The following is a 72,089-nucleotide window of genomic DNA, read 5'->3' on the forward strand; positions in this document are numbered from 1 at the left end:
AGATCAATCCTAATAATACAATCAAAATCCTCCATGGCTAAAATCATCAGGTTAGCACTAAGCTGATGCCCCTCAATGTCCAAAGAGCAACCAACCACTAGACGCTTAGCTAAAACCTCACTACCCATCGGAGTAGAAACCACTAACAACACGTCTAAAGGAACAAACGGTAATCTATACCTCTTATCAAAACGCGGTGAGATAAATAAGTGTGAAGCAACCATATAAATCAAAACATATGGAGGAAAACCACATAAACTATAGGTACCTGCAATCATATGGTCACTGTCTGCCTCCGCCTGCTCCTGGTTCAGTGCAAAGACTTGCCCCTGAACATGTGGTTGTAAGGAAGAATGACCACGGGAAGAAGTCTGTCGCTGCAGTGGCTGTGACTTCTAGCGCTGCTGATGAGAAGGATGCTGCTGATACTGCTGCTCCGTCACTCCAAAACCACTAGCTCCTCCCATAAGAGTAGGAAAATCTCTCTTCATGTGCCCCTCCTGTCCAAACTGAAAACACGGTCCAGTCGATCAGGACACGGGCCCGGTGGATGCTTGCGCCTGCACTGAAAACATCGTCTTATCCCGTGGCTACCAAAATGATATACTCCGCCAGATCCGAAAAAAGAAGAAGAACTGCCTCCCTGCTTCTTGAAAAACTGGCCCGTTGGACCCAAAGAAATAGTCGGTCTAGAGGTGGAAGAAATCATAGACCTGTTCCTCCGAAGACTGTCCTCGGCCTAATGACAACGGTCCACCAAACCCTCATAGGTCATGTAGCTCCCAACAGCAACCATCTGATGAATCTCGGGGTTTAGACCCTGAAGGAAATGATCATACTTGGACACAGAACTCTCAGCAATATGTGGAAAATAAGGTAGAAGATCAAAGAACTTCTGCTGATACTCCTCAATAGTCATCGTCCCCTATCGCAATCCAAGAAACTCACTAGCTTTCGCCTGACGAAGGGATGGAGGAAAATACAACCTCTAGAAAGCAGTACGCAACTCAGCCCAAGTATCTGCTCCTCTCACTGCGATAAACGGTGCGGAAGTATATCTCCACCACTTCCTCGCTCGTCCCTCTAGCAAGAAACCAAGAGTGTCCATTTTTTCCTAGTCTGTGAAACGGAACTCTCTGAAACAATGCTCCATCCTCTCTAGCCAGTCCTCAGCAGCCTCTGGGGTCTCGCCTCCTGCTAATGGCTTAGGGCTCACTTGCATAAATCAATGCATGCTGACTCGCCTCCGATCCTCATGGTGCCCATGGCAATGTCAACGACCTTCTCCTCCGTCCCAACGACTATCACCTCCATTATCGTGGCTCTCGTCATAATCTGCCATCTATCAATTAATAACAAATAATGTATTAATCCGCTAACTAATTACCAGTTGTAATGCGCTCTGATACCAATAAATATAGCGACCCTAACAGGATTCACTACCTAATCAGAGTAATTAAGTGCGTGCACTAATTTTAAAAGCTTGAATAATGGAATATTTAAAATACAACAAATCCAATCGAAAGAATACAACCGACGATAACAAAAGTGTATAAATACTCTTACACAAAAAAAATAAAAAATCTTTAGAGTCACAAGCCCTACCGCTAAAATCACACTGCAACAGGTAATGAACTCAACCCTACTGCGAGTCACCTGGACCGTCCAGCCTCAAACCTGCCCCGCCGCAAGGTATCCCAAAAACACCAACACAGGGGCATGAGCGACAATGCTCAATACAAAAGCAATGATATATAAACTAATATTCAGTAAGAAAATGACTTTAAAATATTGGGTAAAATAGTCTACTCAGGGCGCCATGAATACACAGTACCGTGCTAAGAGAACGATTTCACGGGGTACTCATGTATTCCTCTATACACTATAGCGTCTAATCCACCGTTGTGGCTGCTCCTAGTGGTAACAAAACTAGGGGCTGAGCCTCCCCAAACACGAATCCATAGGGAGTAACTCATCACCGATGAAAACTGTCATGACTCGCATCATACCAGATGTAGTCCAGTGTAAAAACATGCATGTGCTAAAAGCCACAAAACATGGTAAAATATATATCACATACTAATGAAACATATAAGAATATATATATCATGCCGGCTATCTCATTCAGTACTTACGTACCTCTAACACTTTAGGCAAATCCTAGCACCTTTGGACTAGATCCCACGCCTACAAGTCCACTCTACTGCGACTACAATGCAAAAACCCATGCATCATTAAATAAGCTCTAAAAGCCTTAACTAAGCTATTCCATACTCCTAGATATTTTTAGGAAGCCAAAGCTATACCTGTGTCCGTCTTCAGCCCCCTGATGACAATTGCCTCAAAACTATGCCACAGCTCCGCTACGACGCCTGGATCGCTATGCCACTTCCGGATTCCCAATAGGACGCCTATAATTTCCTAGATCTAAGTTATAAGGATAAGAAATCGAGAGAAAATAGAAAAGGTGCAAGTGAAAATGAATCTCGGAGCCTCCAAACCCGATCGGACTGTCCGATACCATCATCGGATCGTCCAAAGTCCCATCAATGCGTCAACCATGATGCCACCTTGCTGAAATAATTGATGGAGTAATCCCTAGCCCTGATCAAACCGTCCGAACCTGCCGACAGATCGTCCGATCACGATCGGAGCCTCCGAACTCCACTTTGGAGCGTTCGATCTGCGCTGGCCCAATTTTCTTACTTTTTGTTAATTAATCCCTTAATTACCTTAATTGGGTTGCGGGTCACTACAAAATGTGACTCCTTTTGACATGATTGAAATCATGCACACAGACAAATAATAAACATAATGTCGGGCATACTTGCAGTTGCATAAATTATGGATCCTATCATGCAACAAAACAATTTTTTATCTACAGGTTTACCATTTTCATCCTTTTCGAGTCTGACTAATGTGCTCATTGGTATAGATGATGATTTTGAATTCTCATCCCAACTTTCTTGAGAATTTTCCTTAATGGTTAAGTACCAAGTTGCCTTTGGCACAATGGTTAAGTACCCAATGAAAAATAGGGAGGTTAGGGGTTCAATACCCATGGATGTGAATTGAATCCCAATTTTCTAACACTGACTAGTGTACTCCTAGGTGGCGTCGATCTGGACCCTATAGATGTTCTCTGCATGGCCTATCCGTGGACGACCTCCGAGGGGAGATCCGGGTACATTGACCAAACTCCGAGCTTCATCCCGGGGCGTGCTGTGGGGTCCACCTACATAAACTCATCCAATCGACTAGGTACACTTGGCCGGAGTAAGAAGTGCTCATGGCCCAACACGAGCCTTATAAATAATAATGGGACTACGGACCATCATGAGTCTAAACTATATGGGATCTAACTCCTTACCGGTATGAGTATAAACTATCTGGGATATTTAATAAATAATGAAATATAAGACCTTGGTTCTCAATAAGTACTATTGTGGGCCAAATCTTTTCCTAACCAAGTTGCCTTTGGCACAATTGTTAAGTACCCATTGAAAAATGGGGAGGTTAGGGGTTCAATTCCCATGGATGCAAATTGAATCCCAATTTTCTAACACTGACCAGTGTACTCCTAGGTGGCATCGATGTGGGTCCTGTAGGCATTCTCTGTGTGGCCTATCCGTGGGCGACCTTCGAGGGGAGATCCGGGTACAGTGACCAAACTTCAAGCTTCTTCCCGGGGCGTGCTGTGGGGTCCACCTACATAAACCCATCCAACCGACCAAGTACACTTGTCCGGAGTAATAAGTTCTCGTGGCCCAACACGAGCCTTATAAATAATAATGGGACTCCGGACCATCATGAATCTAAACTATATGGGATCTAACTCCTTATCGATATGAGTATAAAATATCTGGGATATTTATTAAATAGTGAAATATAAGACATTGGTCCCCAATAAATACTATTGTGGGCCAAATATTTTACTCTCTTTTCAACCAATTTGCCTTTGGCACAATGGTTAAGTACCCATTGAAAAATGGGGAGGTTAGGGGTTCAATTCCCATGGATGCGAATTGAATCCCAATTTTCTAACGCTGAGCAGTGTACTCCTAGGTGGCGTTGATGTGGGTCCTTAGGCGTTCTCTGTGTGGCCTATCCATGGGCGACCTCCGAAAGGAGATCCGGGTACAGTGACCAAACTCCGAGCTTCGTCCCAGGGCGTGCTATGGGGTCCACCAACATAAACCCATCCACTCGACCAGGTACAATTGGCCGGAGTAAGAAGTGCTTGTGGCCCAACACGAGCCTTATAAATAATAATGGGACTCCGAACCATCATGAGTCTAAGCTATATGGGATCTAACTCCTTACCGGTATGAGTATAAACTATCTAGGATATTTATTAAACAATGAAATATAAGACCTTGGTCCTCAATAAGTACTATTGTGGACCAAATCTTTTCATGGAATGCATGGTAGAGAGAGAAAATGTTTAAAAGCCAAAATTGACCCCAAAAATTGCCCTCTTCGGCCGGTCGGCTGGCGCCGGATTCCGGCAAGCCCATGGTACCATAAGAACCGCCTCATCAAGGCGACCAACATACTAAAATTTCAGCAAATTCGGAGTTGATTTTCCTGGTCAAATGCCCGATTTGAAAATTTGACTTTTTCGTCCATTTGTTCGATTCCGGACATCGGTGTTCCGATGGACAAGCCCGTTATACCTTTGGATGAGCCTTTTCAAGGAAAACACACGGTCCAAATTTCAGCCAATTTGGAGTCCGTTTGCCATGTCAAATCGCCAGTTAAAGTGCCGACATCACTGTTCACGCGACCGCCGTCCGCCTTTTCTCTGATTGTCGGCGCATCCGGCGGTGCCCAGACAATTGGGACCCCAATCTGGAATCCCCTTTCCATGCCTCTTCCGATTCCTCCGGCGGTGAGTCAATCGAAGGTTCTTAGCTCCGGTAATTTCAGATTTACTAATCGGCTGCCACTATTCACATGTCCACCGAAGTCTTTTCTCAATTACTCCATCACCGCTGCTCCGATTACGACAATTTTTGGATCGAACAATCCTCAGATCATGGGCTTTCCAATGGTGCAGTCAATTTTTGTCATTGCCATCGCCTTTTGAAAACGCCCAATTTTAGGCGAGTCAACTCGCTCCGACCACTAATTTGCCCCGATTCACTATCGAGTTGACCGGTTCTCCTGTTTTTGTGACCGGTTCCAGGCCCCCCTTGCCGTTGCCGATCGCCGGTGGCAGCCTCTTGGTTGACTCATGAGTAGACTCGGCCGATCCACCGAGTCAACTCTTAGTGGTTGCTCGGCAGTCAATCCTTCGAGTTCCGTAGCTCCAACTGTTCCTGTTGCTGTTTTGGTTCTTCCAGCGCCTCCTAAGGTCTCTTTCCGGGATATGGTGGCCCCTCCATCCGCTAATTTGCGACATTTGAGGTTTAAGGGGGTTGCGAATTCAGAGTTTGGGACCCTTGCCTCGTCTGTTCGTGATGGGATTCCTGGGATTCTCTTCCCAGATCAGGTTATTTCCTCCCTGTCTGAACCCTTTAAATTTGCGTTGGTTGGGAGGATTTTGGGAAACAGACATGTGACCCCTAATTGTGATATTACTGCTGCGATTTCCCATATTGGTTTGATGGGTTCCCATACAATGAAATTCCTTCCTCATGATTTTATTTTTATAATTTTTTTTCTGGAGGAAGATTACCTGATGTTTTGCGGTAAACCTGAATTCTCCATTCGGTCTGTTACGATCCGGTTTTCTAAGTGGACTCCAAGGTTTGGGTTTGAGGAGGAGTTTTAAGTGGTTCTGGTTTGGGTAAAATTTCCGGATTTACCCCTACACCTTTATGATAAAAAGAGCCTGTACCCGATAGCCAAGATCCTAGGTAACCCTGTTAAGATTGATGAGATTACTGCTGATGGTTCCAAGGGGTCTTTTGCTCGTGTTTGTGTTGAGATGAATGTTCTATTGGCTCGTCCGGAGCATATTTGGGTTGGTTAGGGTGACCACTGTAAGACAGTTGAGGTTGTTTATGAGTAGGTTCCCCACTTCTGTACTCATTTCCATATGTTGTGCCATTCCCTTGAGTTTTGCTCTCGGAATGGCCCCTCTCGGCATAGACGACATCCCCGAGGTAAGGGTAAGTCTTCTCAGCTTCCGCAGGCTTCAGCCCCGCCTCCTGGGGGTCAATCTCAGGCTAGCCAGCAGGATCTGGTTCCTCCCTCCAGTGTTGGTCCTTCGATTGCAGTGGATGGATGGATTCAGAAGAAGGGTCGACAGCGATGTCGTCAGGACCAGGGTCGTGTTTTGTCCCAGTCTTTGTTGAACCCATTTACGGGCCTTAAATGAGGATTTGGGTCAGAGTTCAACTACTTTTGGTACTAGCACTGCTTCAGACTCGCAGTTGATTATTGAGTATGAGTCTGGACAGGTTGAGGTGGTGGACTTGACTATACCACAACCCGATGTTCCTGTTGATGGTCAGGGTCCGGCCCTTGTTCCGTCAGCCCCTGTTTCATTTCCAGTGATTGATGGTGCTTCTGATCAGGGAAAGAAGGCGAACATTTTGACGGCTTCTCATGCCTCTGCGAGTCATCCCCCTTATCTATCTATTTGCACGCGCTCTCAGAAGCGCTAGGGATCTTTGACACAGCACCGCAGGCAGCAGGCTTCCTCGAGGCGGCCTCCTTGAGTTGCTGTTTGATGGAAGTTATCTTAGGTGGGCGTTTACTGCAGACTTATCCTTGCCCACTGATGTTTTGATATGTATTATGGACTCCTGTAGTCTTTTATGTTTTATTTTTTATGTTTTGATGTACTTTTGCAGCCTTTGGAGAGGTTTTGGTCTAGTCCCCCTCTCTTTCTGGTGTTCTGCAAGTTTGTGTTTATAAAATAAGTGGCTATGTCACCTTTCTTTTTTTTTAAAAAAAAATAAGCTCTAAAAGCCTTAACTAAGCTATTTCATACTCCTAAATATTTTTAGGAAGCCAAAGCTATATCTGCGTCCGTCGTCAGCCCGCTGATGACAATTGCATCAAAACTATGCCACAGCTCCGCTACAACGCCTGGATCACTATGCCACTTCCGGATTCCCAATAGGATGCCTAGAATTTCCTAGATCTAAGTTATAAGGCTAAGGAATCGAGAGAAGAGAGGAAAGGTGCGAGTGAAAATGAATCTCGGCTCCTCTATTTATAGACGACGTTCGGACCATCCAAACTCTGTTCGGAGCCTCCGAACACGATCAGACCGTCCGATCCCATCATCGGGTCATCCTAAATCGCATCAATGCGTCAGCCATGACGTCACCTTGATGACATAATTGATGGCGTAAGCTCTAGCCCTGATCGGACCATCCGAACCTACCGACGGATCGTCCTATCACGATCGGAGCCTCCGAACTTTACTTTGGAGCGTTCGATCTGCGCTGGCCCAATTTTCTAACTTTCTGTTAATTAATCCTTTAATTACCTTAATTGGGTTGCGGGTCACTACAAAATGTGACTCCTTTTTACATGATTGAAATCGTGCACACGGACAAACACTAAACATAATGTTGGGTATACTTGCAGTTGCATAAATTACTGAGCCTATCATGCTACGAAACAATTTTTTATCTACAGGTTTACCATTTTCATCATTTTAGAGTCTGACTAATGTGCTCATTGGTATAGATGATGCTTTTGAATTCTCATCCCAAATTTCTTGAGAATTTTCCTTAATCTACTCCCCTCGGTTTATGAAGAATCCATCTTTGCATTGTTTGATTTGGAAACCAAGAAAGTAAGTGAGTTCACCGATCATGCTCATCTAGAAGTGATCTTGCATAAGCTTGGAGAACTATTGATATAAAATCTCATTAGTAGCACCGAAAATGATATCATCAGCATAAATTTTGACAATCAATAAATCATTTTCTTTAATCATGGTAAACAATGTTATATCAACTTTGAATCTAGAAAAAGACATGTGAAACAAGAATCTCATATAATTTATCATACCAAGCTCTTGGAGCTTCTTTCAATCCATACAATGATTTATCAAGTCTATAAACATGATCAGGAAAGTGAGGATATACAAAACCGGATGGTTGATCAACATAAAATTTTTGTTTCAAATCACCATTCAATAAAGCACTTTTAACATCCATTTGAAACAACTTGAAATATCTAGAGTAGACAAAAGAAAGTAGCATGCGAATAGATTCAATTCTAGCAACAGGCGCATAAGTTTCATCATAATTGTTAATAAGTTTATCTTGATTTGAATAATATTTGTTTAGATATAGATTTGATTTATATTTGGTATGATAGGATTGTGAGAATAAAATCTCATATTTTTTAGGATTTAATTCTGCCTCTTTTACCTATTTAAATGTATGCATTAGACTGAATAATGGAATAAAAAAGAAGAATAAAAGTTATCTTTTATCTTCAACATTTTGTTCGTCAGTTTCCATATGGTATCAAAGAAGGACAATCATGAATTTTAAGGCTGCAATGGTCGGAGCAGGGTCTGGTACGAGCGGCAGTGGAAATTCTGGTGGGAGTGGCAACAACAGTTCTGGTGGCATTGGCAATTTCTCCTTTCAAATTTTTATCTTTAAATTCAATGGCAAGAACTACCTTGAGTGGTCTCAATCAGTCTTCCTTATCATCAATGGAAAGAGAAAATTGGGCCATCTAAATGGTGAAATTAAAGCTCCTGCCTCCACAGATCCAAAGTATAAGAAATGGAGGTTCGAGAACTCCTTGGTTATCACTTGGATGATTAATTCAATGGAGCTTATCATTGGTAAACCTTTTATGTTTCGTCCTACAGCCCACAATGTTTGGGAGGCAGTTCGGGAGACATATTCAGACATGGAAAATTATTCACAGTTATATGAATTGAATACCCGTATGTGGCGGGTACAACAAGGTCATCGGGATGTCACTTCTTACTACAATGAATTGATGCCCATATGGAAAGAATTATACCTTCTTGAAGTTGAAGAATGGGAAAGTAGCAAGGACAGCATTCGATTTAAGAACAAAGTGGAACGAAGTCGAGTCTTTGTTTTCCTCGCAGGTTTAAATAAATATCTTGATGAAGTTCGAGGCCGTGTTCTTGGTCGTAAACCAATACCAAGCATTCGGGAAGTATTTTCTGATATTCGGCGTGAAGAAGCTCTTGTGATGATGGCAGAGCTAGATGAATTCAGAACAGAATTTGATGGCTCGACACTTGTGGGAAAAGGCCGCAACTCATCTGTGGATGAAGGCGGACCTAGAATATGGTGTGATTAGTGTAATAAACAATAGCATACGGTTGACACTTGCTGGGAAATGCATGGAAAACCTGCAAATTTCAAGAAAAAATCCAGTGGACCAAAATGGGTTGGTCGTGCTCTTCAATCAAGTAGTGTCAACTCCAGCCGGCCCTCATCCACTTCGGAATCAACTCCTTTCACTAAGGATCAGCTTGAGCTTCTGTCCAAATTGTTCCAATCCCACCTAGGTAGCTCTAACTCTTCCTGCTCCTTAGCCCAAATAGGTATATCCTCCTTAGCTAATCTTGCAAACTCGATTTCTAACACCTCCTGGATTTTCGATTCAGGGGCCACTGATCTTTATTCCACCTATATCCCATGTGCTGGAAACAAAAAATTTAAAATTGCAGATGGTATATTTGCTCCTATTGCTGGAAAAGGGACTGTTGTCATTTCTCCCTCTTTAAAACTTAGAAATTTTCTGCATGTTCCTTTGTTGTCACATAATCTTCTCTCTGTTAGCCAATTGATGGTTGATATTAGTTGTCGGGTCGTTTTCTTTCCTTCTCATTGTGAGTTTTAGGATTTGGCCTCGGAGAGGATGATTGGCAATGCTAGGCGGGATAACGGTTTTTATATTCTCCATGCTGATTCTTTCCATACTCAACTGACCCTAAGGACTTGTCTCAACTCCATTTCTACTTTTAAGGATTATGAGATTATGTTATGGCACTGTCGTTTAGGGCACCCAAATTTTGGTTATTTGAAACAATTGTTACCAAAACTTTTTATTAATAAAAATCTCTCTTAGTTCTGTTGTGAATCATGAATTTTGGCTAAACATCATAGGTTTGTGTTTCCATTTCAACCTTAAAAATGCTTCATTTACCTTAATTCATAGTGATGTGTGGGGTCCTTCCAAAGTATGTACTTTATCTAAAAAACGTTGGTTTATCACTTTTATTGATAATCACACTTGTTTCACTTGGAAGTTTCTTTTAAAGGATAAATTCGATGTTGTGCTTGTTTTCAATAATTTTTATAACATGATTCACAATCAATTTAATATTGCAATTAAAATATTTCAAAGTGATAATGGGAGAGAATTTTTTAATAATTTACTAAGGGATTTTTTTTACAAGGGGATTGTACATCAAACCTCTTGTCCTCGTACTCCACAACAAATGGAATAGCTGAAAGAAAAAACCAACACCATATGGAAGTTGCTAGGGCAATCAGTTTTTATACTAAGGTTCCAAAGCATCTTTGGGGTGAAGCTGTTCTTACAGCTACTTATTTAATAAATCGTCTCGCATCACGAGTTTTAAAATTTTGTTCTCCCATTAGCGTCTTTAAAAAATGTTTTCCTAGTACTAGACTTCTCACAAATATTCCCCTAAAAATATTTGGAAGCCTAGTCTTTGTTCATAATCATGATCTTAACCATTCCAAACTTGATCCCAAGTCTCTTAGGTGTATTTTAGTTGGATATTCTTCTAATCAATAGGGGTTTAAGTGCTTCGTCCTGTGTAAAAATGGATGTTTGTCTCTATGGATGTCACCTTGTTTGAGGGATAGTCATACTATGGCATCCAACTTCAGGGGGAGTATAAATCCGGTAAAGATGAATGCCAAACCGTCTAAGACCCAATTGAATTTGAAACTCCTGATAAATATATTCAGTCTGATAGAACAGAAATGAATGAGAAACAGTTCAAGGGTCTAGTTTATACAAGGAAAGGCAAGACACATAAAAGAGGAGACATTGTCCTACCACAAGGCCATGAATCGGATCTTGGGCCAAATTCAGAGAAACACAATCACACATCAACCGATCCTGTTAATTCGAGTCAAGGTAAGCCCAAGTTAGCTCCTTCAAAAACTCTTTACCTTCCTATTGCTCAAAGGAAAGGTGTTCGATCATGTACCATGCATCCTCTATCCAATTTTGTGACTTACAAAATTTATCACCCGCATTTTTGCTATTATTTCTCAAATAGATTCTATTAGGATCCCAAATAATGTACATGAAGCTCTAGCAATACCTGAATGGAAGGAAGTAATTTCTGAATAAATGGGAGCTCTAAAAAAACACAATTTGGGAGAAGGTTGATCTGCACAAAGGAAATCCACTGTGGGGTGTGAGTGTGTTTTCACTACAAAATACAATTTTTATGGCTCATTAGAAAGATATAAAGCTCATCTAGTTGCCAAAAGTTTCACCCAAACATATGGAGTTGATTATTCTGAAACTTTTTCTCCAGTGGAAAAATTGAACACCATTCGAGTTATATTATCAATTGCTGCGAACCTTGACTATCCTCTACACCAACTCGATGTGAAGAATGCTTTCCTAAATGGTGATTTGGAAGAAGAAGTATATATGGATCCCCCCCCCCCTCACCTTGGTTTTTTTGATCAGTTTGAGTCAAAGGTGTGTAGGCTGAAAAAATCTCTCTATGGATTAAAACAATCTCCTAGAGTGTGGTTTGAGAGATTCACAAAGTTTATTAAGGGTCAGGGATACAGTCAGGGTCAATCTGACCATACTTTTTTGACGAAGAAATCATCCACTGGTAAGATCTTTGTATTGATTATGTACATTGATGACATAATATTAATAGAAGATGATATCAAGGAGATAAGTAAATTGAAGAACAGCTTGTCCAAGGAATTTGAAATCAAAGATCTGGAACATTTGAAGTACTTTCTTGGGATGGAAATAGCAAGATCTAAGAAATGAATTATTGTGACTCAACGCAAGTATGTTCTGGATCTCCTGAAGGAAACTGGGATTGTGGATGCAAGCCTTCAGATACTCCAATAGAGACAAATGGTAAACTGGGAGAAATTACAGATGAAACACCAGTAGATAAAGGAAGGTATCAACGATTAGTAGGAAGATTGATCTACTTATCTCACACACGACCAGACACTGCCTTTGCTGTGAGCATGGTGAGTAAATTTTATGCATTCACCTTGTGAAAAACACTTAGAATCTGTATATAGGATTCTCAGATATTTGAAGGGAACAGCAGTCAAAGGATTGCTCTTCAAAAAGAGTTGGAAGAGAGAGATTGAGGATGCAAATTAGGCATGTTCCATCTCAGATAGAAGGTCAACTTCAGGATATTGAACTTTTGTATGGGGCAACTTGGTAACATGGAGGAGCAAGAAACAAAGTGTAGTTGCTAGAAGCAGCGCAGAAGCTGAATTCAAATCTATGGCTCAAGGGGTATGTGAGACTCTTTGTCTTAAGAGAATTATAAATGATTTAACGAGGGAAGTGAAGTATCTAATGAAGTTCTACTGTGACAGTAAAGCTGCTATTATCATTGTGCATAATCCAGTTCTACATAAAAGAACCAAGCACGTAGAAATTGACAAGAATTTAATAAAAGAGAAACTTGAGAAAGTAACATTTGTACTCCATTTGTTCCAACTACATTGCAGGTTGCAGATATTCTAACCAAGGGGCTTCCAAGTCAACTATTTGAAGATCAAGTGAGCAAGTTGGGAATGATATACATCTTCGCACCAACTTGAAGGGGAGTGTTGATAAGTTTATCTTGATTTGAATTGTGATGTCCCGTATTTTTAAACATATACATGAATTAATATGTGGAAAAGTGAGGTAATAGTTTTTCAAAATATAAAAGTGTAGGGCATGCATCACGATACAAGTTCAATGAATAATGCTCGAAATCAAAATATATAAATGACACTTAAAATTTCTCTTGAATCTAACGTGCATAAAAGATTTGAAACAAAAGATGCAACCCTACAAACAGTGACCGGCTCTTAAACGGGCACGCCAAACTACTACTATTACAAAGAAAACCTGAACTGACAATTTAAACCTTGGGAAGACAAACGTAACATGAGTTTCAAAAAATAATTTATAAAACCTTTGTGAAAACCAAACATAAACTATCAAATGAAATAATTAACTAAAAATATAACAACTTAAAATCATTGAAACTCATCGACACGAGACCGTCAATGAAAATACTTAAATATAACTTTTCTTTAAAACTGACTTTCAAAGGTCGTGCATAAAACAATGAAACAACAAAACATGGGTAAACATAATAAAAACTTCTTGCTTAAAAACGTCAAAGCTTCAAAATTATCGTGTCATGCAATGTCTTTGCCTCTTGGACTCTTCAGCCTTTCCACGGGACTTTTAAACATCTCAAATCTAACCACACCAATCAAGTATAGTGAGTCTAAAGACTAAGCAAGAAACATACATTATGTAGATACTACATATTTAAAAATCATCATGCTTTGAACGTACAACCTTTGAACATAAACATCATGCAATAAATAATATAAAAGTAAACTTAAATGAACATAGCATAAAATTGTCATATAGTTGTGATGGAATATGTGCATTTGTGGCAACTGTCGTATGAGCATGTGTTTTGGAACAGTAATCCCGGAGCTCATCCAAGAGAGCCAATTACTCTATCTCTTGAGTTCATCCTTGGAGCTCATCCCAAGGAGCCGTTTCCACATTCTCTTGAGCTGTATTTGGATAGGCCCTTCCGGAGCTCATCCCAAAATTCCAAATCCCATCATTTTTGTTTCATTTTGCCACCACAAAGTCACATACAACATGAGACTTATGATTGCTTTAAACGAGATTGTAATTAAGTATCGAAGACTATATCATTATTTTGATGAAGTTAAAACAGATGGAAAGAAAACAATAGATAAGTCAGATCAAATGGACCCTAGTGAGTCTATTGAACCAGACAGTCAAAAGTCTCAAATAAATCTGTTAATGGGATTTCTGAATCATCTCCTGCCATTAAGCACTTGACAACTTCATCATCACTTTCACTTGAAAAAGTTTTTGAACAAGATGACTCTATATCTGACTCAGCCCACTTGTTCTTGCTCTCTTCTGCCATCAGTGCCTTTTGCTCTTTATTTCTTCTAAAGTTCTTTCTTTCTTCTCTGGATATCTTCTTGTGAAATGTCTTTCTTTCGTTTTTCTTTGGTTTTGTGCATTCAGCTATGAAGTTTCCTTTCTTTCCATAGTTATAGCAAGCTTGATCATCATTGGTTGGCTCTTTTCATCTGAAGCTGGATTTTTTTGTGCTTTGGAAGTTGTTGTGATTATTTCTCATGAACATGCCAAATTTCTTCACAAAGAGTGACATTGCATCACTACTTAGTTGGTTTGTTGTCTTGAGAGTAGATGTTTCTTTTGCTGCTGTCAAAGCTTTAGTGACTTGTGGAGTAGATGGCTCTTCTTCAATTCTTGCTCCCAGCTCGAACTCATAAACTTTGAGATCTGCAAACAGGTCTTGTAGTTTGATCTTGTTGAGGTCTTTAGATCCTCTAATAGCAATTTTCTTAACATCTCATTCTTGATGCAAAGATCTCAAAACTTTTAAGGTCACTTCTATGTTGTTGTGGCTTTTTTTTCCAAATCATTCATCTCAATGACTATGCTGCTGAATTTTTCATCAAACTCATTCATTGTTTCTCCGGCCTTCATTTTGAAACTTTCTAACTTCTGGATTTCCATCATGAGTTTGTTTTCTTTTGTTTGATCATTGCCTTCACACAATTGTATGAGTTTCTCCCATATCTCTTTAGCAATAATGCATGTTTTGATCTTGCTAAACATATTCTTATCTAAAGTCTTGTGTAATATGTCTCTTGCCACATTGTCCAATTTTTTTTTTGTCCTCGGTTGTCCATTCTTATCTGGGCTTCTCAACCATTTGAGGTGCGCCTTTGGTGACAAAAACTCCAGTATTGGCTTTCATGATCATCATTGGTCCATCCGTGATGATGTAACACATATCATCATCTTAAGCAGATAGATGTTCTTGCATAAGAATTTTTCAGTCATCATAATCTTCCTTTGAGAACATAGGAATCTTGTTAAACAATGTCATAACTTATAAAGAGCAGTTCATGCTTAAGCAAATAAACCCGCTCTGATACCACTTGTTAGGATCGTGAGCGTCTGTAGAGGAGAGGTGAATAAACACTTAAACTAATTTTGAAAACTTAAGCTGATTTATCAGCTCGAATTTAGCTCGAATTAAAAATTCTTTTGCTAAAACAAATTTTGCTCAAAAGAACTGATCTGATCAAGCGAAATATTTCTTCCTTGTAAAATAGAACTGGATTGCTAAGGCAGATCAAGTAAGTAAATGCAGTAATTAAAAGTAAGGGACAAAAGATTTTTATTGAAGTTCGAAACTAAAGCTTGTACCTCCCCTTCTTCTGTTTCCAGAAAGATTTCACTAAAAGAATTTTCTTTACACAACAACTTGTACAAATTCGATCCAATCAATCCTTGAAAGGAACTCCTAGTAAAAATTTTTCAAATCATATCAATATCTGAATGAGTTACAACTCGAAGTCAATAAGTGATATGCTTCAACAAGCTCATCTGAATATCACAAAATGATCCCAATCAATTGATCTGATAAAGCAATAATCTTGAATTCTAAGGTTGATCTTTGATCTGCTTCTTGTCTGTCACTACAAGAAAATCTTAAATCAACAACACTTAAAAGACAACAATTTTATCATAAAACTGTTGTCTTTTAATTTTTGACAACAATTTTAAGGAAAAATGTTGTCATTGAGCGTTTTTCAAGTCAAAGACAATATTTTTTGAAAAATTGTTGTCTTTGATTAAAAAAACGCTCAAAGACAACAATTTTTAGGGTCAAAGACAATAGTTTAAAAAACTGTTTGCATTTTTTAAGGTAAAACACAAAATTTTTAATTAAAATGTTGTCTTTGGATTAAAAAAAATTAATTAACTGAATATAAAATAAGAAAAAATTAATTAAATTAAAATTAAAATTAATAAAAACATGCGACGTTCCCTTTGAGTTTCTTCTTCTATTTCATTGCCCAACAACCAAAACCCCATCGCAATTTGAAATTTTATTTTGCAAATCACTTTGGATTCCTTGGCGCCGCTGTAGCCATTGTATTCTCCTTGCCCAAAAATTGAAGAAGTGACTTTTCCCCAAACCACATCCCGCACTCATCCCCTTGCCCAACCTGTCTCTTTCTCGAATCCGGTCGTTCACTGTCGGAACTGGTGCAACGACCTTGGGCGAAGGTAGCTCGTGGTCTATAACTTAATTTCAAGCCTTGAATCGTCAAATTACAGCAACAAACCGTGTTGTTTGAACAACTTGTTTGCGCAATTTTGGTAAATGCAGTTTCTTCTACAATTCATTCAAGTGTTGGTGGATTTCGTAGGTTTTGGGCTGTGGATATAGTTTTTATTCAAACCCTACGTGAGAGCGTATTTGGGACCTTTTTCTTTTCATTTATACAGCTAGTTCAAAATAAGCTAAAGTGTGTTATAACAGCATGGTTTGGTGTGCAACAATCTGCAATCTTTTATTTTCTGGTGGACTGTTACTTCTGGGTTTTCTTGTATATGGATTTGATTTGCCAGTTTGCATTTTGCTGTAAAATCTGGTTTAATTCTTGTGATTGCTTAAACAGGGCTCGGATAGGACTGCTTGATGATTGGAATTCCTCCTTATATATGTGGCAGCATATTGAGTTCTCATCCTGGAACTCTACGCTAATATGAATTTATAAATAAGCTTTTCTGCTCAAGGATCAGAGCGTCAGATATATTTTTCATTTTCTCTTTATGAAATAACCACTCAAAATCATGTTAGTTTAGCATGATCAACCGTACACAGGTCTTGGAATCAAGTTATGTTAATGCATACATTTTTTGGTATTCTCTTGGATCACAGCTTGGACAAGAGTTGAATTTATTTAAGCTTCTTTATGAAAATTGTGCAGTTCCACTTCAGAGTTTGTTAGTTTGAAAATCCTCTAAGTCTATTTAACCTCATGCCTCATTATATTACGTGTGATGCCACTTTGTGTATGCTTTAGTCATGTACCTAATCAAAATTTTGTGGCCTGGTTATGCAGTTTACTCAAAAGTTTCCTTGTGGCATGCTACATTTCCAAAGAATATGGGATTTACACAAAAATTTTAGTCAACGATATTTCTTTGCCCTCTACTTTAGTTATGTTGTCACATATATAAGCCAAGTATTTCGGAAAATGCATTGATTAAATTTCTTACATCTGTAATCTGAACATAATCATTTACCGCATCTGACTGGATTTCAGTTTTTAGTCTCAGTTAATCATAATTATATTTACTTTTCTTTGATCGGTTTTACTTGCTTTGCTGAGAAAACTTGATTCATGTGATTAGACAAGTTAACTCCAGCTGCATTTGAGAAGCATTCTGGACGTGAAATGACTAGGAGATGGAAGAATAATATATGGGTTATTGTTGATGGAGAGAAGGTTCCTATATTTAAGACGGCCCTGCTCAAGTATTACAATGAAACATCAAAACATGCAAATGGATCCCAGAGATCTACTGGAAAAACCGGTCATCGTGATGAGTTCATTCGATTCAATCAGTGTAACAAATTGCGCAGGTTCCAACTTCGCAACAAGGACGAATGCTAGATTTACCATGATGCTTTCTTAAGCGTGAACTGGACATGCATTGATATGCTCATGTCAAGTATGCTCTTCTTTGCCGAAATTTGTATAATATTTATATGATGGCATATCTAAATTTCAAGCCACCTCTGGCTCTAAATAATTTATCTAACTATGGCTGCTTTTCGAATTTCTATGTTTTATATGTTGGGAAATTGTATTTGTAGTCTGAAAGTAAAATTTAATGCTTTGTATTGGCTTTAATTTGGCAGTGGAATGACATAATTTTGTTAATATATGGATTAGATACGAATTTTATACTGAGACATATCAAAATCATGTTCAGTGTTTGTGGTCATGAACATGCTAACTGTATTTTGAAAATCTGGGCATTATACTCTAAGAATTAGGAAATACTTTTCAAATAAAAGTTATAATCCTTTAAGTTTGCAGTAAAATGTCTTTGGAATCGCCCAATTTCCATTTAAATTGAGCGGGATATGATAGTTTTTCTAAACTTGATCATGTGTAGTTATGTTTCTCTAGTTCATGTCTAGGCAGTGTGTTGTTGTGACAAAATTTTCAAATTTTTAGCCACTTTATATAGTAAATCTCATTATAATATGTCTCAGAGCAAGGGATTTCCAGGGGGAGATCACAAATGGAGCATTTTGGTATTGCTAGCATAGGTTCATAATCGCGAAGTTCCTTAACTGGAAAGTTCTTCAAATGTTATGATTTCATCATTGCTTATTTTCTGCATTTGTCAAGCATTGATGATTTAAATGCATCATGTTTGTAGGTATCCTATATATGGTGGCATGCAAGACTGAAATTACATTCACTTTGGATTCTTTGGACTGAGTTTGGAGATCAGCGACAACAAATGGCCCAACGCTAATGAGGTTTGATTTCTGTTTGAATATTTTTAGATGATATGCTTAATCTTATCTGGATTTTTGTTTCGTCACATTTTTTATTCTACAAGGTCTAAACTCCCTGCAGATTCCACAAAAATAATGCTTGTTTCTGATAATGAATTGAATTTCATGGTGGCTCTAATTTTTTCATCAATATTTCTGTTTTGGAAGTGGTGGTGTTTTTTTTCCTCCTAATTTATTGGACTTTTTTTTCTTAGTACGTGATTGAAATTTCACTGTGAAACAGAAAGGTGGGATTTAGGTGTACAGAGAAATTATTTAATGAATATTTTTATGCATCTCATGGCATTCAGGAAATTATTCAAGTTAGTTTACATTGATATTTTAGCTGTTTATTGGCTTGAATATCTGTGAACATTATCTCTTACATATACTTTCATAGAATCCTGTTGAGATAGAAGGATTGAAGAATGCACACATTCGATATGGAGCTCCTGTTGTGCAATACCTATATTGGTTAGACAATAAGGTATATTCAGAATTATATAATAGGCTGGATACATTAGGTTTATTTTGTGTCACAAGATTGTGTTTATTGGTATTTGGTAACAACTCTGACGAGGAACATTATGCTTTAGCTCCTTTTTCCTACTCTTTAGAGGAAATCATAATTTCCATTACCACAATTGAATTTGAAATTGAAATCATGCTTTAATGATTGTGAAAGCTTCGATATTTTTGGATAGGGGTTTATATTGGAATCCTCATCTTCAAAGCGTTATGTACGTTCAAGCGTCAAAAATAGTTTTAGCTTGGTGGAAAATATTGAGTAGGAGAAAGAAAATATCATAGGCTTCATCCTAAATTTACACATTCACCTTTTTGACCTAGTATTGATGTATTATAATCTGCTCCCTAAATTTTGTGTCGGTCTCCAAGAGTGCTATGTGTGTGTGCGCGCAATAATTGTTTTTAAAAATAGTGAGATTGCACAATAAATATATTTGGTACCAACAGAAAGTTTTTGGACTTTCTAACTTGCATTTTAGGACTCTGCTCTATCCATGGCACTATGTAGTTGAATCTCATGCTTCTATAACATGAGATGTCAATCATAAGAAAGATGAAAGAATCAAAATTTTCACAAGAATTGTTCCTTGTATGATAATGCCAATATCAGTTCAAGAAATTTTTTTAATGCTCAAATATTTTTCCAATCAGTTATTGATTTTCTGTCCCACAAGCTTTGCGATATTTTCAGCTGATAATACTTGTCAAGCTGGGTAATATCTCTTAGATATGATGATAAATTTCATTGTTTTGAAGAAGAGCTGGTTAAATTTGATTGCTTCTAGACATAAACAGAAAATATCTGATTGTGATCTGATTTCATGTGATTGCTTCTTGATCTGACATATGTGATACAGGATGTACGCTTTTTTGTTGAAAGCAAGAGTTTTCAAGATTTTTTATTATAAAAAAACCTACTGATATACTATGTTGATTACATGTTTCTGTATCCTCAGATTCAGAAGATTTATGGTGTTTCTGGTTACTTTCTGGAAAGTGATAGCAATAAGAAACATCATTTGTAAGTTTGTTGTTCCATTCACAAGTTATTAAGTGAATCCCTTGTATCTTAGCGTTAGTTTTAACCTTGGCATCTTTTCTCTGAACCTGTTGTGTATCAATTACTAGTCTCTCTTTTCATTTCCTTTCCACTTCATTTAACACACTCTCCTGATTTTCGGATTTATTATGACCATGTTAAGCTAAAATAGATATTTTCCAACACATACTGGATCACAAATTTTATACCATCGGTTGAAGCTTAAGCTTTAGAATTCCAATTTCATTGCCTAATTTGTCAAGCTAAGACAGCTTAAAAGAACTTCAAAACACGTATTCTTCTTGAAGAATCTCTCTCAAGATCGGCAGTCGGCACTCTAGAAGAACTATGCATGTTGTGTAATGATGAAACTGGACTAAGCTTAAAAGTATTTGCAAGTAATGCACTATTTTTTTTCCTGGATGGAGCTTCAACCTTTTTCTGCTGTGTAGCTGGTGCCTGCCTACCTTTTGTCATTGTCTTTTTTTGTTTGAGGTGTAGACCTGAAGTGCACACTTTTTTTCTGGAAAGGGTTAAAATTTAAACGAACTTAAATATTGCATAGGCATTCAATTTGATTCTGGAGCGCAGGTGTGTAAATGAGCATTTTTTTTTCTTCTGTTTTAATTGTGTCTTATTCTTTCACAGAACCTTCATCCTTATTTTTTTCAAGTTGATTTCCTTGGTTTAATTTAATTTAAACCAATGGCAGATTCTTCAAGTGACTACTTGTACATCCACACCTTTCCCCTAATCGTGAAGAAGTAAGTTCTCAAACGATTAAACATAGTTATATTGCATTCGCTTGCTGCATCAATCCTATGTATCATCATGTTTAGGTCTCATGCATGCATTCGACCTTCCATACTTAAACCCCAAAGGATCATCAATAATTGTTAAGAACTCCTCAGGTGACCAATAACCGTGTCTGTGCATATGAATCTGATAGATATGCTCAAATTGTTGATAAGTCTGTTACTACAACTTGGATAAAGGGAGGAGGATCAAAACATATCTTTATAAAAAGTTTATATATTTAACTTGAATATGAGTTCTTTTTTTTTGTGAAAGGGAATATGAGTTTTTTTTGGTAGTTAATTAGACATATATTTTTTTGGTGTTATTACATTAATTGTTTGATTATTACATACAATATGCGCATTATTTTTGGGGCTGTTCCAGAATGAAAAATGTTATAATTTATGTTTGGTTAACGAGAACTAACATCACTTCAAACAATTATGGCTAGTGTTTGTTTTCGCAGTCAATTGCAAGGACAGAGAAATTAGATCAAGAAGCTACGTATGAGTTTTTAGTTAATCTAAGATTTTTATGTTTATGGTTTTTGTTGTATTTAATTTATCATGCATACTTTAGAATTTTATGTTTATGTCATTTGATTGGTTGCGTATGAAATTTTAAGAATGTTGTAAATATTATTTTGTTACATTAGAAAATTGTATAATAATTTTATTTTCATTTATTTTTATTTTGAATGATTTATTATATTATAATTTTTATTTAATTTTTTTTATTTTTTATTTGAAAAAAGACAACATTTATTTTCAGTTGTCATAGGGGGTTCAAAACTGTTGTAAAAGCACGTGTTGTTAAAAGTCACGCTCAAAGACAACAGTTAAAACCTGTTGTCTTTGAGAGAAAAGACAACAGTTTTTAAATGTTGTAAAATTGTTGTCTTTTCTCTTAAAGACAACAGTTTTTGAGCGTGAATTTTAACAACACGGGCTTTTACAACAGTTTTGAGCCCCCTACGACAACTGAAAAAAAATGTTGTCTTTAGGAGTTTTTCTTGTAGTGTGTCTGTATGATCTCAAAGTTTTCTTATGAAGGCTTGATGATCTCTAAAGGTCTAGATTGCGAGAGCTAGATTTGTGATTCTATGAATATCAACAAGTATTTATAGGTGATCTTCTTCAACGTTCAAAAAATTAGCCGGTAGAATGTTTGTCTCTGATATGTCCGACATTCAATTAGAAGATGTCATGTGTCCTCGTATTCTTTCCAAATATAGTGGTGTATTTTGAATCATGGTCGAGTACGAAAGATAACGTCTATATCACCAACAAATTTTCTTATCTTTTAGTCTAAAAACTTTGATTGAGTTAGGGCTGCGTAGATTGATCTGATTTGACTTTGATCTGATCTCATCTTAACTTATCTGATTGGCGAGTATTTCTGAAGATAGATGTTAAACCATTTTAAATCATCTAGATCTATATATCAGACCGATTTGAGCTTATGTACTTTGTTCTTAGTTTTATTTTATCTTATCCAATTGATCTTCTTATCATTACCAAAATTAAGAAGCATTCTTCATGGGTTGAGTGCGTGAGTGATACGAAATTTTAATTAAACATTGATACCATTAAATATAGAAATAATGACATTTTTATGATTGTCTTTACTTTTTCATTGTTTTCCATAATAAAAACCTTTTGCATTCTTGTTTTTTTTTTTTTGAGTTGGGAGAGGGGATTGTTGTTACAATTGTGTCTCGAACTTGAGACCTCGTCCCACATTTGGGACTTTGATGTCAGATGAACTACACGTCATCGGCTTGTATTCTTTTATTTTAGTAGTGATAAGAAATGGAACTATGGTACTACAATTCCAACTTCTTTATGTTATCTTGCGTCACAATACTTTACTCTAGGGGTGTATTCAATCTAGAGTTTTATTTATTTTTAATTATTTTTTAAAATGATAGACTAATGTGGAGTTGCGGATTTTTATTTAATTTCTATAGAATATCACATATTTGCAAATAGAATTTCATTGATTCCTTGTAGACTTTTTGCGGGACTTTTACATATATTTGTAAAAATTTTCATAAAATTATATTGATTTATGTCTTTAATGTATCATATTATTTGTCACTGGTTTTTTTGAACTAATGATTATTTTAAATAAATAATATATAACTTTATTTTGAAATATATAGTTTTTAAATTTATTGATGGAAATAAATTTCACTTCTTCAAAAGTTAAATCAATTTAATACATACATATATATATACACATATATATATATATATATATATTAATGTAAAAAAATTAAAATATTTTGAGATTGTGTAAATTTAATTTTTAAAATATGATTACTTATAGACTAATTGAAATTATTAAAACAAAAAATTAAAAAAAAATTTACTCAAATATTTAATATAAAATTTAAATTTAATTTATTAAAAACATGTATTACTTTTCATGGACAACGAATATTTATTGTTGTGACATTTGTACCCTCAAGTGCACGGTTGTCAAGATTTAATAAAATGATGAATAGAGTATCGTTTCCACGGTGAATAATATAGATAATTATTAGTACTTGTAATTAGAATAGTCTAAACTTTATCTAGAAAATTAATATTTGAATGATTTGCAGAAAAATAAAATAATCAATAGATTTTGATAGTGCACACACAATTTTCAAAGAAATATCAATCAGAGAAAAAATGGTCTAGAGGTTTAGATTTCACCTGGTTTCGACAACAATCGCTCCTAAGTAACTTATTTTCATGAATTCTTTTCAATTAATAACCAAGAATACTTAGATTATTCTATTTCCCTCTCTCAAATGTCAAATAGATTGTATCAACTACAGTTCAATTCCAATATCCCTATTAGGAATCTAATGGCAATGAATTGTGTAAAACAATATTCTTTTTAAGCTCTATTAAAGTTATATACTATCCCGAGTTATATAAACAATTAACAGTATTATTTCTATCGGTCCTATATAAAATCCTCTCTCTCGAGTGTCCGATTCCAAATAAATATAACAAATAAATTATTGATCAAGTAATTGAAATGACAATCAATACTAGAAAAACAATTAATCTAAGGAAATTCAGTTCAATAAAATCAAAAGGTTGTAATCGTGTCTACACCAAGTTCCATCTAACCCATAGACTAATAAATTTAGTTCATAATCAAATTCAAATAAAACCAAAACATATTCAGAAAAGTACACATCAATTCAGAGAATAATAAATATAAAAGTAGGAAAACAAAGCCGAATATTCGATGTCGTGTCCGGACTCTCGATCTTCAAACTCTGCTGATTGATGTTCTTTGATCCAAAATCACGATCCAAATCCTCCAATCTCTCGTAATGTATTGTGGTCGCTGATGATCTTGTTTCTCTTTAGAAAAATCCCTTTTATACCGCCTCCGAGTCTTCCAAGAAAAAGCCCATAAAAATGCCCGAGTTTTCTTACAAAATCAAATTCTCGAAGTATGAAATTCCCGTCGCGCGGGCGCGCTACACTTACGCTCAACAATCTTTCCAATTTCTTCACCGCGCGGGCGCGCTTCAGGCTCGAATTTAAGCCTTTTTTTTTCTTCTTTTTCAGCTCTTGATATCCCCTCTTTTTCCATCCTTTTTGGCTTATTTTCACTTACACTCATCAAATTTCATTATTTCCTACAAACACAAAAATAACAACAAACTCACGCAATATCTCCCACTAAATCACAAATGTCAAGTAAAATCATAAACAAATTAAGTGCACAAAATGCACTTATCAAATTTTCCCAAACATGAACTTATGTTCGTCCCGAACAAAATCAACCAACACAAAATCTAAAATTCATAACACATCTGTAAACAACAAGAACCATCAAGAAGTACACTGGATCAATGGCCTCAGCGTTGATTTCAAAAAAATTAAAATCCATTCATATCGAACCTACTAATACTCGAAAAATTGTTTAACAAGAAAAATATCTCAACATCTTAAACTTGTAAACTTCGCAACTCACGTTTCAAAACACCCTTCTTCAAACTTAATTCCAACATTCACAGATCATGAGGACTTTTCAAGGTAGTACAGGATCAAAGTTAAGGGTATTACATCAAAACACTCACAATCAGGTTGATTCAAAGAAAAGTAGTGTGTGCGTGTTTTGATCAAAAATTCATACTCATTAAAAGTGTCAATCGACAGTCCATAGGCTAGATTCTCGCAATCCCTCTCCACTAGTATATTGGACGACTGTGACTCGGTCAATAGGACTTAATAAGCTTGTAACGTTAGGCTCGGCTCATGGCTACAAACGAAGGAATAAGAATTCAAAAGAGGGAGTAAATTATGCTCTATCTCTGATTTTCACTTCTTTTCATTCAAAATTCACACCTCTTCTTCACCCTATTGATTTTTCATCTTTTCTTTATTTTTCATCATGTTTCTTTTTTTTTACAACTTTTTCATTCACATTTTTTTAGACTTTTTCTATCCCCTTTTTATCTCTTTTTTTTCTTTTTTTCTTTTCACTACTACCCTTTTTCTTTTCAATTCTTCCACCATACCATTCCATAATCACAAATATAAACTAGGAGCATATAAAATTGTAACATTCTAATTACTCCCTTAAAGGTAGAAAATAATGTTTAAGCTATTCATAGGTAGTAAATGTAGGACCTTGAAATGATGTCAAATGGGGGTTTATCACACGTTTGCACGCATGTAATTCATTTTTCAATAAGGCTTAAACAAGGTACTAGGGATAAATTGTATCAATCGGTAGCTTGAAAGGCTCAAACAATTTTCAGAAAAATTGCCTAAATCATCCCTAAGTCATAGTTTACCCGTATCTTTCCTCAAAAGGTGTCCGAACTAGTTCTAGACAAGTCTCAATCCAAAATTAAGTCATACAAATTTCAACCAGTACAAGAATAAATAATCATCAACAGTAAACGATGATTTTCAACAACCTTTCTCAACATGTACCTCAAGTACTCATATAATTTTGTGAAGGCTCAAATGGGCAACTAAGGAAAATAATTTTTCAACAAAAAATAAAGCCAAAAGATCCAATCAATTGCCTCAATCATGTCTAAGTCTGTATGTTTCAAAATTTAGATTCAAGCATAAATCACAGAGTATATAGGAGTTTAATCATCTAATTTATGCCCTTAGTTTAAAATTTTGGTCAGAAAGGCAGATATTCAAGAATTTCCATTACAAAACACAAATCTTATCATCATTGGATATCTTTCCAGTTAATTCTTGATTTCTTGCAAAACTGACTCACCCAACAACTTAACTCAAATGCACACAACACATAACAACTCAACAACAAATCTCACTTGAACTAACACAAGCCAGCCACTACAATAGATCACTAACAACAACACCTCAAATTTAAAGCAAACTAACTCAACACAAACAAAAACAACAAAAACCAAACTTTCCCCCAAACTTAGGTACATTCATTGTCCTCAATGATATGACAAGAAAAAGTAAATGACATGTACCTCAGGTAACGACCATCCGTGGTCGCCACCATCTTCATCATTAAAAGGTGGGGGCTGCTGCTGCTGAGAACCTTATGTGGTGATATTGTCTTATATTTATTTAAGTTAATTTGTATGATACGGAGAATTTACATTGATTAAATGCATTTTATAGTTCCTAATTATTGTTTTTGGTTTGATTTAGGAGAATAAGGAGAATGAGCAAAAGGTAGATGAATTTGAGAGGAAAAGATGGAAAAGCTATTGCGCAAGAATGAATTACGGAGCAGCAATGATAAAAAAATTATTTTTAATTTTAGAGAGATCCAAATCCAATCTCCAATGGAGTTCAAGATGTTTTGAAGCTGTTGTCCAAATTTCAGCTCAATCCGATGGCTAGATTTTGAGATATGAATTTTTCAAAAATATTGCGTACTGGAAAGAAACTTGCTCGCTCGATCCGTAATTTTTTACGGATTGAGCGAGACCTGTGCTGAGGGAAAAATATATTTGGACAGAAGTTTGGCCGCTCGATCCTCCATCTTTTACCGATCGAGCGAGCCGGCCTGTTCGGGAAGGAACTTGTAATTTTGGAAACTCTTTTATTAAGGACTCTAGTCTTTTATTAGTTGATTATTCCGTTTTTCTGATATTATTATCAAACTTTCGGGAGATAGAACACCAAGTATTCCTTGGAGGCTAGGTTTTATTCCAACTTTTCTTAGATTTCTTCTCTTTTTTTGATTTTTCTTTCGTTTTTCATGAATCGTTATGGCTAGTTTCTAGAACTTGGTTGAGGAAGACAAGCCCTTGATTTTATTTATTTGTGAGATTCGAATTTCAATTTTTTATTTTTATTGGGTATCAAAATTTGTTCTGATTTATTTCATGCTTGTATGTGAGATTTTTGGATTGATCACCTAGGATTTCGCTGTACAATCTACTGCTAAATTAGAATTTAAATCCGTAATTGTTTGAATAAACTAATTTTCGAAGCAACTATGATTGATATTTTCCACTTGTGAATTTATTAAATTTTAGGAACGTCTCTTGACTAGATTAAATACATCCGCTTGTGCATGTGTTGTCTAGATTCAACAGTTTTACTAGTTTGCATGCTACCTTGAGTTTAAATCTAATCGCTTGTATTGGGTTGATTCATTGATAAGGGTTAATTTAGAACACTTGTATCTAGTTAACTAAGATTAAGGTAAAACAGGAATTTAATTTTCAATGATGAATATTCGATAAAATTAATTATTTTTAGATAATCAATGATCGAATGAATGATTTCAAGGGTGTAGTCGACCGATACCAAGGTTTGTTTTTAATTGATTTCTTCAGTATAATTTTCAATCTTGCATGTTAGTGATAAAATTTGGATTTAAGCGTTGTTACTTTTTAGTGGTTAATTTAAAACTCAAAACCCCCTTTATTTTATTTTAGAATACAATAAATTTCACTTTTCTCGTGGGAACGATCCCTACTCTCACCACTACAGAATTTATTTATCTGATTTGATCTGGGTAATTTGGACGCGACACGACTGAGCGATACCAGAACCATGTGTGGGCTACCACTGTGGAGGTGTAGGAAACGGATAGGAAGAACTCGTAGCTCCCCGAAAACTGATGAGTCAATGCCGATGTAAAATCCATCATATAATGCATAAAGACACTAGACTCCTGCTGAAATGTCTGCAAGGACTTTTGTTGCTGACGCATCGTCTCCTCTAGATAAGTAACACAATCAGTCAAAGTATGAGGGGCAGCAGGACGGGGTGCTGCTTCGGCGAGAAGCTGCTCGAGCATTAAAATCCCTTATTTCAGCACGGGCGTGCCTCTCAGGGTTTGGCACAAATCGCCTCGAAGGCACACAAGGAATCGGATTATGACTTTCAATAACTCCTCATTATCAGGCCATTGCACCCCCACAACAACACATAAGTCAGTGATAAGAGACGGCAAGGCAAGACCACCAATGGTTCGCCCGGCCACCACCTTAGAAATTGTGTCTTGACAAATCTATCCCAAATCGATGGTCTTGCCTACGAGAATACAATAGACCAAAAGCTCTCTCTCGTGTGTAACTTCATGTTCATGATCAGTGGGCTTAATCTCGCACAAACAAAGGTGTACCACAGTTTTGCATCTTCCATCAAATCGGTTTTCTTTAAAATGTTTGGCATATTCTCTTGAACCAAGCGCCACTCAGCTCTCGGTATACATAACTGCCTCAGAACAGCATCATGATCAATTTCCTCACCCTTGAACTCAGCATATTCATCATGCATTAAAGGAGGAATCTCATAAACAGTGTTTATGGTGTGTGCATCGAAAGGTATCAATTTACCTCTCACTAATACCCGCGTCCCATCATTTCTCACTTTCAGATTAGCATAGAATTATCTGACCAGAGACATCACAGCATCCATAGGTGGTTTGACAAAATTAGCCCAATGTCTAGCAAATATCCTTCTCCTAATGGAACAGATAGGGTGATCTGGATCGAAACCAATAGCCATATCAAACCCTCGCTCGGCCAACATACTCTTAGTCAAGAATTTTTTATAACGCTCCGCCGCTTTCTCATCCCAAAAAGGATAGTCATCATAAGCCGGAGCGGATGAAGAAGAAGCCACATGTTTTTGCTTTCTTTTAGGGGCCATTTAACAAAAACCTTGCAAGCGCAATCACAATATATAAATTTTGACAATGTAAACTCCACACAAATTCCCCCAAACTTGCTCTTTAATCACAAGAACAATCCACAAACTCCAAATACAAGCACCACTCCACAATATGCAATCACAACAACAACGCCAACCCAACTCAACATCAACAGCTCAAAGTACGTTCAGTCACTAAAGACTTGGAATTCAAAATTTCCACAACAATTAAACTTACTTCGGATCGTGATAGGAATATGGACAAAACAACAAATCCACCCTTTGAACCAAAAAATATCCAAGCGCCCTGTTGAACTTGTGAAACGACCCGCCAATGAAAGAATTATGGTGTAGAAGATGGATAATATATGTATATGAGGGAGATAAGAAAGGGACAAAGTCTAGAGATGAATAATATAGAAAAAAGTGAAGGAGAATTAGAGGAAGAAGACGGATGCGTGAGGATGGAGGGTTAGGGATTTAGAGAATTTGGGAAGAATGATAGAGCCAAAAATGAAGTGTCGAATTGTTTTCAAGAGTTTATGAAACGATCCTAACTCAACTTTAAATAATAATTAAATAAAATACGGATTTTTCAAAATATTAAAATTTTTACTAAAATTTTGGCATGACCTCTCTGTTTATATTACAACCCACCTGTCTCAGACAGCAACCAAAATAAAAATAAAAGAAATAGACGACTGATGACACCAGAAACTAGGCCGAGACAAGAACGAGACCCAAGAGAGAGGTTCAAAATAACAAATATCCACAAGATTAGAAATCTAATATTTACATGCTCATAAACAATGCTATCGAAACAATACATATGCATTTGAAAACTGAGCAAAATAAATGATCCACAACATAGAAATTCTAATAACTATGCGGAATACGAGCATAGGTCGGAGGGATGTGTCGTGCCCGCATCGCAGTCCACTCGATAATCTTGCCTCTCGAGCTTAATGAAATACAACCCACCTGAAAACAATAAGTGTAGTGAGTCTAAATGACTCCGCAAGAATATTGGGGAGGGGGGGGTAATAACGAGTACTACGTAAATACAAGCACACACAGATTAAAAATAACTGATACTAAAAATACCTTTGTTTTGTGCCCTTACTTTAAACTAGTAAATAAACTTCAAAATGAATGAGAGAACATGAATGAAACATATGCATGGCTAAGTCATGTATAATCAATGAAACTGCATAAACTGAATCTGAATCTGTAATTGTAACTGTGAACATAGATCCTTGATTGTGACTCTATTATTTCGATCATGATTATGGCTATAGTGCACAATGCCGCAAGGAGGTCGAGATGAAACCCAACCCGTACTTGCCCTATTGGTAAGGGAGACCAGAATAGCTCCGGCCCCACACGAACACATGCTAAGGTAAGAAAATCCATAATGAATTGGTAAGGGAGGCCAAAACGTCTTTCAGCCCCACACGAACACATGAATATGTAGTCACAACCATCTCACTTCGTTCAAAAATATTTATTCCCTTTATTGAATTTAAGACTTAGCATGCACATGTTGATGTAAAGTCTATGAAGATAATGACTCAATGAACATGCAAAAGACTCAATGGTGAATGACTGGGAATGTTGATTTAGGGAAGTACGAGGGGTGGGATTCTAAACCATGATTAATGCACTTAGGTAAATGGAGCGGTATGCCCTAAAATCTTATAACTTCACTCAATACTTTCCCGAATAGATACTGCTTAAAACAACACTTTCCTAACCTCTTAAGTTGATTCCAATCTCGTACCCTTAACCCAAGTCTGATTTTTATCCCTGACTTAAAGGCTCAAACCCGAACAGGAAGTTATTTGCCTAAAATTCTGCTCCTCTAAAGACTCTAGGATTAAAGCTTAGGGAAAAACTCATCCAAATTGAATTTCGCTCGAAACATCAATTTTCCTAACTCCCAACAGCGACGTCCAGCCCCGAACCCTTCTTCAAGTTCAGCCTCTACCCTGTTACGAACCCACATTTCTGGCAGCAAGGTCTCTCCCGAAAATCTGCTTCATCAACCATTTATCAAGTTCACCCAAGGTCTACCGAATGGTCCCTTAGTTCTAAAACCACTGTCCTATCATCAATCATCATCTAAACTCATCCGACAATCCCCCCTAGCAGACGCCAATCCCCCTTGCTAAAACTCAAACCCGGACAGCCCAAAACAGTCCCTAAGTTTCTGCCAAGTTCGAACAGCCCCTAACACAAACTCAAAACGCATCTGATTCATTCTATTGCAACCACGTGAACTACATATCACCCGTAGTAGCTCCTAATTCACCACGCTAATCAACACAATCAGACACTTGACAGAAAATTTAAACACGAAGCAACAGATTTCTGGGATTTTTGAAATATACACTAGCATGATAAAAATTCATTCCAAAGCTTTAAAATCGATTACTCTATACATATAATCATCATACAATCGACTACAATCAAAATCTCATGCAAAAGTCGATCGGCCGTGAGAAAGGAATCAGAACAGGGCACACATTCATCGTTCATTTCAAAGAAATTCGAAAATTGGGAATAAAACGTATAACACCAAATGCAACACGCAATAATCATAGGTAAAATGCGAGGAATAAACCACAATCTTGCCTAATTTACAGAAAATCAAAGGGTAGGATCTCGCTTGAGCTGAAGTCGAAACAAGGAGGAATGGGGTTGCACATCGCACGAGCTGGATGTTGGAGAACGCGTCAATCAGATCAATTATGATTGATACCCGGTGCAGCGAAAGTTTAAAATTTTGTATGGAACGATTCCATATTGGATATCAACCTTACGATTAAATTGTGTGTGTAAAAATTAAATAACCATTATAAAATTTTTACCTTTAATCTCGAATCGAGATTTTGGACACCAACAGATTTCTCTGCTCTTGTTGTATATCCCTGGAACTGATGGACGAACTGTTCTTCAATCAGGTCCACGAACGGATATTTAATCCCTCTGATAGATTGCACTAGAAAATCTATCAGAAGTTTTCTACGAAGAGATTAACGAATTTGATCCGTTAAACCAGACTGTAATTCAAAATCACAGGCTGGATTTTTCTGACAGAGAGAGGGAGGGGGGCGGCCACCTTTTAGAAAAATACTTAGGGTTTTCGAAAATTGTGACCTATTGTCTGTAATTTCTGTACTGCAATAAATTATTTATAATGTAGGCCACTAACAGCTTAGGGCCCATTAGTCATAAGTTCAAGCCCGACAAGCAAACCCCGCATGTTCAGAAATTAATATAAAATTCATCGTGACTCCGATTGATAAACCGATTTCACCAATGTGCACAGAAACCATTTCTGCACCTTTTAAAGTCAAGATAAATTTTTCTGAATCCGAATTCAGTGATTTCCAAAAATGGCCATCCCTATGTCATTTTAGGAAATCTTACTCCTCTACTCTTAAATAAGAAGTCCAACTTCTTTGTTCATTAAATTTAACTCTTTAAATTTAACTATCTCAACGGGGATTAAAAATCCATTACACTGTGTGACCCTCAATGGTTCAGGGATACAGCTAGCCGTGGGCTCACAACTCCTTGTGACTCGGAACAACAATTTCCGACTTGCCCATCGAATCATGGTATGAGCGCCTAGCAACATCGCCCCATGATTCCCTAGGTATCACTGATAGTGCCTACAAGAACCAGTAGATTTTGGTTAGCGTACAGTACGGTCCCTTCATCCAAATATCCCGATCGAATCAACAACCATTGGTATATCGAGAGTCGCTCGAGATTCGATAACTATGCAATACATCTTGAAGATCAAATAGTGACATCGCATGTGCTACTAAGAAACCATTTCTTAAATCACATCATGTACTCTGGCCAGAGATTCGTCACACTAATATCTCCTCAGATCGCATAGGATATCCACACTCGCAAGTATGTGGTGAATCCTTGACAACAAAGCATCGACTCCTATATGTGTTGTAACTGTACCCAATCCCGACACCTGATGACCCCAATAGAGTCGGTAAACGAGTCAAAGCACAGTACTAGCATATAGAGTCTCAATGATGTCTCAAGTAGTAAGGACTAATGGTGTACAACCAAAACCGCGGACTATATCCACTCGATAAGTGATAACCACTTGGAAAGTCCGGATAGGGTAGTTCGATCATTCATCGTATGAATATCCATTTGCATGCTTCGAACATCTCTATGTTCCTTACCAATGAAACGTGGTACTCTGCATCGCAAATGCTAGTCTCAAGCTCGAGCGATCCTTATCCTTATTATCGGACGGCTCAATCGACTAGAAACAGTTTAAAATATACAGTGACTATAAGATGTGTTTCATGATAGACATCTCCATGTTCTACCACATCTTACATACACTATAGTATATTCAAGGTCTTTATCAAAACAACAATAGTATATCACAATATCACAATATGAAGAAAGACAAAGTCATTGCCATTAATAAAAGTGTAAATAATATTAAACAAAAGATTGTTTATACAAAGAGTCATCAAAGCCCTTAGCCACAAGTTGGCTCACCGGGCACCCACTCTTTCAATCTCCCACTTGCCCTATAGCCAACTAGTCATACTACGTAGACCCATTGCTTCGCGATGTTTGTCAAATAATGGTCCTGGCAAGGGCTTAGTAAGTGGATCAGCGATATTGTCTGCAGAGGCCACTCTTTCGACAGTGATGTCTCCTCTTTCCACGATCTCCCGGATGATGTGGTATTTCCTCAGTACATGTTTGGATCTTTGATGAGACCTTGGTTCCTTTGCCTGAGCAACGGCACCCGTGTTGTCACAGTATACCGGGACTGGACCAACAACTTCAGGAATGACGCCCAACTCTTGGACGAAATTCCTCATCCAAACAGCCTCTTTAGCAGCAGCTGATGCTGCAATGTATTCTGCTTCAGTGGTGGAATCCGCTGTGGTGTCCTGCTTGGAACTCTTCCAAGAGACAGCACCGCCATTGAGCATGAACACAAATCCAGAGGTTGACTTCGAGTCATCCACGTCACTTTGGAAGCTAGAGTCGGTATAGCCTTCCAATTTTAGTTCTCTTCCTCCATATACCATGAACATATTCTTAGTCCTTCGTAAATACTTAAGAATGTCTTTCACGGCTTTCCAATGCATTTGACCGGGATTAGCTTGATATCTGCTCGTGACACTCAGAGCAAATGCTACATCCGGTCTGGTAGATATCATCCCATACATGATACTACCTATGGCTGACGCATATGGTACATGTGTCATTTTCTCTATCTCTTCATCCGTCTTTGGACACATAGACTTGGATAGAGAAACTCCATGACACATGGGTAGATGTCCTCTCTTGGACCCATCCATTGAAAACCGTTTCAATATGGTGTCGATGTAGGTTGATTGAGTGAGTCCTATCATTCTCTTAGATCTATCTCTATAGATCTGTATCCCAAGAATATAGGATGCCTCACCCAAATCCTTCATCGAGAATCTACCTGATAACCATATCTTTGTTAACTGCAACATCCCTACGCCATTCCCAATGAGTAGGATGTCATCAACATAAAGTACTAAGAATGTCACAGCATCCTTAACTACTTTCTTGTACACGCATGGTTCCTCCGGATTCTTGATGAAACCAAAATCTTTTATTGTTTCATCAAATTTTTGGTTCCAACTTCTTGATGCTTGTTTTAGACCATAAATTGATCTCTGAAGCTTGCATACCTTATGCTCGCTTCCCATGGATGTGAACCCCTCAGGCTGCTTCATATAGATCTCTTCCTTAATGTCTCCATTAAGAAAAGCAGTCTTCACATCCATTTTCCATATCTCATAGTCATACCATGCAGCTATGGCAATAAGGATTCTTATGGACTTGAACATTGCAACTGGTGAAAAGGTTTCATCATAGTCAACTCCTTGTCTTTGATTATAACCTTTCGCCACCAATCGCGCCTTGTAGGTCAATACCTTACCATCAGGCCCAAGCTTTCTCTTGTAGATCCATTTACACCCTATTGGAACAATTCCATCGGGAGGATCTACTAAAGACCAAACTTGGTTTGTATGCATCGAATCTATTTCCGACTGCATAGCTTCAAGCCATAAATTTGAATCCGCATCAGAAATTGCTTCCTTGAAGTTTCTTGGATCACATCCAACATCGGGTTCATCTTGATCCCCTTCAAGAAGAAGACCATATCGAATAGGAGGTCTAGAAGTCCTCTCGGATCTTCTAGGTATAGGCGTGTCCAGCAATGGTTCCTGAGGTGTAGGATCGTTATTTTGTATTTTGGGTTCTTCTCGAATTTCTTCGAGTTCCATCATCTCGCCTTTCTTATCCAATAAGAACTCCTTCTCCAAGAAGGTGGCATTCCTTGAAACAAACACCTTTGTTTCAGCAGGATAATAGAAATAATATCCGATTGAATTCTTCGGATACCCTACAAAATAACATAAGCTGGATCGACTATCCAACTTATCTCCCACTGTCCGCTTCACGTAAGCAGGACATCCCCAAATCCTCAAGTACGAATACTTAGGAGCTTTGCCATTCCACAACTCGTATGGTGTTTTGTCCACTGCTTTAGTGTGGATGTTGTTCAACAACAATACCGTCGTTTCAAGCGCATAGCCCCAAAACGAAGGTGGAAGCTCAGTGAAGCTCATCATGGATCGAACCATGTCCAACAAAGTTCGATTACGACGCTCCGATACACCATTAAGCTGTGGTGTCATAGGAGGAGTCCACTGAGAGAGAATCCCATTCTCTTTTAGATAGTCCAAAAACTCGGTACTCAAGTATTCTCCACCTCGATCCGATCGAAGTGCTTTAATACTTTTACCTAGCTTGTTTTCTACTTCATCCTTGAATTCTTTGAACTTTTCAAATTCTTCAGACATATATTTCATTAAATATAAATACCCATACCTTGAATAATCATCAGTAAAGGTAATGAAGTAGGTGTGGCCATATTGAGTCCCAACTCTAAATGGACCACAAACATCTGTATGGATCAAATCCAACAGATTTTGACTACGCTCAGGTTTCCCCTTAAAAGGAGATTTAGTCATTTTTCCTTTTAGGCAGGATTCACAAGTAGGTAGAGAGTTAATATCAGACATATCAAACATGCCCTCTCCCACTAGCTTGTTCATCCTCCTTGAGGAAATATGACCTAGCCTAGCGTGCCAAAGGTTTGCCGGGTTTTGGCTATCGATTTTCCTTTTGTTTGTTGTTGCCGGTTTATCAACATAATTTATTGGAACGTCTTTTAGTTTTAAGTTGTATAGATCGTTTTCAAGTTGTCCATTTCCAATCAAACATTCATTCTTGTAAATATTGCAAATCCCATTCACAAAATTGCAAGAATAACCATCTCTATCAAGCATAGAAACAGAAATAATGTTTTTAATCAAATCCGGAACAAATAAAATATCTCTTAAAAGTAACTTAAAACCGTTCTGCAAAATTAAATAAACATCTCCCACGGCTTTTGCTTCAACTCTGGAACCATTTCCGAGCCTCAGCTGGGTCTCACCCATCCTAAGCCTGCGACTTCTTGTCATCACCTGCAAATCATTGCAAATGTGAGATCCACATCCGGTATCCAATACCCAAGAAGTAGTATTAAGTGAAACATTTATTTCAATATAGAACATACCCTTTGCAGTTCGCAACTGCTCTAGATATTCCTTGCAGTTACGCTTCCAATGACCGGGCTTCTTGCAGTAATGGCAAACATCCTTGGATTTTTCCATGTTTGAAGCCTTTGTCTTGTACTTCTTCTCGGGTTCGATTTTCTTGGGTGGGGCAGAACGTTTCTTACTCTTTGTACTTGGCCCCTTCTTAGCAGAAGAAGAGGAGCCCACCAAGAAAGCCGGTTTATCCTTCTTTAATGTGGATTCATATGTCACAAGCATATTGACCATCTCTTCAAGGGAGGCCTCTATCTTGTTCATATTGAAATTTACCACAAATCCGTCAAACGAAGAAGGAAGAGACAGAAGTAGTAAGTCCACGTTGAGTTCATGCTCCAACACCAAATCAAGGGTTACCAACTTCTGTATGAGCCAAATCACTCGTACCCCATGATCACGGACCGAAGTCCCTTCACGCATGCGACACGTCATTAGCTCCTTTACAGTAGCGAACCTTTCAGCCCTCGATTGAGCCCCAAAAAGTTCCTTGAGTTGAACGTGAATGTCAGCAGCATTCACGGTGTCCTCAAATCGCCTCTGGAGTTCATCAGACATCGAGGCTTGCATATAGCATTTGGTCTTGATATCATGGTCCCACCATGTATCAAGCTTAGCTAACTCATCCGGACTTACGTCAGCTGGTGCTTCCTTCGGAGGAGATTTTTCTAACACGTAGAGCATCTTCTCCGAAGTCAAGACAATCTTCAACTTACGGAACCATTCCGTATAGTTTGCGCCAGTCAACTTATTTTGTTCGAGGATCGAGAAAAGTGGATTACGCGAATTCATCGTATGAAATACTGAAAAGAAACAGACAAATATCAGTGATTGTTTAAGCAATTTACTAAGACATAAAATAGGCAAAATTTATTTTATGAATCTCACTCCCACTATTTTAACGATTTCACTACCCTCTAGTGAAAACGGGAAACTATTTTTCTTAGTGAGAACATGGAGTCCAATTGACAAACTTATAGTCCCGAATAATATCAGCCAACCATAATTTTCAAAAGGTAGAGCCCAATTGCTTCCAAAGCAACCTCCACGTTTTTACCTCATGTCCAATAAGGGCCCAATAATATGACGCCGATTATTGTGACATGTCAAGATGACCCATCAATATTAAGTTGTGATGGACGGTCGCCATGTGGATCCCCCAATAATATGAGCCGATCCCATGGGAGTTCCACCCAACTTACAACATGTGTCGATCCAATGTACAGCTTTCCGACGAACGGGCCCCCCCAATAATATGAGCCGGACCGTATCCGCGGGTAGCATCTCATACATTGATCGTTGATGGAAGGTAGGAACATTTAAACAAATTTAAATTTCCTTTATTTATCTTGATATCAATTTTTAAATCATATTTAAAATGAGGGATTTTTAATTATAAAAATTTGTCTCATCATTTTTAAAATTTTGTATGCTTGTCGGATTCACACAATTATGTCTAAAACATGCATACAACTATAATATCACATATTATATAGGATGATCGATTACATTTCTAATCGACCCGTGGTTGCCAATCACGAGTCTTAGTCCAATCCTAGGTAATATGCAGTATGCAATGCAATCCTATTACATTTGCTTCCAATTTACATTTTTTCTGTCTTTATTGTCTGCTGGGCCCACCTCCATCTTCAAATCTTTATCTCCCACTAAATCTAATGTATTTACAATAAATAACAATGACAAGTAGGGGATACATTTTTAAGGAGTGGGAACGGGCCATAAACCAAGCCCACTTTTATTACATATGACATTCATATTGGGCCATAAACCAGGCCCATTAATAAAACCAACAACAATAAAAACAAATGTAAATTCCTAACATACACCTACAAAATTGGTCATGGCAATCGATCATCCTTATCCAATAACATTTAATTCAAAATTAATTTATTGGATAACATGCAATGGCAATTTAAATTTAAAAAGATAAAATCATATCTCATACATAAAATCTTATTTTACATATAAAATCATATTTTATCTTTTTATCAAATAAAATCATATTTTATCTATAAAATCCAATTTTATACATAAAATTATATTTTACTCAATTTATCCATAAGATCATATCTTATCATCAATTGTACCAAAAATAATTAATTTCAAAATTCAATTAAAGGATAAAATATTAAAATTTTCCAAAAATTCAAATTTATCCAAAAATCAATTTTAAAATTTTCGGACTCGAACAATTCGATCCGACGCCTCGTGGACCAATCAAAACAGTTTTTGATCGGACCAAAAATAGAATTTTAACATATTAAAATTTAATTTAAAAAATTAAAATAATTTTTCCCGCGGGCCGCCCGGGACGTTCCCGGGCCGGGCAGCCCGGCTGCCTCTAGGGCAGCGACGATCGCTGCCCTGGGCAGCGATCACATCGCTGCCCTGTGCAGCGCCGTGCGCTGCCCGGGGCAGCGACCATCGCTGCCCCTCCCGGGCAGCGATCCAATCGCTGCCCGGGTTTTTGCCCGAAAAAAAATATTTTTATTTTTAAAATATTTATTTTGTTTCAAAAACCGAGGCCTAAAAAAATTTTTGTACAATCGATTAATTTCATCGCTTGATCTGAGAAACCTGGCTTTGATACCACTGTTGGAGAACGCGTCGATCAGATCAATTATGATTGATACCCGGTGCAGCGGAAGTTTAAAATTTTGTATGGAACGATTCCATATTGGGTATCAACCTTACGATTAAATTGTGTGTGTAAAAATTAAATAACCATTATAAAATTTTTACCTTTAATCTCGAATCGAGATTTTGGACACCAACAGATTTCTCTGCTCTTGTTGTATATCCCTGGAACTGATGGACGAACTGTTCTTCAATCAGGTCCACGAATGGATATTTAATCCCTCTGATAGATTGCACTAGAAAATCTATCAGAAGTTTTCTACGAAGAGATTAACGAATTTGATCCGTTAAACCAGACTGTAATTCAAAATCACAGGCTGGATTTTTCTGACAGAGAGAGGGAGGGGGCGGCCACCTTTTAGAAAAATACTTAGGGTTTTCGAAAATTGTGACCTATTGTCTGTAATTTCTGTACTGCAATAACTTATTTATAATGTAGGCCACTAACAGCTTAGGGCCCATTAGTCATAAGTTCAAGCCCGACAAGCAAAGCCCGCATGTTCAGAAATTAATATAAAATTCATCGTGACTCCGATTGATAAACCGATTTCACCAATGTGCACAGAAACCATTTCTGCACCTTTTAAAGTCAAGATAAATTTTTCTGAATCCGAATTCAGTTATTTCCCAAAATGGCCATCCCTATGTCATTTTAGGAAATCTTACTCCTCTACTCTTAAATAAGAAGTCCAACTTCTTTGTTCATTAAATTTAACTCTTTAAATTTAACTATCTCAACGGGGATTAAAAATCCATTACACTGTGTGACCCTCAATGGTTCAGGGATACAGCTAGCCGTGGGCTCACAACTCCTTGTGACTCGGAACAACAATTTCCGACTTGCCCATCGAATCATGGTATGAGCGCCTAGAAACATCGCCCCATGATTCCCTAGGTATCACTGATAGTGCCTACAAGAACTAGTAGATTTTGGTTAGCGTACAGTACGGTCCCTTCATCCAAATATCCCGATCGAATCAACAACCATTGGTATATCGAGAGTCGCTCGAGATTCGATAACTATGCAATACATCTTGAAGATCAAATAGTGACATCGCATGTGCTACTAAGAAACCATTTCTTAAATCACATCATGTACTCTGGCCAGAGATTCGTCACACTAATATCTCCTCAGATCGCATAGGATATCCACACTCGCAAGTATGTGGTGAATCCTTGACAACAAAGCATCGACTCCTATATGTGTTGTAACTGTACCCAATCCCGACACCTGATGACCCCAATAGAGTCGGTAAACGAGTCAAAGCACAGTACTAGCATATAGAGTCTCAATGATGTCTCAAGTAGTAAGGACTAATGGTGTACAACCAAAACCGCGGACTATATCCACTCGATAAGTGATAACCACTTGGAAAGTCCGGATAGGGTAGTTCGATCATTCATCGTATGAATATCCATTTGCATGCTTCGAACATCTCTATGTTCCTTACCAATGAAACGTGGTACTCTGCATCGCAAATGCTAGTCTCAAGCTCGAGCGATCCTTATCCTTATTATCGGACGGCTCAATCGACTAGGAACAGTTTAGAATATACAGTGACTATAAGATGTGTTTCATGATAGACATCTCCATGTTCTACCACATCTTACATACACTATAGTATATTCAAGGTCTTTATCAAAACAACAATAGTATATCACAATATGAAGAAAGACAAAGTCATTGCCATTAATAAAAGTGTAAATAATATTAAACAAAAGATTGTTTATACAAAGAGTCATCAAAGCCCTTAGCCACAAGTTGGCTCACCGGGCACCCACTCTTTCACTGGAGTCGAGCTTAATGGAGAAGGGAAGAGCTCTCTCAGCCTGCTGTGGTGGAGTTTTGCCGGAGAAGAAGAAGAGTGGAGAGCTGTGGCGGCTATGGGGAAAAATGGAAGCCGATGGCTTTCTATGAATAACATGGGAGAAGTCGTGAAGTTGAGTGTGTGTTAGGCGTGAGTATATGTGTGTTATTTTAGGGATTAGGGTTATGTATTAAAATAGAGTGTGTAGGAGATAGAAAAGTACTACACACTTTTTAAAAGTGCTACTAAAACTTAGCAAGTAAGACTATAAATTAAAATGCACTAAATAAAACACAAGCTTGAAAATTCTAAGAATTAAATACTTTAAATATTCTGATGTCACGGCAACGAGTAAAATCTTTAAATATCAAGCAAAGAGATTTAAAATAATTTAAACTAACTAGGCAAACGTTAAAAGCAATTTAAATAAATACACAAGCGAAAATAAAAATCTTTAAAATGATTTGGGCAATTAAAAAAGATTTAAATAAATAAGCTAAACATTTAAAATAATTTAAAATAATTAATCGCTAAACTTAGGATATTTAAAATAAATAAGTTGGACACTCAAAAATATTTAAACAAATAAGCTAACCAGTTAAAATCATTTAAAACAATAAACTAAACAATTAAAAATCATTTAAAAGAATAAACTAAACTATTAAAAATTAAAATAAAAAAAATAATATAAGTATGTAAGCTTAAACCTTTAAAATATTTAAAACAACTCAAATTGCACAAAATAAAATCATTTAGACAAATAAACTTAAACAAATAAAAACATTAGTTCAATAGTTGGTAAATAAAATCACTGAATAAATAATAAAAATATTTATTAGCATATAACTCACATAAAAAATTTAAATCAATCAAACATAAAAATAATAATCCTAATATTTATTAAATTAATGCATGTGATTTAATAGATTGGATTTTAGGCGTCACAATTTCTTCCCACCTTAAATGGAATTTCGTCCTCGAAATTCAGGACTTACTAACTAGGTTCGAATACCTAAGACCAGATCAACACTAAGTTTTCCAACTTAGCACCTACCTGAGTTGGTCCAAGTCAGCTTTCGCTGCGCACTCTGATGCTTACTGATATCTATATCATCAAGAACCAGACTAACTCTTACTGCAAAATAAATTTGCCAACTCCTATTTATCCCCAACTGTTTGTAGCCTAAGAGAAATTTCTAATCACTGTTCCCATGTGACTGTAAGAGTTTTCAATTCACCACCTAAACTCCTAAAATATCTGATATCTTCTTTAGTTGATAACCTAAAATCTTAGACCGCGACCACAATCAATAAATAATTTATGTCGACCTCGACCATAACTTAAAAACTTTCTAACATCAAATCTAGGCTTAATGTCTAATTACTAATTAAACTTAACTCATATAATATACAACTCGAGCTCGTAAAAAATACACAAAATTCACAAAATACTTACCAACTATCACTAAACTTTCCTAAATATGATAGCTAAGGGACTATACAATTCTACCTTGAAAGTCACATAAGGGCCGAAAAAACAAGTTAATTTTCTTATATTCCCAAATCGTTAATATTACGGAACAATGATTCCTTCAAAAACAACTTAATAACAACTCCGAGACTCTAAAGGTCTACGACACTTATTAGCAATGCTACGCTTAAGGATCCTGGACTATGCCCAAATCCCTTATTAATTAATGCATCTCACAATGCTTCTAAGGATAAATAAAAATTTCTTAAGCAACGACTCAAGTTCGGTTAACCTTCAAGTGGAACCAACGACTTTCCTCAGCTTAGGATTGATCAACCTATTTCCATAAATAAATCTAATCCAACCCTTGATAAGAAAATATACCCATAGAGTGTTCAGTTCCAAGATATTATCCGATGACATATAGAATCCGAATAGGTGACTAGACATATCCCAAATATCCATTCACCAATTTATACGTTCATATCTAGCATCTTTAATTCTACCGAAAGTTAAATTCTTAATTAAAATTTCCCAACAGATTTATCCACTTTTCTATCCCAGATACAATGACTAAGAAATCCATGTTTACACTTCAACTCAAAATATACTACGAGCTATTATCCACTTATTGGCTTAAATCGTCTCCAAGTACCAAACGATTCTTACATATCGTCTGATGGCATATCCCAAATTCCTAGTTCAACTTAACCATAAGTCTAAAAAACCAAAAATTCCCAAACTATTACATGTACAACCTGAATTCATATTCCAAGGAATAGTATACATTTGGACACCTCGAAGAGTTTGTAGCCCGATCGTAAAGGCTTTCTAGTTGATCTTCCAGTACCTTAGTATTTCACTGGTAAGTAAGTCTATAGCTTATCCAGAAATCTTCCTAAATATTCTTTTCATCATTCTATGCCCATAGTTGGTGCATTAGTCTTACTGGTTGATATTCACAAAATCTTAGAACGCTAATAGAAAGTACTCAAAAGTCTCTAGGGGCAAATCTATTTCTTTATCTCGTGACTGATCACCCATTCAGCTTATCAAAGTCATCCGTTCTCTTAACAATTCTATTAAAAATTGAAGCAAACCATTTAATTAATTTACTACCTATCAATCTACTCGCTAGAACTAGATATAACTAGTAGTCGACATTCCTCGGATCACAACAAAAACATAGGATTTTATCTATTACTAATACTAAATTCCAACAGTCTAAACGATTTCTATACGGTTATGAGCCAGATTTCTACACAAAAAATCGAAATTATAGTTGAAACTATAATCCACCCAAGTCCTTGTCTTGGTGGATCATGAAGGGAAACAGACATAAATGTAATGCTGCTTAATATGAAATAAAATAATGCAAGCATTACAAACAAACGAGCTGAAAATAAAAAAAAATCTAGATAAGTGAAAACAACTCACCCATAATTCAATTCTAGGGATGAGTAAATAATAATGGAGGCTACGTGAATAATAAATATGAGCCAACAAGATACAAATCTCGGGATCATTCATCCATGGGTAATGAAACCATGCTCAAACAATTAAATCACAATCAAGGAAATCAGTGTGACTTCAGTCGAGAGAAGTTCACACAAGTTATCAAAGGAAAAACAACGGTCTCAAAGTAAAATCAGATGTCAGTCACACAACGTAAGTAGATTACCAAAAGGAAGGCAAGGTGAATCTTACTCACACCAACATGCGACTCTAGAACCAAAGAAAAATTTCAAGAAGTAATAAACATGAACAAGAGTTTATTAAGAAGTTCAACTAATGCCAAGGTGACAGAATTCAACGCTGATTGATGTCATATGAATCCATAAATGTTCAAAGGAAGTGCAAAGAAATTTTGAATACTCAAAAGTATATATTGCAACGGGTTTGAGCACAAAAGAAGGGAAAAGAAAACAACGATCGGAATAGTAGTTCACATATTTGAAAGACTCATAGTAACCGACTCACTATTTCCAAAAATCATATTTGCTCAAATAACAAAAGAAGGACTCAAACTATCCATAATAATATAAAACTAAGTTCGTATCCCAAGTCTTCGCACGAGGTCGATTCATAAACTTAACTGACAAAACATGCACTTATTAATTTCTAAGAAAACTATTCACTTAGTTCTATCATATCCATCCATAAGAGAATAAATTACCACAAGGACAGATCAAATAATACCTCCTAATAAGCAATTTTAATATTTCCGACAAATTCCTACAATCTCACCAAACATTGTTATCACCACCTAATAACTCAAACAACATCCACGTTCTGTCCAAAACTGAAAGGAATGTTAGTACACCAACTCCGTTTAACTTGAAACCGCATGCTATAAAAATAAACATTTAAATGGTACACTTTAAACTACTAAAATAAATTTTTAAACGAAAATAAACACTAAACTACGCACTTAAACAAATTAAATATCTAGTTTTAAAAATATTCTAAAAAGGATGACATTAAAACATTTAAAGTATTCATTCAAGTATGGCTAACATATAAAATTCTTTAAAAACTTACAGACTTTGAGGCGAGACTTCTCGAGTTTCTTGCAATCGGTAGTAGGCACAACCCAAACCAGAACCATGCTCTGATACCAACTGAAACGAACCTTACTCAACTTTAAATAATAATTAAATAAAATACGGATTTTTCAAAATATTAAAATTTCGGCATGACCTATCTTTTTATATTACAACCCACCTGTCTCAGACAGCAACCAAAATAAAAATAAAAGAAATAGACGAATGACGACACCAGAAACTAGGCCGAGATAAGAACGAGGCCCAAGAGAGAGGTTCGACATATCAAATATCCACAAGATTAGAAATCTAATATTTACATGCTCATGAACAATGCTATCGAAACAATACATATGCATTTGACAACTGAGCAAAATAAATTATCCACAACATAGAAATTCTAATAACTATGCGGAAGACGAGCATAGGTCAAAGGGATGTGTCATGCCCGCATCGCAGTCCACTCGATAATCTTGCCTCTCGAGCTTAATGAAATACACCCCACCAGAAAACAATAAGTGTAGTGAGCCTAAAAGACTCGGCAAGAATATGGGAGGGGAATAACGAGTACTACGTAAATATAAGCACACACAGTTTAAAAATAACTAATACTAAAAAAACCTTTGTTTTTTGCCCTTACTTTAAACAAGTAAATAAACTTCAAAACGAATGAGAGAACATGAATGAAACATATGCATGGCTAATTCATGTATAATCAATGAAACTGCATAAACTGAATCTGAATTTGTAACTGTAACTGTGAACTTAGATCGATCCTTGATTGAGACTCTGTGATTTCGATCATGATCATGGCTATAGTGAACAATGCCGCAAGGAGGTCAAGATGAAACCCAACCCATACTTGCCCTATTGGTAAGGGAGACCAGAATAGCTCCGGCCCACACGAACACATGCTAAGGTAAGGAAACCCATAATGAATTGGTAAGGGAGGCCAAAATGTCTTTCAGCCCCACACGAACACATGAATATGTAGTCACAACCATCTCACTTCGTTCAAAAATATTTATTCCCTTTATTAAATTTAAGACTTAGCATGCACATGTTGATGTAAAGTCTATGAAGATAATGACTCAATGAACATGCAAAGGACTCGATGGTCAATGACTGGGAATGGTGATTTAGGGAAGTACCAGGGGTGGGATTCTAAACCATGATTAAAGCACTTAGGTAAATGGAGCGGTACGCCCTAAAATCTTATAACTTCACTCAATACTTGCCCGAAGAGATACTGCTTGAAACAACACTTTCCTAACCTCTTAAGTCGATTCCGATCCCATACTCTTAACCCAAGTCTGATTTTTATCCCTGACTTAAAAGGCTCAAACCCGAACAGGAAGTCATTTGCCTAAAATTCTGCTCCTCTAAAGACTCCAGGCTTAAAGCTTAGGGAAAAACTCATCCAAATTGAATTTCGCTCGAAACATCAATTTCCCTAACTCCTAACAGCGAAGTCCAGCCCCGAACCCTTCTTCAAGTTCTGCCTCTACCCTGTTACAAACCCACATTTCTGGCAGCAAGGTCTCTCCCGGAAATCTGCTTCATCAACCATTTATCAAGTTCACCCAAGGCCTACCGAATGATCCCTTAGTTCTAAAACCACTGTCCTACCATCAATCATCATCTAAACTCATCTGACAATCCCCCCTAACAGACGCCAATCCCCCTTGCTAAAACTCAAACCCGGACAGCCCAAAACAGTCCCTAAGTTTCTGCCAAGTTCGAACAGCCCCTAACACAAATTCAAAGCGCATCCGATTCATTCTATTGCTACCACGTGAACTACATATCACCCGTGGTAGCTTCTAATTCACCACGCCAATCAACACCATCAAACACAAGACAGAAAATTTAAACACGAAGCAACAGATTTCTGGGATTTTTGAAATATACACTAGCATGATAAAAATTCATTCCAAAGCTTTAAAATCGATTACTCTATACATATAATCATCATACAATCGACTACAATCAAAATCTCATTCAAAAGTCGATCGGCCGTGAGAAAGGAATCAGCACAGGGCATGCATTCATCGTTCATTTCAAAGAAATTCGAAAATGGGGAATATTACGTATAACACCAAATGCAACACGCAATAATCATAAGTAAAATGCAAGGAATAAACCACAATCTTGCCTAATTTATAGAAAATCGAAGGGTAGGATCTCGCTTGAGCTAAAGTCGAAACAAGGAGGAATGGGGCTGCATGTCGCACGAGCTGGAGTCGAGCTTAATGGAGAAGGGAAGAGCTCGCTCAGCCTGCTGTGGTGGAGTTTCGCCGGAGAAGAACAAGAGTGGAGAGTTGTGGCGGCTATGGAGAAAAATGGAAGCCGATGGCTTTCTATGAAGAACAGGGGAGAAGTCGTGAAGTTAAGTATGTGTTAGGCGTGAGTATGTGTGTGTTATTTTAGGGATTAGGGTTATGTATTAAAATAGAGTGTGTAGGAGATAGAAAAATGTTACACACTTTTTAAAAGTGCTACTAAAACTTAGCAAGTAAGACTATGAATTAAAATGCACTAAATAAAACACAAGCTTGAAAATTCTAAGAATTAAACACTTTAAATATTCTTATGTCACGGCAATGAGTAAAATATTTAAATATCAAGCAAAACGATTTAAAATAATTTAAACTAATTAGGCAAATGTTAAAATCAATTTAAATAAATACAAAAGAGAAAATAAAAATCTTTAAAATGATTTGGGCAATTAAAAAGGATTTAAATAAATAATCTAAACATTTAAAATAATTTAAAATAATTAACCGCTAAACTTAGGATATTTAAAATAAATAAGTTAGACACTCAAAAATATTTAAACAAATAAGCTAACTAGTTAAAATAATTTAAAAGAATAAACTAAACAATTAAAAATCATTTAAAAGAATAAACTAAACTATTAAAACTTAAAATAAACAAAAAATAATTTAAGTATGCAAGCTTAAACCTTTAAAATATTTAAAACAATTTAAATTGCACAAAATAAAATCATTTAGACAAATAAACTTAAATAAATAAAAACATTAGTTAAATAATTGGTAAAATAAAATCACTGAATAAATAATAAAAATATTTATTAACACATAACTCACATAAAGAATTTAAATCAATCAAACATAAAAATAATAATCCTAATATTTATTAAATAAATGCATGCGATTTAATAGATTGGATTTTAGGCATCACAATTCCTTTCCTCCTTAAATAGAATTTTGTCCTCGAAATTCAGGACTTACTAACTAGGTTCGAATACCTAATTAGCGTTTGGTTTATAGTCGTCAGCCTGACTTTCATCGGTCTTAGATCATTGTCCCTTGGCCATAGATCCTTCCTTTCTCTTTGACTCTCCAAAAAAGCTCCATAATAGCTTTTTGGTGGTCCTTCAGCTACACAACCCGCTCAATCAAGCACAATTCTACAATGGGTGGGTGATGTGCCTTCATAAATATGTTAAAGTTCACTCGTTCGCCTTCCACACCCATCAACAATTAACCCTTCTTTACTTCAATCTTGGCATCAGCAGTGGAAAAAAACAATCTCCCAAAAATCAATGGCGTGGCGTGATCTTCTTCCATATCCAAGATCACAAAATCGGCCGAAAATATTAACTTATCCAACTGCAGAGTGATCGATTTCGGTTTCATCTCTCCAAGCTCCAAGATCCTGTAAACAGAAAATGACATCAAATTAATACTGGTCCCTAAATCACATAAAGCAGTAGTATTATGAGATCCACCAATTGAACAAGGGATAGTAAAACTCCCTAGATCCTTAAGATTTTGTGGCATCTTCTTTTGAAGCACCGCAGTGCACTATTCAGTTAAGTTCACCACCTCGTTCTCTTGCAGCCTCCTTTTCTTGGACATCACCTCTTTGATAAACTTTGCGTAGTTCGGCATTTGCTCCAGAGCATCAACAAAATGGATGTTGTTATGAATCCTCTTAAATATCTCCAAGAATTTTAAGAACTGCTCATCAAGTATCTTTTTCTTGAACCTCTGTGGATATGGAAGTGGAGGCTTGTACATCGGTTTCTGCACAGGTTCACTCTGCTTTTCTTCAGCTTTCTTCTCACTGTCACACTCTGTTTCAAAACCCTTGACTTCTTTTCCTCTGCCAAAATTTTAATTTCCTCAGAATTTCCATTCTCTAGCTTTGTCTTTTCAGCAGCTACTTGTTTTACATTCCTCAACGTGATAGAATTGTATTGCTCATTCGGATTTACTTCTGTATATCTTGGAAACTGGCCAATGTTGTTTTCTTTTAAAGCATTTGCTAGATGCCCAATACTACTCTCCATAGATTTCAGCACAACGCCCATATTGGCCACATGCGTCTCTAAGCTATCAAGGCGAGACTCAGTCCTTGCCATTCTCTTTCTTGATTCCTGCCCAAAAGTACTGACAACATCTTCTAAAGGAGGTTTGCCTTCACCCTTTTTTGTATTGAACCCCGGAGGAGGATTTACCACCTTTTTATCGTTAACGTAAGAAAATTTTTCATGATTTCTCAAACCTGGATGATAATTATTGGGTAAAGGATTACCTCTATAGCCTCCATAACCTCTGTAGACATTAGGATTGAGATAATTCACTTCTTCTGGGGGTGGGATCCTTCAATATCGATTGAAACGCCAGCTGAATCTGCAGCATTCACCTTATTCAAATCAGCTACTTGTGTCGTTAGTGCATATAATTGGGCAGTTATTGATGTGAGAGGATCCACTGCATACACCATTTTCTTCACTCCCATGCGTTCAGATGGCCATGCCAATGGAAACTATTGATGGTCATTTTCTCGAGCATGTCACAGGCCTGTACAGGGTCCTTGGCAAAAGATGGTACCTCCAATGGCAAAGTCCACCGACATTCAATTAGGCGTGTTCAGACCATTGTAAAACCACTCTATCTGCTCCCAATCTGCAAAATTATGGTTAGGACAATATCTAAGTAAATCTTTGTACCTTTCTCAAGCCTCGTATAGCTGTTCAGAATCCATCTGCCTGAAGGTGTTGATTTCAAATTTCAGTTGGGTGGACTTGGCAGGTGGAAAGTATCTTGCAAGAAATTTCACTGTCATTTCCTCTCTTGTAGTTATAATTCCCAATGGCAGTGATTGTAGCCAACTCCTAGCCTGATCCCTGAAAGAAAAAGGAAACAAGCGTAAACGTATAATATCCTCTGGAACACCGTTCATATTTACCGTGTCAGTAATATCCAAAAAAGTCCGCAGGTGTAAATGAGGATCAGCAATTGCACTCCCATTAAACCAGTTCTGTTGAACCATTTTGATCAAAGCCGGCTTTAGTTCAAAGTTATTGGCATTGATAGTCCCTCGAGCGACTCCAGAATAGTGAGTCTGGATCGTCGGCTTGAAATGATCTCCGATTGGCACCAACGGAGGTTGATTTTCTTCATCCATGTTCTGTTGTTCTTCTTCTCTCCTTGATCTTCTCAAAGCACGTGCAATTCGTTCAATCTCAGGATCAAAAAGTAAAGAATTTGCGCTTTGAGATCTTCTCATAAAATGCAATGAAGAAGAATTAAAATTAATTAGCACTTAAAAATAAAATAAAAAAAGCTTTAAATTAAAATTTAGACTAATTGGTAAAAAATACTAAAATAAAATAAAAATTTACTCCCCGGCAACGGCGCCAAAAACTTTTTGTGAAATTTGTGCCCGCAAGTGCACGGTTGTCAAGTTTTAATAAAGTGATGAATAGAGTATCGTTCTCACTAGGAGTAATATTGATAATTATTAAATACTTATAATTATAATAGTCTAAATTTTATCTAGAAAAATAATATTTGAATGATTTGAAGAAAAATAAAATAATCAATAGATTTTGATACCACACACACAATTTTCAAAGAAATATCAATCAGAGAAAAAATGGTCTAGATGTTTAGATTTCACCTGGTTTCGACAACAATCATTCCTAAGTAACATATTTCATGAATTCCTTTCAATTAATAACCAAGAACACTTAGATTATTCTATTTTCCTCTCTCAAATGCCAAATAGAATGTATCAACTACAGTTCAATTCCAATATCCCTATTAAGAATCTAATTGCAGTGAATTGTGTAAAACGGTGTTCTTTTTCAGCCTCTATTAAAGTTATATACTATCCGGAGTTATATAAACAATTAACAGTGTTATTTCTATCGGTCATATTCAAAATCCCCTCTCTCGAGTTCTAAATTCCAAATAAATATAAAAAATCAATTATTGATCAAGTAATTGAAATGACAATCAATACTAGAAAAACAATTAATCTAAGAAAATTCAATTCAATAAAATCACAAAGTTGTAATCATGTCTACACCAAGTTTCATCTAACCCCTAGACTAATAAATTTAGTTCATAATCAAATTCAAATAAAACCAAAACATATTCAGAAAAGTACACATAAATTCAGAGAATAATAAATATAAAAGAAGGAAAATAAAAATGAATATTCGATGCCGTGTCCGGACTCTCGATCTTCAAACTTTTCTAATTGATGTTATTTGCTCCAAAATCACGATCCAAATCCTCCATTCTCTCGTAATGTATTGTGGCTGCTGATGATCTTGTTTCTCTTCAGAAAAATCCATTTTATACTGTCTCCGAGTCATCCAAGAAAAATCCCATAAAAATCCCCGAGTTCCCTTACAAAATCAAATTCTCGAAGTCTGAAAATCCCGTAGCGCGGGCGCGCTTCAGGCTTGAATTTAAGCCTTTTTTTCTCTTTTAGCTCTTGATTTCCGCTTTTTTTCCATCCTTTTTGGATTATTTTCACTTAAACTCATTAAATTATAGTATTTCCTACAAACACAAAAACAACAACAAACTCATGCAATATCTCCCAATAAATCACAAAATTCAAGTAAAATCATAAAAAAATTAAGTGCACAAAATGAACTTATCAAATTCCCTCAAACTTGAACTTTTGTTCGTCCCAAACAAAATCAACCAACACAAAATCTAAACTTCATAAAAAATCTTTAAACAACAAGAACCATCAAGAAGTACTATGGATCAATGGCCTCAGTGTTGATTTCAAAAAAATTAAAATTCAATCATATCAAACCTACAAACACTCGAAAAATTGTTTAACAAGAAAAATATCTCAACCTCATAAACTTGTAAACTTCGCAACTCATGTTTCAAAACACCCTTCTCCAAACTCAATTCAAACATTCACAGATCATGAGGACTTTTCAAGGTCGTACATGATCAAAGTTAAGGTATTACATCAAAACACTCACAATCAGGTTAATTCAAAGAAAAGTAGTGTGTGCGTGTTTCGATCAAAAATTCATACTCATTAAAAGTGTCAATCGATAGTCCATAGGCTAGACTCTTGCAACCCCTCTCCACTAGTATATTGGGAGACTCTGACTCGGTCAATAGGAATTAATAAGCTTGTAACGTTAGGCCCGGCTCATGGCTACAAACGAAGGAATAAGAATTCAAAAGAGGGAGTAAATTATGATCAATCTATAATTTCCACTTCTTTTCATTCAAAATCACCCCTCTTCTTCACTCCATTGATTTTTCATATTTTCTTTATTTTTCATTATGTTTATTTTTTTTCACAACTTTTTCATTCACATTTTTTTCGAATTTTTCAATCCCATTTTTATCTCTTTTTTCTTCTTTTTTTTTTCACTACTACCCTTTTTCTTTTCAATTCTTCCACGACACCATTCCATATTCACAAATATAAACTAGGAGCATATAAAATTCTTACATTCTAATTACTCCTAAGGGTAGGAAATAATGTTTAAGCTATTCATAGGTAGTAAATGTAGGACCTTGAAATGATGCCAAATGGGAGTTTATCACGCGTTTGCACGCATGCCATTCTTTTTTCAATAAGGCTAAAACAAGGTACTAGGATAAATTGTATCAATCGATAGCTTGAAAGGCTCAAAAGATTTTCAAAAAAATTGCCTAAATCATCCCTAAGTCACAGTTTACCTGTATCTTGCCTCAAAGGGTGTCCGAACTAGTTCTAAAGAAGTCTCAATCTACAATTAAATCAAATAAATTTCAACCAGTGCAGAATAAATAATCATCAATAGTAAACGATGATTTTCAACAATCTTTGTCAACATGTACCTCAAGTACTCATATAATTTTGTGAAGGCTCAAATGGGCAACTAAGAAAAATAATTTTTCAACAAAAAATCAAGCCAAAAGATCCAATCAATTGCCTCAATCATGTTTATGTCTCTATGTTTCAAAATTCAGATTCAAGCATAAATCACAGACTATATAGGAGTTTAATCGTCTAATTGGTTTCCTCAGTTTAAAATTTTGGTCAGAAAGGCAGATATTCAAGAATTTCCATTACAAAACACAAATTTTATCATCATTGGCCATCTTTCCACTTCATTCTTGATTTCTTTCAAAACTCACTCACCCAACAACTTAACTCAAATGCACACAACACATAACAACTCAACAAAAAATCTCACTTGAACTAACTCAAGCCAACCACTACAACAGATCAGTAACAAAACCACCTCAAATTTAAAGAAAACTAACTCAACACAAACAAAAACAACAAAAACAAAACATCCCCTCAAACTTAGGTACATTCATTGTCCTCAATGATATGACAAGAAAAAGTAAAAGACATGTACCTCAGGTAACGACCATCAGTGGTCGCCACCATCCTCATCATCAAAAGGAGGCAGCTGCTGCTGCTGAGAACCATGTGTGGGATACCACTATGGAGGTGAAGGGAACGGATAGGAAGAAATCGCAGCACCCAAAAACTGATGAGCCAATGCCGATGTAAAATCCATCATATAATGCATAAAGACAATGGACTCCTTCTGAAATGTCTGCAAGGATTTTTGTTGCTAACGCATCGCCTCCTCTAGATAAGTAACTCCATCAATCAAATTAGGAGGGGATGCAGGACGGGGAATTGCTTCTTGGCGAGCAGTTGTCGAGCATTAAACTCCCTTTTTTCAGCATGTGCACGACTCTCAGGCTCTGGCACAAATTGCCTCGAAGGCACACAAGGAATCGGATTACGACATTTCAATAAATCTTCATTATCAGGCCATTGCACCCCCACTGCAACACATAAGTCGGTGATAAGAGATGGCAAGACAAGACCACCGGTGGTTCACCCGGCCACCACCTTAGAAATTATGTCTTGACAAATCTGGCCCAAATAGATGGTCTTGCTTACGAGAATACAATAGACCAAAAGCGCTCTCTCGTGTGTAACTTCATGGTCATGTCAGTGGGCTTCAATCTCGCACAAACAAAGGTGTACCACAGTTTTGCATCTTCCACTAAATCGGTTTTCTTCAAAATTTGTGGCATATTCTCTTGACCCAAGTGCCACTCAGCTCCCGGAATACATAACCGCCTCAGAACAGCATCATGATCAATTTCCTCACCCTTGAACTCAGCATATTCATCATGCATTAAAGGAGGAATCTCATAAACGGTGTTTATGGTGTGTGCATCAAAAGTTACCAATTTACCTCTCACTAATACCCGCATCCCATCATTTCTCACTTTCAGATTAGCGTGGAATTCTCTGACTAGAGGCATCACATCATCCATAGGTGGTTTGATAAAATTATCCCAATGTCTAGCAAATATCATTCTCCCAATGGCACAGACAGGGTGATCTGGATCGAAACCACTCGTCATATCAAACCCTCGCTTGGCCAACGTACTCTAAATCAAGAATTTTTGATAGTGCTCCGTCGCTTTCTCATCCCAAAAACGATAGTCATCATAAGCCGGAGTGGATGAAGAAGAAGCCACATGTTTTTGCTTTATTTTAGGGGCTATTTAACAAACACCTTCCAAGCACAATCACAATATAGAAATTTTGACAATGTAAACTCCACACAAATTCCCCCAAACTTGCTCTTTAATCTCAAGAACAATCCACAAACTCCAAATACAAGCACCACTCCACAATTTGCAATCACAACAACAATGCCAACCCAACTCAACATCAACAGCTCAAAGTTCGTTCAATCACTAAAGACTTGGAATTAAAAATTTCCACAACGAATAAACTTATGTCGGATCGTGATAGGGATATGGACAAAACAACAAATCCACCCTTTGAACCAAAAAAATCTGAGCGCCCGGTTGAACTTGTGAAACGACCCGCCAATGGAAAAATTATGGTATAGAAGATGGATAATATATGTATATGAGGGAGATAAAGAAAGGGATGAATTCTAGAGATGAAAATTATATAGAAAAGTGAAGGAGAATTAGAGGAAGAAGACGGATGTGTGAGGATGGAGGGTTAGGGATTTAGAGAATTTGGGAAGAAAGATAGAGCCAAAAATGAAGTGCAAAATTGTTTTCAAGCGTTTAAACTCCGTAGAACGGGCGCGCAGGAGAGATAGCGTGGGCGCGATTCCTGTTCGCACTTCAGAATTAATTCTTTCCAGACATAGCGCGGACGCACTTCTTTGCATGAGCCCGCATGGTGGCTTCGAGATTCACATATTTTTCTGGGCATTCATCGCGCGGGTGCGCATAGGAGAAGGGGCGGGCGCGCCTTACTTACGCACATCAGATTTATTTCATTCCAGACATCGCACGGGCGCGCATAGGAGAAAGGGAGGGAGCGCTACTACTTCGAATTGCATTGCTTGTTTGGATCATTCAGGGCGCGAGCGCGCAATATAGGTAGAGCAGGCGTGCCTTAGTCTCGAACTTGAGGTTCTAAGCCTGAACAATTTTGAAAATGGACAAGAATTAGGCTTCAAAAATTGACAATACTTTACTGAAAATAATTAAATAACAAAAATTAAATAAAATTAAAATCAAAGCAAATAAAATAAAATAAAGGAAAAAAAATTTGGTTTGCCTCCCAATTAGCGTTTGGTTTATAGTCGTCAGCCCGACTTTCACCGGTCTTAGATCATTGTCCCTTGGCCATGGATCCTTCCTTTCTCTTTGACTCTCCAGACAAGATCCATAAACCAATTTTTAACTCTTTCTTTCTTCTTTGGAGTTCTTCTTTGATACTTTCTTCTCTTTTTTCTTTGGCGATTCATTATCAATAATAGCTTTTTGGCGGTCCTCTAGTTGTACAACCCGCTCAATAAAGCACAATTTCTCAATGGGTGGGTGATGTGCCTTCATAAATATGTTAAAGATCACTCGTTCGCCTTCCACACCCATCGACAATTCACCTTTCTTTACTTCAATCTTGGCATCAGCAGTGGCAAAAAATGGTCTCCCAAAAATCAATGGCGTGGCGTGATCTTCTTCCATATCCAAGATCACAAAATTGGCCGGAAATATTAACTTATCCACCTTGATGAGGACATCTTATACCATACCACGTGGATACTTAATTCTTCTATCCGCCAACTGCAGAGTGATCGATGTCGGTTTCATCTCTCCAAACTCCAAGATCCTGTAAACAGAAAATGACATCAAATTAATACTAGCCCCTAAATCACATAAAACAGTAGTAATATGAGATTCACCAATTGAACAAGGGATAGTAAAACTCTCTGGATCCTTAAGTTTTTGTGGCATCTTTTTTTGAAGCACCGCAGTGCACTCTTTAGTTAAGTTCATCACCTCGTTCTCTTGCACCTCCTTTTCTTGGACATCACCTCTTTGATAAACTTTGCGTAGTTCGGCATTTGCTTCAGAGCATCAGCAAAAGGATCTTGATATGAATCTTCTTAAATATCTCCAAGAATTTGAACCTTTGTGGATATGGAAGTGGAGGCTTGTACATCGGTTTCTGCACAGGTTCACTCTGCTTTTCTTCAGCTTTTTTCTCACTGTCACACTCCGTTTCAGAACCCTTGACTTTCTTTTCCTCCGCTGAAATTTTAATTTCCTCAGAATTTTAATTCTCCAGCTTTGCCTTTTCATGAGCTACTTGTTTTTCACTCCTCAACATGATAGCATTGCATTGCTCCTTTGGAATTACTTCTGTATTTCTTGAAAACTAACCTTTGTTGTTATCTTTCAAAGCATTCGCCAGCTGCCCAATACTAGTCTCCATAGATTGCAGCACAGCGCCCATATTGGCCATATGTGTCTCTAAGTTGTCAAGGCAAGACTCAATCCTCGTCATTCTCTTGCTCGATTCCTACACAAAAGTACTAACAACATCCTCTTAAGGAGGTTTACCTTCACCCTTATTTGTATTGAACCCCGGAGGAGGATTTAACATATTTTTATCGTTAGAGTAAGAAAATTTTTCATGATTTCTCAAACCTAGGTGATAAGTATTGGGAACAGGTTTACCTCTATAGCCTCCATAGCCTCTGTAGCCATTAGGATTGAGATAATTCACTTCTTTTGGGGGGTGGGATCCTTCAATAGCGATTGAAACGCCAGCTGAATCTGCAACGTTCACCTTATTCAAAGTAGCTACTTGTATCGTCAGTGCAGATAATTGGGCATTTATTGATGTGAGAGGATCTAATGCATACACTTTTTTCTTCACTCACATGCGTTCAGATGGTCATTGAAAACTATTGATGGTCATTTTTTCGAGCATATCATAGGTCTGTACAGGGTCCTTGGCAAAGATGCTACCTCCAGCTGCAGATTCCACCGACATTCGAGTAGGCATGTTCATACCATTGTAAAACCACTCTATCTACTCCCAATCTGCAAAATTATGGTTAGGACAACGTCTACGTAAATCTTTGCACCTTTCTCAAGCCTCGTATAGCTATTCAGAATCCATTTGCCTGAAGGTGTTGATTTTAATTTTCAGTTGGGTGGACTTGGCAGGTGAAAAGTATTTTGCAAGAAATTTCACTGCTATTTCCTCCCATGTAGTTATACTTCTCAACGGCAGTGATTGTAGCCATCTCCTAGCCTGATCCCTGAGAGAAAAAGGAAACAAGTGTAAACGTATAATATCCTCAGGAACACCATTCATATTTACCGTGTCAGTAATCTCCAAAGAAGTCCGCAGGTGTAGATGAGGATCACCAGTTGCACTCCCATTAAACTGGTTTGAACCATGTTGATCAAAGATGTCTTCAGTTCAAAGTTATTGGCATTGATAGCCCCTCGAGCGATTCCAGAATAGAGAGCCTGGATCGTCGGCCTGAAATGATCTCTGATTGGCACCAAGGGAGTTTTATTTTCTTCAGCCATGTTCTGTTGTTCCTTTTCTCTCCTTGATCTTCTCAAAGCACATGCAGTTCGTTGGATCTCTGGATCAAAAAGTAAAAAATTCGCGCTTTGAGATCTTCTCATAAACTGCAATGAAGAAGAATTAAAATTAATTAGCACTTCAAAATAAAATAAAGAAAATCTCTAAATTAAAATCTAGACTAATTGGTAACAAGACTAAAAAAAAATCAAAATTTACTCCCCGACAACGGCGCCAAAAACTTGTTGCAAAATTTGTGCCCGCAAGTGCACGGTTGTCAAGTTTTAATAAAGTGATGAATAGAGTATCGTTTTCATGGGGAGTAATATTGATAATTATTAAATACTTGTAATTAAAATAGTCTAAACTTTATCTAAAAAATTAATATTTGAATGATTTGCAGAAAAATAAAATAATCAATAGATTTTGATAGCGCACACACAATTTTCAAAGAAATATCAATCAGAGGAAAAATGATCTAGAGGTTTAGATTTCACCTGGTTTCGACAACAATCACTCCTAAGTAACTTATTTTCATGAATTCCTTTCAATTAATAACCAAGAACACTTAGGCTATTCTATTTCCCTCTCTCAAATGCCAAATAGAGTGTATCAACTACAGTTCAATTTCAATATCCCTATTAAGAATCTAATTGCAGTGAATTGTGTAATTTAAGGCTCTATTAAAGTTATATACTATCCCAAGTTATATAAACAATTAACAGTTTTATTTATATCGGTCATATTCAAAATCCCCTCACCCGAGTGCCGGATTCCAAATAAATATAACAAATCAATTATTGATCAAGTAATTGAAACGACAATCAATACTAAAAAAATAATTAATCTAAGAAAATTTAATTCAATAAAATCAAAAAGTTTTAATCCTGTCTACACCGGGTTCCATCCAACCCCTAGACTAATAAATTTAGTTCATAATCAAATTCAAATAAAACCAAAACATATTCAGAAAAGTACACATCAATTCAGAGACTAATAAATATAAAAGAAGGAAAACAAAGCCGAATATTTGATGTCGTGTCCGGACTATCGATCTTCAAACTCTTCTGATTGATGTTCTTTGCTCCAAAATCACGATCCAAATCCTTCAATCTCTCGTAATGTATTGTGGGGGCTGATGATCTTGTTTCTCTTCAGAAAAATCCCTTTTATACCGCCTCCAAGTCGTCCAAGAAAAAACCCATAAAAATCCCCGAGTTTCCTTACAAAATCAAATTCTCGAAGTCTGAATATCCCGTCGCACGGGCGCGCATCTCAAGTAGCGCGGGCGCACAACACTTACGCACAACAATCTTTCCAATTTCTTCACCGCGCGGGCGCGCCTGGTAACTAGCGCGGGCGCGCTTCAAGCTCGAATTTAAGCTTTTTTCTTCTTCTTTTTTTAGCTCTTGATTTCCGCTCTTTTTCCATCATTTTTGGCTTATTTTCACTTCAACTTATCAAATTTCATTATTTTCTACAAACACACAAACAACAACAAACTCACGCAATATCTTTTAATTAATCACAAAATTCAAGTAAAATCATAAACAAATTAAGTGCACATAATGCACTTATCATTTATGATTTTTTTATATTTAGTATAATAATTTTATTTAAAAATTAATAATTTTAACTTAAAATTTGACACAATTATAGTAAGTTTAATATTCATAAATAAATATTGATTTTAGAAAAACAAAAAAAATAAATTATTTTATCAATTATATCATCAAATTTATCTATTAATTTTTTATTTTTTATCATGTTTGTTATGCAACTATTCAAATATTTGAATTAGGTCGTATTATAATTTTCTGAATCATAATTAATTATTATTAAATATTATAATTATTGGTATAAATAATAAATTAAAATCACAAAATCTATTCCAAAATTCTAAAGTTACAAATGAAAAAAAAATTATTTTGATTTCAAACTATCCTAAAAATTTTAGGAAAATAATGAAAATACATGAAGATGAAAAAAGATAGTTAATTATATATATATATATATATTGAAGATGGGTGAGAGTGAGATAGAGAAGAGAGAGAAGGAGAGGTGAGAAAAGAGAAAAAATGTGTGGCTTATAAATTTTAAAAATCCATGTAAATATTTGAGTTAAGCCAAAGACATTTTTTTTACAAATTATAGTTGTACTTTAAGCATTAATGTTTGGATGTTAATGAATTTTATGGACTTATTAAAAGTCCATTGACATTTTGAATAAAACTAGACTTTTGTAGAGTTTTAAAAATCAAGGTTGAATGTCACTTGATTTTTATTTTATTTTTTTTAGTTAACCACTTGATTTTTAAAACTCTACAAAAAAACTATTTTGAATATCACTATATTTTTATAGAGTATATAAAAGTATATGAAAAGGTAGGATTATTTTTGTACATGATGGGTCAACCTGCTTCAATTAGGAATGTTCAAGAGTGCTGAAATTAGGAATGTTCAAGAGTGTTTTCAACACTCAGGGTAAACTGTTTCAAGAAAATTTCACAATGTTTTAAATTTCATATGGAAGTTGTCGAGAGATATAATCAAACCTATCAATCCTAAATTTAAAGATGTTCCTGAATATATTAAGAATGATAAAAGATATTGGCCTTATTTTAAAGATTGTATAGGAGCTATTGATAGCACACATATATGCATTCGTGTTCTGCCTAGCAAGCAAGTAGATTTCATTGGAAGAAAAGGGTTTACTTCAACAAATGTTATGTCTGTATGCGACTTCGACATGTACTTTACTTTTGTATGGGTTGGTTAGGAAGGTTATGCTCATGATTCTAAAATTTTTAAAGAGCTTCTGCGAAGAGAGATATTACATTTTCCTATCTCACCTGAAGGTTTGATACTAATATATATCATATATTTATTTTTAGTTATTGTTATATTAATATTTTGACTTTTAATCCTATTTTTTCAGGTAAATATTATTTAGTTGATGTCGGTTATCCTACTTTCAAAGGTTTTATGGGACCATATAAAGATACTAGATATCATTTACCTCAATTTCGATTTGCTTCAAAGTTCATATCAAGACATGAAGTATTTAATTATCATCATTTCAATTTAAGGACAGTTATTGAAAGAACATTTGGATTGTGCAAGACACGATGGAAGGTATTACAAAACATGCCCACATTTTCTCTGGATACTCAGTTTAAAATTATAGTGACATGTTTTGCTTTTCATAATTTCATAAGGTGATATGATGCTGCTGGAGATATTCTTGAACAACATGAAAATATTGATGATTTACAAGGGATCGAGCAAAATGGTGAAAATGATTATGTACTTGATAGAAGTACAAGATGACAAGAACCAACACAAGAAAATATTAATGAAATGTAGGGGTGTTCACGAATCGGTTAATCGCTCGAACCGAACTGAAATTAAAAATTCGGTTTGAACCGAAAATCGGTTCGGTTTTTGGTTTTTCGGATTTTCGGTTTTTTGGTTCGGTTTTTTCTCCTGGTTAACCGAACCTGAAATCATTTTTTTTCTTTTTAAATTTTTTTAATCATTTTTTAAATAATTTTTTATTAATAAAATAAATATAAAAAATAACACCCATCGAAATGAAAGAAGTGAAAGACGGCATAAGAAATTCATTGTCAATCCAAAGTCGACATTGAAATATAAGTTTTTCTTTAAATAATTTATAGTCAATGAAATGTAAGCATTAACCATTTTTTTTCATTTTTTTAAGATTTTCAATATTTTATTGTTATGATATCAGTTTAATGATTTATATTTATATATTACACTGGTTTAGAAATACGATAGAAATAATATATATATATATATATAAATTAATTAATGAGTTAAAAATTACTTTAATAATATACATCCAAAAAAATATTAATTAAAATTTTTTTATCTATTTATTCAAACATATTATTAAAATAACTTTTAATTAAAAAAAACGATAAATTGGGATTAAATCCCCAAACCCAAACTTGGGTTTAGGGTCAGTAACCATGTCAGCCAATATAATTCTGTAGTCCGTGATCTATATCATTTATATTTTTCAACTCCCTTTTAGATTGTAAATTATCAATATATCCTTATTTTTTTATTTTAAACCCTAAAATAACCTTTAATATATATCAAGAATAAATTGACCATCTTCCTCATTTCTAACGGCACTACTACGTCTTCCACTCTCATTCTTTTCCCATAATTTTTTTTCCAATAATCCGAAATGTACAAGAAAATTTGATGATAAAATTTCGAGATTTAAGAAGCAATCGACTGAAGATGTGAAGGCAAAGAAAATCCTGAGCGTTAGAAGAAGAAGAAGAAGAAGAAGAAGAAGAAGAAGAAGAAGAAGATAAAATTAGGTCCGTCGGATAAGAAATCTCCCGGAGGTTTACAACATAATAGTCTTTTGAATTTGATCGAACCACATTTGAGGATTATTTTGTATTCTGATTGGTTGATGTTGCGTGATATTGTTCATGATTCAATTTGTTATCTCGTATGCTAATCTTTCTTCCCCAAATTCTAGAGTTTTGTTTATGTTAATATATTCCTTTACATTTGTTATATTTTGAAATTTGTCTTTCAAACAATTGAATTAGTTAGATGATGTTTAGACATTATGGTTCAGTGCTTAATTTTAACTCGGTTAATATCCCCAATTTCTAGGGTATTTATGTTGATATAGTTGCAATTGTACTTGTTTACATATTTGAGTTAGTATATGAACTACTTGTATCATTATAGGTTGAATTTTAAAACGAAGGTCACCTTTCTTGAATAAGAAATTGTTATCCCAATTTAAATGGCTGTAATGTTTTGTTTTGTTTTTTTAAAAAATATTAGAAACTATTTTGGAAGATAAAATTTTTGATGGTTGACAGAGGAAAATAAGTGTGAAGATGATAATTAATGATTGTAAGATTTTTGCAAATGATGATATACATGAATACAAAGGTAGGCCCAAATACTCTGGTCATGAGAAGCAACTGATGAAGAGAAAACATTGTTTTCAAAATATATTTTGTGAGATGATTTGGAGTACACTCATATTATGCATGCATGTGGGTCAAGTGTTTGGCCCGTGACACGGCTGGAATATGTGAGTATAAAAGGGATGTGAGTATGAGTGGTTATCGAGCCCGTATTGCTGCTACCATATTATCCGATGCACATGGATTATTGAAAACAATCTAGCTTGTGTATTTTATTGGTGTTGAATTATGGTTGTATTCAACGTTGTTGGTGTATGCACATTTTGAGATGATCATTCCCTGTATTTTGGTACTATGTATAATTATTGAGAAATAATTTATATCGAGCAATAAGTAAAAAGTATCAATTAGTTAAAATAAACATATTACTAATTCAGGTACAATAATATTTAGTGTCGACACTTAAAGATGGTACAAATTTAAGTAAATAAGGTATAATAATATTCAAATAAGGTATATAAAGAGGTCAATATAGCACCTATTTAAAACATTGCAAAATTGACAAAGAAAAACTAAATATTATTAATGTCAATTGACAAATAAATAATAAGGTACATATCATGGTGAATATAGCACTTGTGTATCACTTTCGAGTAGTTACTACCCACACTGCTATACTACTGTCAACTGCGTATCAAATATAAGTGATCACTACTAATGTCAATTGACAATTGACAAGTAAATCATCAAATGCTTGAAATCATGTACATATTTAAGCACATCAAAGTATAAATATATTATAACAAGGTACATATCACGAACATTAAAGCACATATGTATCAAATATGAGTAGTCACTCACAAGATCTATACTAATTCTAATTGAAAAATAGAGAAATAAATAATCAGTTACTTGAAATCACGTACAAATTTAAGTATATCAGGTACAAACATGTTAAAATAAGGTATATCTTAGGGACAATAAAGTACACGCGTAACAAATATGAGTTCCGCAAATTTTTTGCCCAACCCATGCGGACGTGGTATGTGCGTGGGTCTCATGTGAGTTTTAAGGGATTTTTTGCCCAACCCACGCGGCAACCAACACGAACGTGGATATGCATGTGGGTTGCCCTGCACGCTGAAATCAAGTACAGATCTAAGTAAATAAGGTACAATAGTATTAAAATAAGGTACATAACGAGGTGAATATTGCACATATTTCTCCAATTTGAGTATTTACACATATAAAGTACACTAATGTCAATTGATAAGTAAATAATAAAATAGTTAAACAAGATATAAATATAAGTAAACCAGGTGCATCTAAGTAAAAATATGGTACAATCAATCCTTTTGGAAATAAATTTTTTAATATTATCCTTTTGGAATTAGATTTTCTTCCTTTTAAAAATATCAAGGCTCTATTTTCAGATATTTTTTAGGGCCTTTGAGGAAGATATAAATACAAAATCCCAATAACAAGAACAAGAAAAAAAAATTTTGACACACCAAGGACGAGCTGCCACAATCATTAAACGTGAGAGAGGGGACAAGACGTGAAGATCTCAAGAAAGAACAAAAATAAAAACACTCTTTTTATATTTTCACCTTTTTCATTTGTTGAGATTATCAACTTTCGATTAAAAGTATGATACTAATCAGTGGTATATTGGACAACCCAACTTTTTTCATTTATCAGGATCAAGAAACAATTATCACTATAAAGAGGTACCAATCATAAAAAAATTAGGTACAATATTTGAATAATGTAGAACTTCTCTTCCTGAGTATGAAGAACTCAAAAAATTATTTACCACATCATGCAAGTGTTTTTTTTCAGAAGAAGAACTCAAAAAATTATTTACTAATATTTTAAATTAAAAAATTCAATAGTACTGATTTAAGTACATTAGGTACAAAAAATTTATAATATGGTATATATTAGAGATGTTAGAGCACAAGTGTAGCAAATATGATTAGTCACTCATTGACAAATTGACAAGTAAATAATCAAATATTTTAAATCAAGTACATATTCAAGTACATACAGTACAATAATATTCAAATAAGGTACATAAAGAGGTGAATATAACACATATTCATCAAACTTGGGTATGTATCTATACAAAAAAAACTATACTAATTCCAATGAACAAGTAAATAGCGAAAGAGTTAAATAAGGTATATATATATATATATATATAATCAAACCAAGTACAAAAGTAAAAATAGGGTACTGTTAGGAGTCAAAAGAGCACATTGTTATCAAATTTGCAAATTAGCAAACATGTAATCAACTTTTTTGTAAGTAGTTCATGAAAGTCGATGAAATATTTACATAAGATGTGTAGTAACCCGTATCAAAAATTATTGATTTATGGTAATTAATCAAGTGATCATGTTTAAATTAAATAAAACATGATTAAGGGATCTCTAAAAGGATCTAAGGGGTTTAAAAATGGATCCAAAACACTCGAAAAAGGTCGGGAATGTTCCGAGGGTTCAGAGGGATCGGATTCTCCAACCAGGTTCGGAAGGTCCGAACCTAAAACAGAGCCAATGCCTAAAGAACGAACGCTCTGATGAGTTCGAAGGCTCCGAAATCAGATCAGAGGCTCTAATCTTGCATCGCCAGCTAAGTGTCCTCTGGAAGCTAGACAAGTGGTTGGCTTAGGGAGTTTGGACGGAGGGTTCGAATGCTCCGAACGTGTGATCGGATGGTTTGATCACTGTCTATAAATATGGGATCCGAGGTTCATTTCAACTCACTTATTCCTCTCTTCTCTATCTCGTTCTTAGCCCTTTCTAGTCAGATCTAGGGAGTTCTAGGCGTCCTATTGGGAATCCAAAAGTAACGAAGGGATCCCGGCGTCGTAGCAGAGCTGTGCCTAAGTTTTGAAGCAGTCGCCATCAGCAAGCTGACGATGAACGCAGGTATAGCTATGGTCTCCTTAGAATATTTAGGAGTATGCAATAGCTTAGTTAAGGATTTTAGAGCTTAATTAATGATGCATGAGTAAATTGCATTGTAGAGCTGATGATAGGTTTGGAACCTAGAGTGGGACTGCTAGGACTGCCTTAGAAAGGTACTTAAGTACTGACTGAGATTGCCAGCGGGTATGCATGCTTATATGTTGCATTTATGTGTTATGTTTTGTATGTTAATGAATGGATTACTTATGCGGCATGTGCATATCATATTGTGCATGTACATCTTTTGAGATGAGCCATGTAGGGCCGCTCAGCCATGTTCGGCCGGTTGATGTCGAGTGCCCCACGGTCGACGGGTAGGCCGGCACTGGAATCTGGGGACACGGTCCACTTCTAGTAGGAATGAGGGAAGTAACCAGGGGTTGGATTCCTCAAGTGTCACTACTTATATCCTAGGAGCCACTCTGAGCAGTTTGTATACAGTTATCCTAGATATGGATACTTGCATGCATCATGTTTGTATGTTTACCCGTACTTTTGTATTGAGCGTATTCGATCATGTCCAGTATTTCTATATGTCTGGACACCCCATTCAACGGTGCAGGTGCAGGTGCAGGTGCAGGTGCAGGTGCAGGTAGTGTGGCCAGTTGGAGAGACCAGTGAAGACAGCAGGATTAGCTGTAGGTTTTATTTAATTCGATTGGGTTGTATATCGAATTTGTTTAGTCGGTTGTATTCCGCCAACCAGCGTTTATTTAAGTCTTCCGCAACGAATTTATGTATTTATTTTAATTGCATGCTTAATTATGCTCTAACTCTGATTAGGTAGTGGATCCGGTTTGGGTCGCTACATTTATTGGTATCAGAGATGCATGCAAAGAGACTTGAGATATAGTATTGAGACATTGGGTTATCCTTGTAGGATTGATGAGACCATAAAAGAGATGATGATGAGGCTATTAGGTTTCCTGAAAACTATCATCATCGGCAGGAGTCTTAAAGATTTGGCTTATGGGATTCCAGCAAGTGTAGATAGTAGCGAAGGATCATGTCCGAGTTTTTTAGACTACTTCTACTCATGTGGATCCTACCTTTGGATCGAGTACCAGATGTCGGAGACAGTGGCCGAGGATTGGTTGGGACACACTTGATGCTTGCATCTATACTGTTCGACCATGATGACACACCTCTGAAGATTCTCCACTCGTAGTTGGAGAGATCTTCATAGAGATTTTATCTCATTCATCGGGGATTACACATATAACAGTGACGCTCCCTATTGAATAATGAGAGTCTCTAGATTTGAAGCGTGAATAAAATACGCCTGTCAGAGTATGCTTGCATCGATGCTTGGACAGATGAGAAACTTCATACTCAAAATCAAGGTGATTGCGATGATTTAAATATTTTGTTGTTGTAAATAGTATTTTAGTTGTAATGAATCATCATACACTGGTTGTATCATTTCAAGTTATTGGGGGTACATATTTCATTGTATTTTTGGATACTGGATTTGTATTACATGGGATTATAATAAAGAAAATTGTACATAACTTGAACAATGATACATGTATTATTTTGAGATTAATCCAGTGATTAGTTGATTAGTGTTCTAACTGTTGTAACTCATAGGTTTTGAGTAAACCAATTGTAACTGCTTGACGTGTGGTTGGTCTAGGTTTTTTCCTAGGATTGACCTAGTTAGTCGATTGACTTTGGTTAGTGCCAATGATGAGGTTATTCCTCAGGAGGCATGGGAATATTGTTCTAAACTGCTTTCTTTAGAACGTTGGGTTTTGTTCCATGTTTGTTTCCTTAGAATAGTTGACTGTGGTTGACCTCTTTAGGTTTTTGTCATTTGATGATGGGTTTTCATCTGGGTGCCAGGTCGAGTAATACCAAGAGTTGTGAGATATTACAATAAGAAGACGTGAGGAGGCACGACCCTATGCCGGTGTACCTGGAAGCCTTTGTGCTTCAGGAGGTGGCGGTGGGAAGGCTACTCAGTCTAGAGATTTTGGTAACAGTCACAACGGGGTATGACCTTGATTTGGATAGATACCCAGTTTGGTATCAGTGGTTTTGATATCGTCTGGCTTTTGTCAGAGATTTTGGTTTGGGTTTTTGTTGTCAGAATGTAGTGACCCGTATCCGTGATTAACGATTAATGAGTAATTAATCATGTAATCATGTTTGGGTTAAGTAAAACATGATTAAGGAAATTCTAGGAGGATTAACGGAGCCCAAAAATGGATCCAAGACACTCGAAATTGGTTTAGAGGGTTCCAAGACTCGAGTGGGATCGGAAGCAACGATCTAGGATCGGAGCGTACGATCGACGATCAGAACGACCGATCAAGAATGGAGCTTCCGATGGCTGTCGGTGACAGGTGTGTGGTTGCATGTGGACCGAATTGACACGTGGCGAACGGAGCGTCCGATCGAGGAACGGAGCTTCCGATCTGCCAGAACGGAACGTCCGATCGAGGAACGGAGCTTCCGATCGACGTCTATAAATATAGGGTCCGAGCTCCTCATTTCTTGCCAATTCCGAATTCCTCTCCTTCGCCCTAGTAGCTCTATTTTGGGCTTTGGGTACTCTTATTTTAGAGTTGGAGTAGGAAATATACTTTAGTATAGTCAGACAGTGTTTGACATAGTAGCGGGGCAGTGCTCGTGTAGCGGAGCAGTGCTCGAAGCTGTGGAGCTGCAGCAAGGGTGTGCGCCTAGTTACGGGATAGTCACCATCAGTGGGCTGACGACTGACGCATGTATAGCTATGGTCTTCTTAAATTATTTAGGAGTATGCAATAGCTTAATTAAGGCTTTTAGAGCTTATTGAATGATGCATGGATATTTGCGTTGTAGAGTTGATGATAGGCTTGGAACCTAGAGTGGGACTGCTAGGATTTGCCTGTAGTAAGGTACGTTAGTACTGACTAAGATGGCCAGCATGATATATATTATATGTGTTGCATGAGTATGTGCTATATGTTTTACCATGTTTTACGGCTTTAGCACATGCATATATTTTTACGGAGACTGCATCGGGATGATGTGAGTCATGACAGTTTCCATCAGCCGAGGCGATTCTTCCTGAGGATTCGTGTCTTGGAAATATACGAGTACCACGCGGAGTTGCTCTCTAGCCCGTTACTGTGTATTCCAGGCGCCCAGAGAAAGTGATTTAACCCTGATTTTTAAAGTCACTTATGTGTTGCATATAATATATCTATCATTGCTTTTGTATTGAGCTTAGAGCTCACGTCCATTGTTTCTGTATGTCTGGACACCCCATTCGACGGGGCAGTTATAGGTGCATGGTTGGGCACCAGGAGCTTGGAGTAGCCAGTGACCAGTGAAGACAGCAGGATTTAGCTGTAGGTTTTGCCTTTAGGGTTATTTATTTCGATTGGGTTGTATAATTGAATTTATTTATCCGGTTGTATTTTGCCGGTCTGTTTTAAATTTAAGTCTTCCGCAGCGATTTATTTAATGCATGTTTAATTATGCTCCTAAACTCTGATTAGGTAGCGGATCCAGGCTGGGTCGCTACATTCATTGGTATCAGAGCATATACATGCAAGAGACTTGGGATATAGTATTAAGACTTTGGGTTATCCTTGTAGGATTGGTGAGACCTAAGGATAATTTTCTTCATTGCCAAGGTCTGCGGCAGGAGTTTTCATTAGAAAGCAGCAGTGATGAGAACACCGGTAGTAGCATGAATATGCTAACTACAGTTCATCATCTGATGCATTAGGATGTTGATCGAAGAACATATGGATTCCAGCAGGAAAAGTCTGGGATAGAAGAAAGAGAATATCACGTCAGATACCTCTGGGGCTTTTTGGAATGAATGGTGTGTAATAACCCATGTGGTTCCAGTCCAAAGAGATTCTCCACTCGTAGTTGGAGAGATTGTCATGCAGTACATGGTTTTGCCGGTATGCGTGTATTGATGCTTTTGGTACGCATACGGGAAACTTCATGTTCAAAAGCATGATTTAGTTGCAAGAAGAAAGCTGACGGTAGATCGTGAGCATAAGAGGTCGATTGACATGCACTGACGCAGAGCATAGCTGGTTAGCTAACACGTGTCATTTCTCCGGAGTTCTTTGCGGGAGGACATGTAGAGAGACTTGGACGGGAGTATGCTTATATCGATGCGTATGTCGATTAGAAGCTTCATGCTCAAGGAACGAAGACTAGTACGATGATTTAGATACTGTATTGTTGTAGTTGTAAACAGTGTTTTAGTTGTAATAAATCATCAGATTCGGTTGTATCATTCAAGTTATTGATTGTACATTTTGTATTTTTGGAATACTGTAATTGTATTACATAGGGATTGTAATCAAGAAATTGTACATAACTTGAAGCAATGATACATGTTTTATTAATCTAGCAATTCGTGGATGATTGCATGTTTTTGCTAAGTTTAGCATTGATCCTAGTTGATTAGTGTTAAACTGTGGTGACTCATGGGATTTGAGTAGGGCCAACAGTGATTGTTGACTTGCGGTTAGTCTAGGTGTTTTCCTAGGATTGACCTAGTTAGTCAGTGGACTAAGATAGTGCCAGCGATGGGTGGACTCATCTAGAGGCATGGGAATATTGTTTGTTTTCGGACATTGGGCTTTGTTCTAGGTTGTTTCCTTAGAAATAGTGTACTGTTTGACCTTTGTTAGGTTGAGACTTGTGATGATGGGATTCCATCAGGATGACAGGTCGAGTATATACCAAGAGTTGTGGACTATGACCATGACTAGACGTGATGGGGCGCGACCCTATGCAGTGTTACTCTGGGAGTCTTTTTACTTCAGAGGTTACCTGGGAGCCCTTGTGCTTCAGGAGACGGCAGTGGGAAGGCTACTCATTCTAGGGATTTGGTGACAGTCACGACAGGGTATGACCTTGGATTAGATATCAGGTTTGATATTGATGGTTCGATATCGTCTGGTGTGTCAGAGATATCAGTAATAGTGTTCTGCTATAGGAACTAGTCTAGGAGGGATTTCCTTGACGAGTGTGTGCTATGAGCAGATAAGTTTGACCTTTGGATTACTTCTAGATGTGTGGATCTAGTAGGTGGATGGAATTCTACCAGCAATGACATGTGGTTGTCATCAGAGTTGTGGATAAAGTTTCCTTGTGATAGGAATTATTCAGGATCCAGGATGGGATGTAGTTTTGAGACTTCGACTCGAATACGAGGACTACTTCATGATGATTGATTTCATCAAGTGTTGGATCATATGATAAGTATTGTACAAGGATTATTGAGATCTGAGGGAAGCATGGCCTATACCCGTGAAGCCTTGGTGATTGTCCAGATGGGATATCATGGTAAGCTACCCTAAGTCTTGAATTGTCGTACAGTCTTAGCAAGGAATATGATCAGGAGTGCATTCGAAGATTGTGGAAATATTTTGTATTCGTTAGTTATGCTTCTTGGACTTAGTTGTCTTGATGTTCATCTCGAGTGAACAAGACAACGAGTAGTAGTGCTGAGATGGCGCAGGATTTGTGCTAATGACTACTAGTGGATATTGATTAACTCTGTCAGGGTTAGATTGGTTAAGTCAGTGTACGAGGCAGCTGTCAGTAGTAAGACACGAGGATGTGTCATTAGATTACTAATAGCTATGGTTCGGTTACCAAGCGTGGGTTTGTTGAAACCAGAGAGTTTTGAGTAATCCAGTGTTTGGAATAGTAGACTTGGGACAGTCGAGTCAAGAGTAATTGATCGAGCCACTTAGGTGTTGATGATCAGT

The 72,089-nt window shown here is 36.5% G+C and overlaps 2 long non-coding RNA genes and 1 pseudogene across 5 annotated transcripts; 2 read left to right on the forward strand and 1 right to left on the reverse strand.

The window, feature by feature from the left end:
* The first annotated feature begins 9,303 nt into the window (after window positions 1-9,303).
* On the forward strand, window positions 9,304-12,321 carry LOC140862702 (uncharacterized; annotated as a pseudogene).
* Window positions 12,322-16,134: 3,813 nt separating this feature from the next.
* Window positions 16,135-27,146, forward strand: LOC140865934 (uncharacterized). Of its 4 annotated transcripts, none has more exons than XR_012144763.1 (8): window positions 16,135-16,428; window positions 16,731-16,936; window positions 17,470-17,701; window positions 18,511-18,613; window positions 19,032-19,118; window positions 20,116-20,180; window positions 20,911-20,962; window positions 26,663-27,146. It is a non-coding gene; the product is annotated as an uncharacterized lncRNA (long non-coding RNA). The 4 variants fall into 4 exon arrangements; XR_012144761.1 differs by lacking the exon at window positions 26,663-27,146 and adding an exon at window positions 21,448-21,681; XR_012144762.1 differs by lacking the exon at window positions 26,663-27,146 and having other exon boundaries at window positions 20,847-21,681.
* A 2,613-nt stretch (window positions 27,147-29,759) lies between these two features.
* LOC140865568 (uncharacterized) lies at window positions 29,760-47,703 on the reverse strand. Its single transcript, XR_012144638.1, has 3 exons — window positions 47,461-47,703; window positions 45,304-45,373; window positions 29,760-30,106 (listed from the first exon to the last, which is right to left on the reverse strand). It is a non-coding gene; the product is annotated as an uncharacterized lncRNA (long non-coding RNA).
* Window positions 47,704-72,089: the final 24,386 nt, after the last annotated feature.

This window comes from Henckelia pumila, chromosome 4, assembly GCF_033568475.1.
Source record: "Henckelia pumila isolate YLH828 chromosome 4, ASM3356847v2, whole genome shotgun sequence".
Taxonomy (NCBI): Eukaryota; Viridiplantae; Streptophyta; class Magnoliopsida; order Lamiales; family Gesneriaceae; genus Henckelia; species Henckelia pumila.